Below are 72089 nucleotides of genomic sequence, written 5' to 3' on the forward strand. Positions count from 1 at the left end.
CTGTACAACTACTTGGAAAAATAAACACCTTTTGAACTTGATGTCTGCACCTGAAGATGACGTTGTACGTCGAAACCCGGGTCGTGTGTTTGTGAAATAAATCTGTGGAATTACAAAGTATTATTTTATCCGCTTAAGTAAGACCCACCTTGTACAGTCTGGCATTCTTGTAGGTGAGGATCGTGGAGCCACCTCCGCCGTGACCCCTCTGGTTGTCGTGATTGTCCACGAAAACGACTGCATCCTCGCTTGGGACGAGGCCCCACGAAGTGCCTTGCAATGAAAAGACGAGCACCCTCTCGTAAGTACCATACTTACGGCCATTAGTTGTGATGGCTCTCGCACGTTGCAATCCATCCAAGGCAATCGCCCATTGTCTGTAGTTATACGCATTTCCGTGCCGAGGTTGCCGGAACTGGGCATCGGCACTGGGGTGCTGGCACCAAGTGCTTTGGCCACCTAGTCCAGTTTGGACTCTTTATCTTCACAATGGTTCACATCATTATTACAAATATCTTAAAGTGATATTTTCAAGGTAAAATAATTCATTTTGGCCATTGAACAAAATATTGTGCAGTATTTTGGGAAATTTCGTTATCCGGCATATTTAGACTGTGATATTTTAAGAATCGGCTAATTAAGATATTAACCGCAGCGCAACGTGCCCATTGCCAGGATTCTTATCATCCAGTTCCATTAAGTAAACCTTGATATTCCTAGCCAAGGGGTGGGGAAGATACTTATCATTTTCGGGATTCAGGAACGAGGATGAATGTGATGCATGAGAATGAATGGAATATACAGTTGTTGTAGTGTAAATGGTGCATGAAAAGAGGGTGGAAAAAGTTTTAGTTAATTGCTAATCCAATGAAGCGATACAATTGATCTGAGCAATCACTTTATAATCCCTCCTCCCTAAGGCAGTGAATTCCCGCCGCAAAGGAATCGTCTTCCCCCCCCCTCCCCCCCGGTCCCACACGCACGCGACGACCGAAATTCACTCCCTAGCTGACAGAATGGACCCTCGAGCCGACATTTTTTTTAATTATCCACCGGTTAAGGTAGGTTTTGGATGGGCATAACTACCAAATCGAACCGACATAATATACGTGGGTTCGAAGCATGCAGGTCACCGGGCTGCAAAAAGCCACTCGGGTCCCGGACAAGGTTTAGGCGGAAACGTGAGGCTCGGTGTAATCAGAATTAGCGAGATGCCCGCCTTACTGCGAAGCAAAACTCTTGGAAAGAAAGACGCGCCACGTAATTGTGCCAAGCAAGAAATTAACTCACAACTGATTTTATTTTCTCCCAGAAAAGTTGCATACACAAGTGAATGGGAGAAGCATGCATGGCTGCGGTTAATTCCATCTGTAATGCTCGTCGCGTTAAAGCTAAAGAATATTCCGTGTCAACCCGATTGCTCCTTCCGACAAGGGAATCACGTCATTCTCGACGGAGGGAGCAACACCAAAACATGAAGTGGGAAAGGGATCCCGAGTTGGGCTTCGAAATGCTTGTTTTAGAGCAAATCCCAACTTGAACCATGTGAGCGTGGCTTTTCCGACTTCACTTGACCGAGGCGATCCCACTAAATCGGCAGCAGATGCTTTGATATAGCATTTTCGATAAATGTGCACGATCCCAAGGTTGACGTGCTCTGCTTGGAGGTTCTTTATCTCTTATGGATTCCGCTACTTCTCTCTTCCAGCCGGGACGTGGAATTAAATGCGCCCGGGAATCGATCCGCGGTCTGTCTCGTCGGATACCATATGTGGGCCGTACATCGATGAAGGGTGGGTGTGTTTACTGAACTGATCAATCCCCCACGAATCACTCACCGAAGGTCTTCAGCCACTTCAAGAGGTTGCTTCCGCTGAAGGCTCCTCCGAGCTCAGCTCCGTACTTGAAGTCCGTCACTCTGCCGAGACCCGAATACTGCGACCAAGAGATACCTTCCCCTGCGGAAAGATAAAATGGACTTCACATGCATATTGACAGCGTCACTAAGGGTTGAATAATCAATCAAATTGAGGCCTCTGACACTACAGGTGCCCATTCGCCGGTGTGTGTTTGCGTTTGTGTGTGAGACGTGCGGTGGTATTGGTGTGATCAAGTCACCACTTCTGGTTAATCACCGACTCTTTGGGTGCATGTTGTAACTAGAATCACTCTTACCGCCTAAATCGATGACTTCTTGGAATATGAGGGGTTTGGAGTTCCTGGCAAACCCGTGGGATTCCTTCAGGTCGTCCAGCCGACTGAAGATTGACCGCAAGTCCTCCGGCCACATGTGCTTGGCGGCGTCAACCCTGGTGGGAGAAATGGTCGTTAGGACACAAGCGTCCAAAGGGAGGCGCTGCGTTAGAAACGAGGAAATATCGCTGTCACGCTTAGTCACCAGACCAAATGACTTTAGACGGGATGGAAAAAAGAAATGAGTCAACAGATCAATTCATATCACATGGATCCGATTCCATTGCGATATTATGTAACCATAAAATTCGCATCCATCCATCGTAGTCAAAAAGAGAAATTTGAAATGACTTTCAAAATATTATTTCTTCTTCGCGTGAACCTAGATGTAAGACAATATAAAGAAGATCTGGTCGCGCATTGCAGGCTTAATAGAAGAATTCAAAGTGAATATTTTTTTAGTTTTTCTTTTCATTTCCTCTGGGAAATTGCATTGTCGAGACGAAAGAATGAATCTCCATTCGTCGAACTCTAGGGAGATCGGTTGCATTAATCGCCTTCTTGGCCGATTCGGATCGTATGCACTCGACTCTATTAGCATTCTTGAATGCCCATTCCATCCGATTCGTGAACATCTAATCTCCTTCAACGTTTTCTTCTATAGTTAAAGCGACAATTTTTACGAAACACAAGTTGTATCATGCCATGCAGGGATAAAACATACTCGTACTATTGAAATACCCTTTTAAGACGTGGAGAATCTACAATTTTGAGATAAATAGGTGGAGGTAGTAAAAAAGTGATAAAATGATTTATTGGCGTGTTGGTGAAGTGGTGTATCTTAAACTGAAATTATAAACCGATTGAAAATGTGGTCTCGTTGTCACATTCTTAGATACTGACACGACCTGTTGAAGTTAAAATTTTGTGGACCGTTATCTCTTTCCAGTATGATTATCAGTCTTATTTTGTGTATTTTTACTGACATTTTATTATTAGTCTAAATGTGTATCAGAATATGGAAACAAAATCATCACCGATAATCTACCGGATAAGGTAGGTTTTTGATGGACAAAAGCTAACAAACGGCATAGGGGCAATTCCCTTGTCTCTCTTAGCAAAACGCTACCCAATATCGCTTACAAGAGACCCCTCTTCAATTCTGTATCGTTTCCTCCTCCATTCATTCCGTACAGCATCTCTATCCTACTCTTGCCCCTTTCTCGCTTGTACAACATCCTCCCTTTCTCATAGTCTTCAACGTATTATTTCCAATCAGTACGCTCTGCATCCATCTTTCCTGAATCCTTTAGATTTCTCTCAACAATCCTCTCTGCTTCCCCACCACACCTAGCACCTCATCATTTCTTCTTTGTAAAGTCGTTCTTCTCCTTGTGTCTCTGCTAATTTGACCATTTCGGTCCAAAACACTTCCGAGATAGGTAAACTGTTCCACCCGTTCTGGTTTTTACCCTCCTATTTTAACATATAGCTTAGCTTTTTTCTTTCTCTAAAAAACACATGAAATAGGTTTTGTTTACAATTATTCTCGTCTTATCGGACTGACTTTTAATTGCACACAGCAGAATTTCAACCCCTTTGCTGTCTGACAAACTAAAACCCATCTACAATCATAACTAATTTAAATAGTTATCCAACGACTTTCATTCCTATTTCCAGTCCTTCCCATGCATGCCTCTTTAACCATTTCCTCCTTATACCCACATACTCCACCTGTACGACGAACTGCACAGGTGATATTGGACAACCCTGTATTACTCCTCTTCCTGACACTGCCAATCCGGGCTCTCCATCCGTCACTCATAGCTGAGCAGTCTGTGACATGTACAGGTTGCGGTTGAGTCTCCTTATCCTTCCAGTCTACTCTTATTTTCTGAAGCACATTCATCATTCTACCCAATTAACACAATACATCGCCTTTTCGTAGTTGTAGTATTCAGGGGAGGCGACGACATTTGAGATCATTTGCGCCATTAGGGATAGACAGGAAAGGATGAAGGGTGGAGAGAAACCCGCCGTTGGTATTAGCCTACTTGTTACGAAAGGCGCCAAGAGGTCCGCAGCTTAACGTCCCATCCGACGGACGGCGTACTCACTCAAAGTGCCCTCCACAAAGCACCTCAAGTAGGGATCGAGATACTTCTGAAAAATATTCAACACTGCCGGGATTTGAACCCGGGCCCTCTGGGTGGGAAGCCAGTACGTTAGCCCCCGCACCATCTCGATCCCCCGCCTTTTCGAAATCTACGAAACAGACAGAGACATCCAGTTTGTAATCTACGTAACTCTCCATTAGTGACCTCATTACTGCTATGGCTTCACATGTGCCTATGCCCTTCCTGAACCCAAACTGATCATCCCCTAAGTAATCATTTGCCCTGCTCTCCATCCTTTTGTAGGGGATCCTGAGAACTACTTTAGCTCGCAAAATCAAACTTATTGCTCTGTAATCTTCACATGATGTAGCCTTTACTTTTTTTAGCATAGGGAACAATATTGATTTGACAAAGTCTTCTGGCAAAATCCCTCCCTCATAAATGGTACGAATTAGTCCATACAGATTCTTCATTCCTCATTTCCTTAAGCCTGTAAGTACTATAGTTCCGCGGTAGAGTTGTCTACTCCCACGGCCTTGTTTGATTTTAATTGCCTCAATACCCTATCTATCTCACATTCGAGTAAGTCTTTGCCAGATATTTTAGGAAATGTCATGTTCTTTGAAATGCAGGATATTGAGTCCATAAAAGTGCATCTACATTGATAATTAATTTTGTAAACAACAATTATTTAATTTTTCTGACGGCCGATTTTAAGACAATTTTCAGACATTTTGGCAAATCGATTTGGACAACTCACTTGAAATTGGCTCATTAGTATTCCTCTAACTTTCGAAACAATCGGTGAAGTCATGCCTTTATCGCAAGTTGCTTTTGGCTTTCATAATTTTTGTATTATTAGTAACTAAAAGGTACTAGAGATAGCCATACTTTTATTTTCATAATAGGACATATTTTTTTGTTAAACGAAAAATCTGAAATATGACACCGATTGTGATGAAAGTGAACGAGGTGGCGCCGTTGGCGATTCATTTCTTTAGCACTCACCGGAACCCGGCCACTCCGTGCGAGATGAGTGCATTGAGGAACTCCACTTGCTTCCCTCGGACGTATTCCTGTCCCATGTCCAAGTCGTGGAGGCCGACCAGTTCACAGTTTCTCACCTGAAAAGGGAAGGAGTCAGCCACGGCGCCGGGAAGGGTAGCCACCTGGACGGGGGCGCCACGCGACATAAAGAAGCGGGCGGTGGCGACACCTACAGCGGTCCTCGGTGGGACGTGGGGAAAGGGCACCGACAACACCCTCAAGAGGAGAGCAAAGCGATCAGGACACTGCGCGTGATCCTTTTAATTGTCCCACTAGTCTCGACACATGATTCCAAGATAGTTGGTTATCCCGACGCCAATTTGGATTCGCGTTTATGACTTTCCACATTACACAATTTGAGGATTTTATTATTTACTTTTATGCATATATACATGTTTATATGTATATAAATATATATATATCTATATATATATATATATCTATATATATATATATCTATATAGATATATATCAATATATATATATATATATATATATATATATACTCATATATACAGAAACAGATATAAGGAAAAGGGATAGGAACACATATAAAGGACGAACACAATAGAGGTGGGGAAGGCGGAATCGAACGGATCACAAGAGTAAAAATATTTCCTCAACCGGGACTCGAACACCGGATCTTTCCACTTGCCGGGCGGATGCTCTTAACCACTTGAGCTATCGAGGATAATCAATTTACCCTGGATCCGTGGGTCTAATATGTCGCCAAGCGACATATTAGACCCACGGATCTTTCTTCTGGCTATGCGTGCCACGAAACGCACTGTTCCTTTCCTGTATGATGTTGTATGAATTCTAACCCACTGTCCTTTCATTTCCTTGTGTATTGTCTATTTCTCCTTTGGTGGGTGAAACAGCCCCCTGACGCCATCTCTTGGCTGAAAGAATCGGGGCGCTTGGCGACATATTAGACCCACGGATCCAGGGTAAATTGACTATCCTCGATAGCTCAAGTGGTTAAGAGCATCCGCCCGGCAAGTGGAAAGATCCGGTGTTCGAGTCCCGGTTGAGGAAATATTTTTACTCTTGTGATCCGTTCGATTCCGCCTTCCCCACCTCTATTGTGTTCGTCCTTTATATGTGTTCCTATCCCTTTTCCTTATATATGTTTCTGTATATATGAGTATTTATTCGCCGTTTGGCGGGATTTCGTGTTTGAATGTGTATATATATATATATATATATATATATATAAATTTGTGCTCACACAACTAATTTCGTCACAATTTAGAAATATGTACGAGGTAATACTAATAATATAGCTCCTATTTCAATGTTCGACTTAGTCATCCTATTTCTCGTAACTCTAATTACCTTCGTTTTATTTGCAATGGCTCTTACCACGCTGCTTTTTTAATATGCTCAGCAAAAATTTTAGTCCCTTGCCTTTGTGGATAATTAAAGTTTTATTATCCGCAAATCTTCAGAATTTGATGAATTCTCCGCCTATTTTCATCCTTGTCTTCATAAATGACTTGACATAAATGACTTTTAGAGAGCATTCAAAATTTGAAGCAAAATACGGTGTCCGTAAGTACATTGACTTTATCAACCGTGTTTCTAAAGTGACTATCCCCAACAAGTGCTTCCTAGTGTCCTTCGATGTATCCAACCTCTTCACCAGTGTGCCGCCTAAAGAAGCTATAGACATTGCAGAAACCAAACTTATCCAGAATTCTGTGCCTTACCCAGTTATCTGTGAACTAATCCAACTGCTACAGACATGTGCTTCGTAAAATTATTTTAAATTTAACGGAAAGTATTTCAAACAGCCCAATGGCCTAGCTATGGGTTGCCCTCTGTCACCGATTCTAGCCGACATTTATATGAACCATTTCGAAAAGAACTTGTTCTCCTCGTGCAACGAACTAACAAATAATGTGTTGTGTTGGTATCGATATGTGGATACACTGAATTTTCTTGATTTAAAAATTTCAAAATTAAACAACCGGCTTGATTTCTCTATTTTTTCGGAAAAACTCATACACAGATCAAGTTATCCATTTCAAGTCAAGACATTACTTCTCGCAAAAACTCTCCGCCTTCCATTCAATGATACACCGGTTGGTGAACGTCCCAATGTCGCAAAACCACGTCAAAAAAGAACTTACCACGATTAAATTGATTGCAAGAAACAACGGCTACGATGAGGAGCTAGCAGAGAAACTATACCGCAAAAAACTGAATAAAATGGCATTGAAAGATATTTACAGTACCGCGCACAGGACCCCGCAGCCAAGTGGCGCAGAATCCTTTATTTAGACGATTTTTCACAAAAAGTATGTTAGAAACTTCCAAAATGTAGAATAAAGATAGCCCATTATAACAAATCAAGCCTCAGGAGCCTGCTCTCCCACACAAAGGACAAAATCCCATATAAGGAAAAGAGTGGAGTATATAAGCTAAAGTGCGATTGCGGAGCAATATACGTACATCGGACAGACAGGGAGGAAATTCCAAGAACGAGTGAAGGAGCATCAAGCATGTGCAAGAAATAAAAAGATGAACTCTCAATTCGCAAAGCATTTGATTGATAATAACCATAAAAGTGATTTTGATTTCGAAATTTTACATGTTGAAAGCAAAGGCTATAGATTAGACGCCTTAGAACAGTTAGAAATTTTAAATAGTGTTTGTTTAAATGAAAATATTGTTAACGAATTTCTGTATGCCTCCCACTCTCCCCTCCTTAAAGTCCCAATCCTCACGGTGGCCGATGACACCCCCCCTCCCCTTCACATCTAACCCTCTCTAATCCCCTGACTCACGAGAGCTCTACAATGTAGACTTCTCCCTCCCGCTCCACATTCCTTCAACCTTGCGGAGGTGACGCCAAACTGCCCTCCCCTCCGGCACGCAAACCCATCCTGACTTTACCCCTCCCAAACCTTCCTGATTATCTCCACCCCACCCCCGCCCTGGCTGTATATATAAGAAGGGCTGCAAATGTAGAGAGCTCACCTGATGATGAAGTTTTACTTCGAAACCCGGGTCGTGTGAATAAATCGTTCGTGTGGAACTACAAAGTTAATCCTTTCATTTATTTATAATGAATCGGTTCCATACAGTTACGCCAGAAACCATCAATTATATCCTTATCTTCATTATCTTCCCAACTTTAATCATTTACTCTGTGTATACTTTTGATAGTGGACATCACCACCTTAACCCCTGCCTCACATTGCTAATCCAGGTTCCTATATTCGCTATCAGAAACTGTGCGATTCTTAGGAATGTGCACATTCAGTATAAGTCATATACACAGTCCTGCAGTCTAAGCCCACATTTTGCAATTTTGGAATGGCAATGCCATCAGCTAATAGTAAATAATACAAGAGGAAGTGGAATATCAGATGAGGAGGGGAGGGGAGCCACGCTGGTTGTTTTGGCAGGTGCGGAGGAGAGTGGAGGTCGTGTGTCGTGTGGAGGCCGTTTGGAGGGGTAGAGTCACCTCGCTGGCGTCATGGTAGTCGCGGATGCTGCACTGGGGGCGGAAGTGGGAGGCGTTATAGGGGACGCCTGGGTATGATCTTCCCTTGGGGTCCGCCGGTGTGCCCGCGTTGCCCCTCACGGGGTCCGGTGCGTCTCCCGTCATATGGTTCAGCACCACGTCCACGTAAATCCTGCAAAAGAAGAGACGAGCCATCATTAGGACAGTTTTGCGATTGGCGTCAAAGCTTAACGTCAACCGTACTTAAAATGTACACTCGCGGTGAACGTTTAAGATCGATTCGACAGTCATGAGGTGGATCGATGACCCGGGAAACCATCGTCCATCTTCATTGGTGTATCTCCGAATATTTGGCCTCTTGTACGGCAGTCGAGATCCGTAGTGCGCACGCACTGGTGTTAGCCGTGAACGTGAATGTTGGGAACAGCTGATTTTCGAAGTTCTCCTCCAGCGATCGTGGACCACCCACCCCTTAGGAACGTGTTTACCGAAGAAGGGACTGTAGTCCGCATTGACTCCAGTCGAGGTTATTAGAAGAGGCGACCGATAGGTTAGGAGGTAATTTGCAGTGCTAAGGATAGGTGGGCAATTTGGTAGAGATAGGATTTTCAGGGAATGGAGAAATAATAGACGGAGAGTGACCTGGCGTCGATACAAGCCTTCTCTCTTAACGAAACACGCCAAAAGGTCCCGACATTCAACGTCCAATCCATCGGACGACATACTCAGCTTGAAATTGGCCCTCCACGTGGCTACTCCCCAAGTAGGGAGCAAGGTCTCACTGAAAAATCCCAATGCACTCGCGATTCGTGCCCGCGCCCTCAGGGTGGGAGGTCAGTACGCTAGCCACCTCACCAACCGATCTACGCGTTCACTCCACAGAGTCTCGTAGCGAACACGTACTCGTATGTGGCTTACTTGACGTACATAGACTCATGCATGTGATTTTTGTGTAGAATATCTCACGTAAATGAAACATGAAGCACATACAATAAAAATTGATATACTGCTTGCTGGCTAATAAACCTAAACACCCTGTCCCTAGCTCCAATGGGGTATCGTCGTTGAAATGAAAGACTTAAATCATAGTAATATACTGATATACAGTTCTCTTATAGCAGTTGTTATATAGAACAATTTAAAACTTTTGTCAGGTTCCCCGTCTGAGGTATTAAGGTTCAAACTGTGGAAAATTTGAAAAAAAAATTTCCACCGGGTGGTAAAATTTAAAGTAAATATTTTTCAGCGTTAATGAAGGTACACTATACTTCTATACACGCTTAGATACAAAGTATTAGGTTTTTAACTCGCTCCTTCCCTAAGAATGGAAAATAAAGTGACGACTATTTTACATTCCTAATGATGGAATTCGTATTAAAATTTATCTATATATTTTGATTGAAAGTAATAAAACTACTGATAAATTGTCAATGATCTTGGAAACACTGCTTCTTAGGTATTAATATTTACTAAAAAGTCGTCAAATGCCAGAATATGGGAGTCACATGAGTAAAAAATGACCGCTATTTGTAAACCTAACGAGTTTGTAGGGTAACGCAATGTATTTATTCAAGACTATACTCTATTTCGGTATTCCTCTCTTAAAACCTAGAAAACTTCGTCCACTGGAACATTATACTCTTCCGAACCAAAGATTACAGATTAAATCTCTTGCATTAATTGAAAGGATATCTCTTTGGCAATGCTGTTGAAAATCCCTCATTGTACTACGGTAGGCGAGATGATGTCAATAAAATTAGGGCTATTAAGTGTAGCGTATTCAGGATGCCATTTTTTCTGCGAACGATAAGGGATCAGAATAACTTTGCCCGGGCGCGCTATGGGGAAAAGTATAAAGCGTTAAAAGTTTATGATGTGTAATAACCCCCAGCCAAACACCGTAGCAATGGCTCGCAGGTTACCTTGCATCCAAGGGAGAAGTGCGCTTTGATGTATGATATTGATTAGGCAAACATATTAGTAGCAAGCTATGAATATAGGTTTAGTGGTTTTCTCTCTATATTATCAATGCTCCTTTTCCTTCGCTTCGTAGCTACCAATCCTCTGTCTACATTAACATTTATCCAATTAGTAAAGATCATTGGTATGTCCTGAAATATTTATCCGCAGCCTTCCTAATCGCGCCGAATGTTTATTCTATTTAGCTACGAGGGCGTCCTTTTATATTATTGTTTCCTTTTGTAAATTTAGAGAAATCAGATGTTTTCGAACTCCCATACACGAAAATGATTCCCCGTTTGCCGTCCCTGTGGTTGAACACGAATTTTGAACACTTGCAGTGCGTGAATTTAGCAAAATTTTCAGGCATTCGCTAACTAGCCGTGGAGTCACGCTGGGCTATCCGCTGCCAATTCTGAATATGAAGGATAATCTCATTAAACAAAAATGATTGTATTAGGTATTAATCCGTTTGAATAAAATAAATCATTAGTTCATTATAATTTCACATATTGAGAAGCGATTTGCGATACCTCTTCCGCGCGAGATAAGAACAAGGAAAGCGTCGCCGAAGATGGAGTCAGCCGTTGGCTCTACTCTCTGAGCGGTTGCGGCCGCCACATGTAGAAAAAAGAATTTCTCGGCTATATGGGATGAATATCATTGCCAAAGTGTTGAACTTTGACCCCTCTCAGTATTATAACGTTGACCCTGTCCTCGAGCCTAACAATACCCTCCCCACCAATTTACACTTGTCCTCCACTCTCAACGACCGAGTAACTGAACCGCTCGAAATTACAATCCATCCTGAATGTTAGCTGATCTTTTATTTATAACCTCAACCGAGGTCTTATCATCAACTCCATCCTCTTTGTGAAATCTTTATCTAACGCAATTATTTTATTATATCCCTACTACTTTTTCGATATTATTGATCACCTCATGTCAAGGGTGAAAAATTCCTAGTTAATGTCCTCCGATTTTAGTGTTTAACTTATCCTTCCTATCTATCAAGAATAGAATTATCTTTAATTTATTTCCAATCATTCTCATCTTGTAGCTAATAAACAGATATTGTGTTTGTGCTCAGCAATGACAGTAAACCTTTGGCTGAAGCTTAGATGATATAAATCAACGTCGAAAAGAAATATTAACATTGGAATCTCCCAGGCGACATCATCACCTGCCAAGGTGTATTCACCCATTGCTTTGCATTAGTGACCTCACCTGACCCCTACGGCGTTGCAGCGCCTCACCATGTCCCCGAAGTCTGCTTCGTCCTCCGAGCGACCTGCGATGGTATAGGACACCACCTGGTAGCGCTCCCACCACGGGCGAAACGGCCGGGACACCACCAGGCTCTCGTGGACCGGGGACACCTAGGTGGTAGGGACAGAAGTTAGATCGGTCTCTGTTGGGATTCGACCGATTTTGGATCGATTCGAATCGATCCACACCAAAGAGATTTTTTTCTGGGTCGCGGTAATGGAGAAATTAAGGAATTCTACCAATCTCAATAGGATGGTGTGCATCGTTGAAGTGAGAACAATTAACATTTCAGCTGGCACCACTCCTGCTAATCATGCCGCTAGCACTAATATGGTCTATTAATTCACGTAATATTGTTTATGAAATCTATGCGGGGTCCATTAAGAGCGATCATCCCTTTATGAGAGATCACAAGATAAGTCTAACCTCGCCGCATTGATTTAAATGCGCGTATTAGCTCCAAGAGTGAATCGAATGTACTCAGAGAAACTCGTGCAAGAGAGTGGAAGATCGCAATAATGCTGCACGGCATTTCTAGCAAGAAATGATTTGAACGCGAGATTGAAATCTATTTAGCATAGCATGAAGTAGCAGCGAACTTTGAAAGTAGCAAATTCAAGTACAAAGGGTGCTTCTGACACCAGCCTCGACTTGATATTCGATAAATAGAGACGTTTCAGGCGTGATATAGTGGAATATCATAATTAATTAAATATTGGTAATTTTCCACAAAATAATTTCGTGGCAAATTGCCAATTTTTAATTTATATTGGATGGTAGAGACGGAATAGTCTGCGTGGTGTCTCCATTGTTAACAATCGTGGTGCGTCGTTTTGGTAGGATTAAGAGGTACCTGGTGTTGTCGTTGAATAGTGACATAATTATGTTTCCAAAGCTTGAAAGATTCTTATTTCACATTTTTAATTTGATAAAAATTGACAAAAAATGCTATGCAATTCATATCCCTTAGGCTGTTTGCCTCGCGATAACCACTGCCAAGAAAAGTCTGGTTTAAGTACAATGACCTTTGCTTGAACAGCACAATTTCTTTCGTACTGCCTTAAAAATGCATGTCCTTCTCCTCTTGTCCACGTATGTGCGTATTTATTATTCTTCCTCGCATGCCCCTGCATCTGGTCTCCTTTATTCTCTCAACATGGTGAAACCAGGGCAGCATACGTACTCCTTTCAAACAGGCCTCTCACAGATGCTGCATCTACTCCACGTCAAATTTTAACCCATCCATTCCCCACCCTAGCTCTCCTATTGTTACTGTAAACACTCAACCATCCTACTCCGACCGTATGTAGTCGACATTTATGTTAATCCTGACACACACACAAGTTTCGCTCCATTAAATTAATGACAGGGGTAGTATGCTTCTCTATCCTGCCGTTCTTACTCCCTGGGAAATTCATTATTTATTTTCTCCGAAAAATACCCACGGTCTTCCTGCTGTCATCGGCACACTTCTCGTCTCTCGCCTTTTCCCAGAAATATCGTACCGAGATAGAGAAAATCACCCACTTTTCCAATCATTTTACGGTTTACACTTGCCATTTCTAACATATCCATATCAGGCCCAAAAATTTGAATTTTTCGACGCATTTACCTTCAATTCATTTCATTCTGTCATGCCACCGAACCACTCTCGGCTCTCCGAAGATCTTATTGCCTCTAAAGTAAATCATTCAAATGACTCATGGTGTGAAATTAGAATGTAATAAAAGTCGCTGCAAATTTGTTATTGTACTTAAGATTTCTATGGGAAAACTACTTGTTTTTTTAAGTAGTTGCCGGGATACCGGGAAGGAAATACCAATCGAGGTACATTTTTGATGGGCGATGTACTGAGCAAAGCTACACCGAAGGCACGAACACGCCCTACGTTGCGGGAAACCACATTTAAACTCCACATACCTTCTCTACATCCCTTCATTCCGTCCAAAATGCCTGTATTCCACTTTTCTCCCCTCGAGCACCCCAATACTCTCCCCTTTATCACAGCTTGCAACATTCCGAGAGGAAATCGAAATTACATCTGAATTAGGCGGACAGTTATAATGAAAGGGCCCAGGGACTTCCTCGGGACCGGCCGAACGGCGCACTACGATTCCTGTATAAATGGAGCCCGACCAGACGCCATGGGACACTCAGTGGACGCCATGCACCTGCACGCCTCCGAAGCCGTAGGGCCCCAGGAACCTCTCGCACTCCAAGGCGACGTCCCGGAATTTCCACTCGAAGAGGTGCACGAGGACGGAGCGGTCCTGCAGCATGTGCGGGTCCTTGTAGGGTGAGGGGGCGGAGGCCCGGGCATCCGCCGCGAGCATCACCGCCGCCAGCACCAGCACCACCCGGGAAGGAGAACAGGGAATCGACACCATCGCCCAGGGTCGCAAATTGCCCGTACCAATCCCCGTGTCCTCTCTCGTGCGCTCGGAGGAGTGTCGCGAAGTCGAAATGGCGACTGCCGTTTCCTCTCGAGACCTCCCGTATCATTCGATGCTGACCCCATATCGGGGGAAGCCCTCTCTTCCCATCTGTCAACCTCTCACCCCACCCCCTTCCTTGAGCGGTGACCGATTTGGCAATTGGATTTATGGATTTATTATTTCAGGACCGAAGGAGAAAACACTGTCCCCCCTTTCCCCAGTCCAGTGTTGTAAGAGAAGTACTTTTAGTTGTATCAATTATATTATAAAATTGAAAGAGCAAAAGTTATGGAGAAGAAAATATCAGGAGCATGAAAGTTGTAAAATATAAAGAGTTTTGGACCGGAAAAAAAGGTAGGCTAAATTTAAAGGTGGGTGAGCAACCAACTCCCAGCTATGAAGACTCCGAAGACGGCCTCGGTCCTGCGGGAGGGGGGTGATGTTGCACGTCAGAATCAATGCGACGACCACTGGCAGCCTGGTTTATTGTTGGAAACCTCCGTACGACGCAAGTGAACAGGCACGCCGATCGATTAAGAAAGTTTCGAGCTTTTTGACACTTTGGAACCGCTCGTCAATTTCTATCCACCGGGTGCGGGCGAGGTCATCGCGTGGGATCGGCTCGGTAAGACCTGCCGCAATATGCCTGCTGCTGGGGGGCCACTCGGGAACAGTGTACGTAGTTAATCTGCCATCGCCGGCATGAGCGAGCGTTGCTGTGGCAGGCGTCTTTGACCTTGAAACGGGTGCTATGATGGAGACCCAGATAGTACGGGTCGGAAGAGGCGTGACCTATAGGATGCGATCGTTAGGTCAAAATTCGTCTTTTAAGATGGCTTCACTTCATAATTCATCAAATGATGTAAGCATAAATTAATCGGTGATATAACCATTCGGTGCTCATATGATACTACTATTTCGAATCTGCCGTCGCCCAACAACCACAATCAAAATCGTCGCGGAGCTCTCTAATCCTCTCATGAAACGTGATAAAATAAAACTGATCGTTAAAAAACACATTTAAGTTTACAACACAAGCTAAAAAAACTCTGCGAGGATATCTACCAAACAATCGCAAAGATATGCATTTAAAGATGTTCAGGAAAATACCAAGATATTCTTGAACCGCGGCCGTTCGTCAGTCTGCGATTCTCTTTTTTCCTGGCCCGGTTCACATACGCCTATCTTTAGGTGCAAGGGACTGAAGGAAAATTGGCCTCCAATTGAACGTTTTCAGGTTCCCTGAACGCATTCCTACCATTTCTCAATTGACTTGCGTATTGCCGTGTGTGCACGAATGCGTGAGTTTGAGGTGTTGAGGGCACTGTGGGACTAAAGAACCCAATGGGCAAAATTTCGAGAAACGTCGGAAATTCTGGCCGACAGGAAGAATACGGAAAAGTCGAAGGGCAAGCAAACAGTTACCACGCGAGACCACGTGCGACATGCGGAGTTGGAGTGCTCCCAGCCGATGAAGCAAGTAGAAATGATGTTACATGCTCCGGACATGAAATTTTTGAGGTCGGCGAGCATTGCTGAGAAAAGATGTCCCGAAAGTGCTCCCGAGGAAGGGGTGAGTGACCGTCGGAGGCGCCCGTCCAAGAAGGAGGCGCCGACTGAAACTCGAGGGGAAGGAATGTCACGGCTGACGTGGGCACAGCTCTCCTCAGAAGATGCCTCAAAATTTTGGCGTGACCAACCCAAACTTGCCTTAGCCACGAGACTCTTATTCATAAAATGCAGTAAATTTGAGGTCTTCCACAGTGAGTATGCAATGATTGACCCGCACCGAGTCTTACTAAATTTGATGAAGAATATGTCGTATTTGGGGACATGGTAGTCCAAGGGTAGAGCTTTGGACTACTGACCGGAGGACCCTGCATTGCTTCCTCTCTGGGCACAATCAACTTCACTCAAGCTGAGTGATTTTCGGCTACCAAGGCCACCAGGCTAACATTAGGGGGCATAGGGAAAGAACTGGCCTGAAATGTGAATCTCACACGCCGTTTGGCTTAGTTTTAGGTGAACTCTGCAATCACCTACCAAATCGACCTTTAGGTTGATTACTATGTATCTCTATTCCGCAACTAGAGATGCACCGGATGCAAAATATACCACCCAAGCGACCGAAAATACTCGTAAGAAGTGTAATACGACTATTGAGTAATAATTTTAAAATGAACTTGAAGTTGCAAACAATTCTCATATAGATAATACTTTATTTTGGTGGGTGCAGCCTGCAACATTCTCTCTTGAAGGGCCGATGCGTATTTACTTGTCAGCACCTGCAAATAGTGGTATTCACCTAGAGAAAATGTGTTTAGAAAATTAAGCAGAAATGATGTACTGGAGGAAGAAACTCCTCCCTCGGAATTCCAAAACTTTCTTAATCGCTAATTTCTTCATTAAAACCTCACATTATTGAACAAAACTCATAGACCTTAAAACTCAATTATAAAAATTTACAGTTTCTACTTTTCTTTGATGTGGTAATATTATTCATGTTTGCTATAATGTTTAAATTCCTAAAAGCAGAGCTGTGGTGGCCATGTATAACCTTGCATTCTTGAACCAAAACTGAGTATTCCTTAAGCCCTCCATCCCCTAAGCTCGGTCAATTTGCCCTCCTCTCCATCCTCCATTGGATGACCTCGAGTTTTTTGTAGTAAGGATATTAAATTTTATTTTACACCATTTCGTCGGCGGCATCCAGGGTGGGGGGTGCTGTTGAAAGTGATGGTAATTATGACAGGAAAATATTCATTTGATGTTGGTGGTAAAAATTCAACATTCACAATAAAAGTTCATTTGTTTCATAATTATCGTTGGTCTTCCACCGGTTTGGATAGATTTTGGATGGACAGAGCCCGAACAATTGTACAGAATACATATACTTGTCTCTCCTTACTAGAAAATAATGCCTGAAATTGGGAACTACTTTAGATGCCTCTTCAGTTTCGTATACTTCTTTCCTCAATTCATTCCTGCCTCGCCATTCATACCTATTGTATTTCTACACTAGTTTTTCATCTGATGAGTAATATAAATCAGTAACATTACTGGCCGTATCACTGAAGAGAAATTACCGTTAGTCGATATGTTTATGCGTCTGTTGTTGCTGAAAAAATGACCCAACAGGATGACAACACTATTAAATTAATTAATGCTGCCAGACTAAGGTTAATGTCATAGAATTTAGTAGGAGGTAGTTGAGGTATTAAATAATAAAATTATAATGATCTCATGTGTAACGATTTCCAAAAAATATATTTCAAAACAATAAAAACATGCATTGGTGTATTTCGAATGCCGTTAAATAACAAATGAACCATCTTCCACGTCGTGTGCCACACAATTGCATCATTATTGTGGTTGTTGAAGGTCGCTGCGTAGGGTGTGGCAGCGGCTCTTGAGGGGAATGAAGGTCCTTCGCGGCAGCCTCGGCTCCTGGTGGCTGCGCCATCTGTGGCATGGTGAAGCACGGACAGTCTCCGTTTTCTCAATGCCTAAATCCCACTCGCGATCTCAAAAACGCTCCTGTAGTTGAACTCAAAATATACATATGTACTCTAAGAGGTAGGCTGTCGTGTGAAAAGTTTATTTTTAAAAACATTAAGAGATGGTTTAGAGGAGAAGTTTGTGTTTCAGAAGAGTGGGTCAGTGATAAATAAACCATGTTCGCTTAGGAATTTGGGGAATGTGAAAATTATCATGTAGATCAACAAAACAAGCAAGGGATGACTTTACATGTGGTCTCCCGAATGAATATGGAATGATTCCTCAGGAACTGGAACCGTGGCGGGGCGCCATTGCGAAGGTCCGCTCATCTCAACCACAGCTCCGCTTCCGCCCTCTCGCTCTCTCGATCTCACTCGATCCAAGCCAGCTATCGGATTAATCCCTACACCGGAAATATCACTTCACTCACTATTACTTCGGAGTAATAAAATGTCAACGCTTCGTGCGAATTGTTTTCAGTTTTCCACAAAAATCTTCCTTTTCCGCCATGCCTTCCCAAGGACTGCCAGCCCTCCGACGCTTAGTTTAATTCTTTCAGGAAAATTCCTGCCTGCCGTATTTACTTGGTCCCACATTGATTTTTCCCTTCTTTTTTCATGGCAACTAACTATATAACCCTATCATTTCAATAAAGAATAAGCCAATCTTCTAACGTAGTCAATGCGAGAATTAAAACTTCAAATTAGTGGGTATTAGACCTTCTTTGCAAATTTATCGTGTCTAGTATAGTTTTGAACTACATATTAAAATTAATATTTTGAAATTGTGTATCTTCAAGATTACATGGGCACAATCATGTCATTTCCACGTGCCATACCAAATGGGAACCCCAAATTATTGAAACAAGAAAATAGTTTCGACCCTTCTCTTTCATTGACGTTGACTTTGATGAGGGAGGAAATTAGGATGTCTGAAGTTCCATCAGTCGCTTACTCTATGTAGGAGTGTCCGGCAGAGGCTGCGCCGGCCTGAAAAACCTTTCTGCGCTTTTCCAGACCGCGTTTCCTTCCCACATTGGAGGTTCCCGTCGCCACGATTCATATCCCCCCGATGAATAGTAGTCCAAGTAACCCACAACAGGCAACTCAAGGCTTTCAGATTGGCCACAGAGCAAGGCACCTTTTCCGATAGGGGATGTGAACACACACAAACACACACACACGCAACACGTGATCTTCAATTCAGAACGAATGTAACGGCGCCACTACGGACTGTTTTTGCCTAAACACGCTCTTGTGTCGGGTCAGAGAGAGGGAGAGAACTGCGCCCGAAAGTCCCGAACACCTCCCGAACCCTGAGCGAACATCACTGAGAGGGGGGCATATATTCTCCCTCAAGAGCCCATGCAGGACCCGCAGTCGGGCTGGGTCCGGCCCTCGGGCTGCCGGTTGAGCACCTCCGGCATATAGGCATTATAGAACGATGAGTCGCGGAATCCCAGGACTCCCATAGAGAGTCGAAGACTTGGCGGCCCTGGCGATTGGATTCGATGGGAACTCGGCGACACCACCCGCCGCCCCTGTGGCGGGCTCGCCTTCCTTCCAGCGCCTCAGAGCATTCGGACCAGCTCCCGGCGGAGGACCTTCCCCGAGGGAGACTTGGGGATGGCGTCGATGAAGCGGACACCGCCAGCGAGCTGCTTGAACGCCGCGGCCCTTGGAGACATCCAGGCGTGGACGTCGCGCTCGGTGACCTCGGACCCTGGACCCCGGACCACGAAAGCGGCCGGGAGCTCCCCCGACCGGTCGTCTGGCACACCCACCACGGCCACGTCCCCCACGCCCGGACACTGCCGGAGGATGGCCTCGAGCTCCGTCGGTGATACCTGCGCCCCGGGGACATGGAAAAAGACAGAGAGATGTGTCAATCACTCACCAGAGAGGTATTCTCAAAACAATTTGATACAAAACCCCGATGTTAACAATTACGTTTCATTGACCTAAGCCGGCGGGGTTAGTCAGAAAGGGCAAGGTAAACCCAAAGGTCGCGAGTTCGTGTCACGTCATGGCGATAGGTGTATTGTAAAATGTCAACCATTGGAAAACTTTATTTCTAGCCAGGAGTAACCTATAAGAAGTGACCCATAAGAGCGACTAATAAGATGTCCCGTCTGAACTAGGGGCCGACGGGAGCCAGCCACACGTCCGAAGAACAAAATAGTGAATAACTGAACTGCTGAAAGGAATAGTTAGGCTGTGTTGTCTTGATCTTCTGGCCCTTTCTCTTTTGAATAAATTTATTTGCATTTTATCAGAAGTCCATCACTTTTTCTTCTTCATTGAACACCCTTCCGCCCCTTTTCTATTGGATTTAAAAGTATAAGAAAGGGAAATTATTATTAAGGTCAATGACGAAACCGCGAGATTTTGTGATGGAGCAGGTGAAGGGAAGCACGACTTCCATGGAGAATTGGAGGCTGTTGGGAGGAATTTATTATTTAAACCTTTGCCTCAAATATATCCTTGTTTGAACCCTTTACCAAATATTCGATCGATTAAATCTTATCATTGTCGCATAATCGAAATAACCTTGAGCATCTGTTTTAACAACATATCTTCAAATTCCTGAGTCTCGCTTTCACTTGAGACGCGTTTCTCAGCTGATGTAAGCGAAATATGGGCGATTGCGTAATAAATATAATGATAACAAAAACAGTTGTGTTCAACAGAGCATAAACGTTGTGACCACGCATTTTGCTGAGGTGATGTAACGTTCGACAAGAGACTTGATACACGAATCACAGAAGGGGGAGAATGTATATCGACCTTGAAACCGCATTCACTTTAAAAATTCAGCCGAGTGGACAATTTGGTGCATCTGCGAAGCCTCAGCCGATTGAGTGGACAGATATGTGGTGCGCGTCTAAAATATAAATACCACGAGCGTTGTTTTATGTGACATCCTATGATGAATAGCAAGAGTATACCAAATGATTGGTTGGGCGCAAACAGCTCATTTGATGTCATGCCTATTAAACCTGTACTCATCAAATGAACCAAATACTTGGGCGGCTTTATGTTGTTGCCTTCGGCACTAGGCTACAAAATTAAGTGCGACGATCGTTCCACACAATGATATTTCATTGTTACATCGTCTGATCTTGAATGCATTGGTTCAAGAGATTCGTTAGCCTGGTACATGAAAGTGAAATGAAGATTCCAGGGACCATATTTGCTAGTTAAAAGAGAAAATGGCAGTGTATGTATTTTGCGATGCGTGGTCCGTCTATATGTTCGGATATCGCTGATGGAAGGATCGACGGGGAATGGAATCTATGGCGGATAAATCAAACGTCGTCACAATAATCGCGAAAAAATAGAGTTGTGTATAGTTGTATCTTCATTTACAATGGCCGAAATTGGCCATTTATTATGCACAATTGGCCACTAAATAATGCACAGGACATTTTCTCTACTTCACAATCATACTAATAAATTTTACAAATTGGGAACGGGACTCGTTTTTCGCTGCAAAAAATAAACACAAGTCGTGAGGAAAGTAAGTAGCATGTTACAAAAATTGAAGCCATCAAGCGAAGAGCTTTGGCATTTCAGGATTAAGACGCTCCATAGCTGCGCTTGCAATTCATTCGAAGAATAGAATGCTTAGAAAAGTACTAATATAGAATCGGGATGGTTCATCATTAGCACATACCTGATTCCCTTTGACTTTGATGAGCTCCTTCATCCTGTCCACGATGTAAAAGAAGCCTTCGTCATCGTAGTAGGCGATGTCTCCCGTGTGGAGCCATCCGTCTGCGTCCAGGGTATTCCTCGTGGCCTTCTCGTCATTGAGGTATCCTTCCATGACCTGCGAGAGAGACGTTTCTATTGTCGTTGGACTCTGATCGAACGGACGCGTTCAAATTCGCACCATCGGGCACTCGAGCCCCCATTTCTCGCTCACCTGGGGCCCCTTCAACAGGAGCTCTCCTTTTTCGTGGCTTTTCAACCCTTTACCCGTCCCGTCGACCACTCGGCCCTCCGTGAATGGCGTCAGCAACCCGCAGGAGCCGATCTTCCCGAGGGCTCGAGGCGGGAGAAGGGCAGATACACCCGCTGTCTCCGTCAGGCCATATCCTGCGAACGAGGCGTGGCACATTGCCATGGATATGAGATGAGGTTCAAGAACTGGCATTCAAAATATTTCACGACCATTTTGGAAAGGCTGGAATTGATGGCGTTAATGGAATATTGGAGACTGCGATATGGGGTGGAGAAGACTGGACAAAGCGAGTCAGAGTGAGTGAAGAGATTGGCGTGTTCGATGGACTGATGGGAGGCAGAAAGGATTTGGAGTTGAACTGTAGTTCATTGAAATGAAGGGTGTCAGAGTAGAAGTGGCGTGCACGGGCGCCGAAGCGCAGCGGCACTTAGTCCCTAGATCTATCGAGGACCTACAAGATCTGTCCCAAAAGTGGTATTACTTATTTTTTCCCGGAGAGATGGACGGACGGGCGGCGGTTCTCTGGCTGGGTTCGAGGGCGAAGAGTCTCAGAAAAGGCTGGAGGCCGGCGGCAGTTGGCTCCCAGCCTCTGCGGAGTGCGGATCGTTCGTTTGCGAAACCTCTATAACGTGACCCTATTACGCTCCGTCATGAATCGGTTATTGGAACAGGGCTACGCCTTCAAATTTTGCATGAAACTGGGGAAAACGAGAAAGAAACTCATGATATGCTCAAGGCAGCTTATGGTGATAACGCCAGAAACCTACTAGTCAGGAAATGTCAAACCCTTTGCATGCTTCCGTTAGTAAATTGTCGATGAGGAGGAGAGTTTAAATTTGTTAGGAATTTTCTGGATTAAAAGCAATTGAGCAATGACTTTGTTTTTCATTTCAACACTTGAATTTTTTTCAATTGCATAGGATGGCAGTTCAACTACAGGCAGTCAGGAGCTGGAGGAGGGAGGGATCTTAAGTTGGTTTTTATGACTCTACCTATGGACTTGAGGATTCAATGTGAACACGTTCTTGGAGTAGATTACAAAAAGTTTGTGAGAGCCATGAGACTATCTGATGCTGATTATGCAGAGTTATTTCATGAAGATTGTGTTGGAGTACCAAGGAAATGGCCCAGGTTTATAATTCATTTGTTTTGTGAAGGTGATTTAAATTTGAAGAATAGCAAGGAGTCGGCCTTATTTCGGTATTGCAATAGAATGCTGTTTTATATGTTTTTTCTTTTATATTTTGTATTTGTGAGCTATTCGTTGATGTGCTAAGGTTTGCTGCTTATGCAATTGGCTCTGTCACTCATGCCCATTGTCTGACATAAGCAATTTACTGGGATTAATGCTTAATAATAGCATCTCAATGTAATGTGCTCTTGACCACACTCCATGAAACAATTTTTGTGATATGCATAACGAAAAATAGATGACATAGTCCAGTGGATGTAAGAATGTTTAGGCCTGCTGATGTAGGAAGGCCTAGGATCCATTCCCAGTGGTGCCTCTGGGCACCCTTAGCTTCACCAACTGTGCCACTATTTGTGTACCAGATATTCCAGGGAAATCACAGCCAGGCCAGGGAATAAGGAACTGACCTAACTCATTAACTTGCTAACTCACCACCCTGTTAAAGTGGAATTGTACATTAAAGACTTATTAAATGCGGTGAGCCGTATCCAATCCTATGTCAAACCAATCTCTGGGTTGATTTCTATTATATCACAAAAACTCACCTTCTCGAAAATCAATGTCATCCCTTCCAGCACGTTCCAAGAAGGCTTTGATAACTGGTGGTGATGCCGTTGCTGCTCCAGAAACTATCTGGCAGAAACTTGATAAGTCTTCTCGAGTGACCCCAGGATGCTTTGCCAAGTAAAGCAGCAGTGGTGGCACAAGGTACAGAATTGTAGGCTGAAAAGATGAGGGAACAATATTTAATATATTACAGAGATGATAGAACTCCTTAATGCTATTATTGACTATGAACGTATCGTCAGTAGCCTTGGCTATATACAGCTGGGTATGAAGGTTAAAAGACCATGCAGCATAATGATAATAAATATTAGGTAAATTTCAAATAAAAATATCTCCTTCACGCAAAAAGATTCATACATTACCTGGAGAGGTAAATATTGAATTTAAGTCACCAAAATTAGAAATATTTATGTAGTAATTCTCCATATAAATCAGGGATACTTTTAAAATAGTTAATTTCTATTAATATATGAGTAATCTACTTGAAGTCACACGGAAGTAGTCACTTCTTTGAAAATTTAATGGCAATTTAGTTCTCCATTCTCAAAATCTTTTAACCAGGAAGGATATTTTATTTGGGACATACTCTTTTCATGATTAATTATACATGACTTATTTTGTTCAAGTCACCATTTAGATGTACATAAGTATGCATTTTACTAAGATATGTTTTAGTATTTATAGAAGGTAATTTAATCATTAAATTTTTATAGATAAAAAATAGTCAATTATCATATTCTTAGCTTATCAAGTTGTGTAAAAGTAAAGCCTAAAAAAACCTGTTTGAAATAATCAAAGAAAACCATAGAAGCGGAAGCTTAACTTCAACTCCTATTTATTATTTGAAGTCCTTTGAAATTTGATTGGTTCTCTATTGATAAGTATTTAAGATGAAAATCGCAGAGAGTTTCACCGAACAGATTGTTGTAAGGGACATGTTAGGAAAGAATTTTATCATGCTGTAGTCTGCTACAAGTTACAATTTCTCCAAAACCAACTTCAGATTTGTAAACTAGTCAATAGAAGAGAAACAGTTGATGCAAACTGATGAAGGAAATCACATATAGTTACATTTTTCTTGCTGGCACCAAAGTAAAAAAGGTCACAGCATTTTGAACATCTTGCAATACTCACATTAGTAACTTATAATATAAACTAAGTTGTATAAGCTTTCTCATCAAAGTGATCAGGCACACTATTAGTAGTGATATTCTAGCAGCTATGAATTATGGTTATTTATACATATTTGCATGCAACATACAGGGTCATTTTCAGGGGATCCTCACCAAAAGGACCAACCAGGGCTCTTTTAAAATACAAAAAAGGGCCATCGCAATATTGTTCAATGCATCTTTTAATGCACCCTGTTATCCCCTCTTAAAAAACCACACATTCTGCCTCTTCCATACACATATCACAATCATCAGTGTAAAGTGCAACATTCAATGCTACAATAGCAATGAAAGCTATCATCCTAACAGTACCAGGACCTTGAAAAACCTGTAGCAAACATTTGTGAGAACTAGAAATACTCCACTTGGCCTAAACATATGGGCCTTATTCTTTATAATAAATTGCCTGGCAGTTTAAGGCATCTCAATAACAAAATGTCCCCATTTAGCCACAAACTTTGTGAATATCTCTTAAAATACATGTTTTATTCTATTGATGGATATCTTCAATTCTAGTGTGCATTTGTACAGCATCATATTTTCTTGACATGGCCTTTTACGTACAAATCTTTGGGCAAATAAATGATTGATTGAAGAGTGGTTCATAGCCATTCCCACTGCCTCACAGGTGCCTTTAGGGAGTCATTTGTTTATCATCATTACTGCAAGATGACTGTCAAAGCAACCTAATTTCTCCTGTGCTCTGGGAGTTCTGGAGCTGCCAAAGCATTGCAATTATTTTGTCTACTGCTAACACCTACTTCCTTGTAGAATATCATGTCAACGCAAAGCTATCATCTCCTGCTTGAATTTAGCATCTGCCTGTACTTTTTCTCCTCTGCATATTGGGAGTTACGTTTTCTTGGCATTGAATTTCATTTTACAAATAACACTACAGTATTCAGTCCATTCCACTCAATTATGCCTGCAAGCCTAAAGCTTATTGCTCTGATAACATCTGTGAAACAGTGTTTTCCTTCCACATTATCATTTATTTGATGGATTATTCCTTGACCATTGTAATCCATACAAAGAGTTTCCAGAAGTTGATTACCTTGTTCCTGGCAAAGACCTTTTTGGGCTTGCTTCCTTCGGCTTTTTTCTTCGGGCTTTTTTTATTTGGACATTCTTTCTTTTCTCAAAAGATATGAAGTAAACTTTTAGAATATATTAATATGATTGTATAAGTGTATTATAAACTTTCAGTAAAGCTTATATGGCATTTCGATTATGTTCATACAAATTAATGACGATGTATAACTGGGCAATGGATACTCCTTTGGAAACTAACATTGAAGCAAGCTATTTTAGGGCCATCATCCCGTCTAAGTGGTGTTCTTCCGCATATGCTGCAAAGTACTCTACTGCAGAAATCGCCTCTTGATCGAACGAAAAATGTTGTTTAGAGAGAAAACTTTTGAGTTTTTGGAAGAGGTGGAAGTCCGAGGGAGAATAAAATGGATGTTCTAGCACTTCACAGTGCTTCACAGTCCTCGATTTTTCCATTGCCAAAATACTCTCGTGAATAGGTAAGTGCATTGTGTTGATGGAAATCGGTTATTTTCCCTCGGCAAGACGGGTCTGCTCTTACGAACTTGATCGTACAGTTTTGTCAGAAGGTCAGAAGAGACTCCACAGTTATTGTTTTACCCTTCCTAATATAGCCGATCCACAGGATTTCTTTCGTATCCCAAAAACCCGACGCCATGACCTTTCCCATCGATGTCACCGTCTTCATTTTCTTTGGAGCTGAACGACGGACGGGATCGAGATGGTGCGGGGGCTAACTTACTGGCTTCCCACCCAGAGGGCGCGGGTTCAAATCCCGGCGGTGTCGAATATTTTTCAGAGGTATCTCGATCCCTGCTTGAGGTACTTTGTGGAGGACACTTTGAGTGTGTACGCCGTCCGTCGGATGGGACGTTAAGCTGCGGACCCCTTGGCGCCTTTCGTAAAGAGTAGGCTAATGCCGACGCCGGGTTTCTCTTCATCCTTTCCTGTCCATTCCCCATGGCGCAAATGACCTCAGCTGTCGGTCGCCTCCCCTAAAAACTACTACTACTACTGAACGACCGGCCTCTATCCAATGCATGGATTTATGTTTCTATTTTGGTGCGTAATGGCGTATTCATTTGTTATTCATTGTCACGTATCGGCACAGAAAATCATTCTTGTTTTCCAGAAAAGCCCGCCAAGCACTCTTTGGAAAGTGTTGTCCGAATGGGTTTTTGATGCACAGTTAGCACACGCAGCTCCCGTCTTGCACAAAGTTTCGTCATGTGCGGTTGCCCGGGTAAAATGCAACTGACGCGTTATGTTGATGATATCACTACAGTATTAGCAGTTTTACACACCTTTGTACGTCTATTTTTCAAAACCATATCGTTCACTTCAGGATAATTTCCGATGTGGTTGCACTTCTCGGGCGTCCTTCGCGTAGATCATGTTGGCGGCTTTCACGGCCACATTTAAAACACGCCCATATTTTCGGGGGCGGAAATTGAAGGAGAAAAGTCCTCATATACATTTATAATCCTCGAATGAATTTCGGTCTGCACTAAACTAAGACTTTTATCACTGCACGTTACTCAATTTTTTTCCATTCCTAAGAACACATGCACCGCTACTGATTCAAACAACTACCTACAGCGAACTGCAATCAATCCGAATGGCATGCAGTTTCATGCAGCTACTCACAGTTGTGCCAACACAAAAAAATCATGCGATTAGAGATACATGTATGAGCGATGCTCGGAACTTTTCATACCACCCCCGTAAGTATTTGGCAAGACAGGAGAGGGAGAATGGCAAAATAGTTTATTACTTGGCGCCAGAATTGGTGCTTAGGAGTCAAAGTTTAATATTTAATGAACCCTATTATTTACGTTAGCCCCTTTTCACATATGATTATCAAAGAGAGGAAAAACAGTAAAACTAATAAAAAATTCACCACCCTACAGATAAAAAGTCAGGCTTCCAGTGGACGAAGCCTATGCACATATTATGATACCATTCAAATTCCCTGAATTAATTTGAAGTAATTCTTGTATGCCATGGATTTACTTCGGCTAAATGCTAGAGCCTGCTCACCAACAAAGAATAAAGACTAATTTTCATTCAGGTAGAAGTAATTTTTCCAAAGCATTGGTATAAGATAGGAAGAATTAGGGTTAAAAGACGTTATTACTTGACAACAAAACATATTTAACATGCGTACCTTGTATTTTCTAATGGCATTTAGGAAAGTAGCAGGTTCAAATTTTGGGATGAACACATTATGTCTTCCCATGTTCAAGCAAACATTCATCACAGCATTCATGCCGAATATATGGTAAAGAGGAAGCACTCCAAGGACTACATCTTGGTACATTGGATCTGCAAATTGAGTTAATCTTAGTTTATGGCTCTTACAGAACAACACAGAAACTCAAACAGCGCCAAAGTAAATTTCATACAAAAATCTAATGTGCTTTAAAACGATTTTTAAATATCCCTGTTGCCCCAAGTTTTATGTACGGTTAAAAAGCAATATAAATTAACTTCTTTTCTGCATTTAATGTACATTTTCTCAGCATTGTAGATTAGATTGTTTTCAGTAGATTTTCACTTAAACTTATGATAAATATCATTTTTCGCCATTTTTGCATTTATTTGACCTAAAGCGGCAAACGATTTTCCATTCATTCCGCAATGTATTAGTTTCTGCCAAACACCCTGCCATCTGATTGCGAGTCCCGCATTGCATTGAGCCCTCTGAAACTGAGTGATATGAATCAAACTATAAAATTACTACATGTGCCATTTTTTTGTCATTATCAATACTGATGCGGCCCACACGATACGAAGGATACTTCATTTTTTTCCCCGAATTCAATACAGTCTTCCAAAATGAGGTGGTTCAATAATTGAGACAATCGACTCACTCGCGATAATGCTCAATCGAAGGACTGAAGTGAAAAAACCCCATTAAAAATGACTGAGCACAAATATTCACACCGAGCACTGAGCACATATGTATTTTGATTGTTCTCTTGGCGTTTACTGATGTGATGGAAAACATTTGCTGTGTGTCCGAATTGAGATAAATGGGACTTGATCAAATTTGTAGCGTTGAAACAGTGACACCTAGGACTGGGGAGGTAATTTTGTTTGTTCTCATGCAGATTCCTATTAATCCTTTCAATTTCTTACTAAGAGGCCCCGTATTTTTTGCTGAATGGCAGTATCCTCACATATCTTAATTTCAGAGGCAAAGTTATGGTGAGGAAAACGTCTTTTAAGATTACATTCATTGTCTTTCTCGCACTCAAGAATACGATTGTGCAATTGAAGTGGGATTGAGACACCAGCACTGAACTCTCGCACTTGGAGTGATGTGAATAGTTTTATGCACAAAGAAATGTCCGTTTCTCGCGCATTTTACAATGCTCAATTAATGCAAACACGAGACCATTGAAGTTATGGACGTATTTTATGTGCGACAGCACCGCCTGAGTTCTCATGAAGCGCGTTTCCTGCGCACAGTTTTAAAGTACTGATATTGTGTATGCGAGATTGCAGAGGTTGAATGCGCGTGGATTGCGCGCGTTTTACGCTCCTTGGTGCACACGCGATTCCTTTGGCTTAAGTTTTTCGTTCACATAATGATTCCCCTTTGTAGGCGTCCTAGTTACCACCATAGTTTTTTTAAGTTTCAAAAAGCAACCAATGATATCTACATACTTTAGCTGACTTTTCGGATCTTTAACTGAATATCGTATCTTTACTTAGACCGAGTTTGCGTACATGCACTTTGATTTTTCTCTTGGAATTTACTAATAAATGTCCTGAATTAATAAGTGAAATGGATGAGAGCAGAGAAATTATTTTAAAAACTTAAATTATAGTTATACAAAATAATGATTTGAGTCAGAAATAATGGTTACGGAGTGAGGGTTAAGTAACCATCACTCCGTAAATATTTAGCTGCCTACACTTCAACTTCCCCGTTTCATTGAGCACCATGCATCACGATGGGTTCTCACCATCAGAATGGCGAGCGAGAACTTCTGGGTGCTGCACCATACACATAGATGATACCAGGTTCATGTGGGAGAGCTTCACACCTTTGGGTAGTCCTTCAGTCCCACTTGAAAATGGAAGCACTACTGTACTTCTTAAGTTTATTTCTCCCTTGCTGTCAAGGTCTGAAATAAATGAAAACCATGAGAAGAAAATCAAATCTTAGGGTCCAAGATGCAATGAGATAAGTTAGATCAGAAGAAGCAGCTGTGAAAATGATTTTCCCTTTAACCTATCCTTTTTTATTTTAAAAGATTCATCATTCTCTTCACTTGCTACAAAAATTAGTTATCAATGATAAAGAGTCCTCAATCAATGTTTTAACCACATATGCATGGAATTCTAAGTGCTTCTTCTAAGCCTAAACTTTTGTTTTCCCATCATTATTTTAGTAAGTTCCTTGTACTTCCTACCAATTTTTGTTTCCCCAAAAATCCTCTTTTCTTTCTTGCCTACTTACCTAACATTCTTCTTAATTTTACAGCCTAAGAACTTGAGCTCTAAGGCCTCATAAATTAAAAGAATTAAATGAAAACTCCTATAGCCATAATAATCTAGCACCACCCGTCCAGGATTGAAAACAATATTTTCTTTTGGTGGTTTGTGGGAAAAGAAATTCAACAACAGTGACCAACCACAACCTCTCAACCAGAACACCCTTCTGTAGTAGTTTGCGGGAATGTACTTCCTTGCCAGTCACCAACTACAGACACAAACACTCAAACCCAATTGGAATCATTCACAGGGATGAAGGGACTCCGTTAAGGATATCATGGTTTATGAACAGATATACACTACCCGTGACTGTTTACGGGAATAAATTCTCCACCAGAGACAAACACAGAGCTAACACACTCACAAACACTCAGAAAAACAATCACTCACCCATTCAAAAAGGGCCTCAATACTGGGAGAATATTACTCAAATTGAGCAAAGTTGGTAAAAAACAGGGAAAGATGAGAGTGTGCATTGGAACCCGTATTTCGGATACAACGTAGCCCTCCTCAGGAACTGAATCCAAGTGGCTCGTTACTCAATTCACTAACTTAAGTTTTCAAAGTCCCCATTCGATTAAGAATTATTTTGACTTTGTTAATAAAACCAAAAGCCATATATTTATCAAATGAGAATTTATGGTGTCTATCCATTCCGACATTCCAAATTTATTCCCAAGTGTGCCAGTTGACAGTGCCATAGATTCACAAAAGAATTGATTGATTTATACAAATCTTGAGGAAAAATTAATTGACAAATGCGTGCGGCTAACTAATCTAATTATGAATCAACATTTTTTTTGTTGCTCAAGGGGAATTCTTCAAGCAGGAATTTGGCACCACTATGGGTAACCCTCTCTCCCCACTCTTGGTCCATATTTTCATGACCCATTTTGAAAAAAACTTTCAAGAGTAAATTCAGTTTCTTCCCAACTGTCCATTTAGGACACCTGGATGACATATTTGCAATTTTTGATACTAACAAATATGATATCAAACAATTCCTTTGTGATTTAAATAAGAAGATCGAGAAAAGGGAGTTAGTTATTATTTTCCATTTTGTTTGTGACTTTATTGGAATGAAATACATTAATTAAATTACGCAGTAATTATTTGATATCATGTTGATAAGAAATTTTTTTTCTTTGCTGGATGAGTGGTGCTAGCTTATAACGGCTACAGGAGTTTTCATTTAATTTTGTAAGTATAACAGCTTTCAGCATTCTATTACAACAAAATATTTCCTCTGTCTTTTTTTCAAATCTAACTTACTAGCTTTCTCTTCCCTCAAATATGTAAGAAGAACTTGAAACACTGAATTTACAGTTTAATTTATATAAATTATGACTCTGTACGAGGACATATTTGAGTTTTTATTCCTTTCATAAAATTACTTATTTGGAATACTCAACAGTTTATGATTCAGCCATCCCTGGCCAGATACTTTCTTCACTAGATATGTGCTTCGGACGTATTTGAGATGAGTATGTTGCTATGAGTGAGATTGTGAGCAAGACTACAGCCTAAGAGTTGATCAATCAACAATTAAGGGTATAAACAGGCTATCATGCCAAGTAACCGATAAGGAAGTTCACTCTTAAGTTAGTAGTATTGAAAGCTTCAGTCCATCCCATTCCTTTCCCACATTATGAATCCTAACCACAGTTGTCTTTGGATGCTGCTCGTGCAGCTTGTCAATATGACACAATTAAAAATCTCATCCACACAAGTCATAGCTAAGTAGATACCTCTTATTATGATACAGGAATCAGGGAACATTCCTCAAATGTTGTAATAGGCAAGAGAGTTATAATTGGGCATTTAAGTTAGATGGATTATAATTCTCCATTCACAGTAAATTGCTGGTTTTTTACAGTAATTCAATGATGCAAAGTTGACTCTCAGGATGGGCTGCATGTAGATTATTTTTGGGCTCAATGCTTCTTCTCGCATTGCAGCAAGCATTTTAAAGAGTGAGCATCTTTGCCCATGAAAATTCCCACTGCAATGAGAGAATAAATTTTGATTCAAAAATTTCTCAACTTGTATCCAATCCCAACAGCCAAGTCTGCATTAATTCTCCATTTACGTTTTGCGAATTCAGCAAGGAAGCCAAATTTTTACCACTTCTTCCTTCTCAATACTCACACTTTAATTGAGCTGGACTCGATATTAATCTAGAGTAGCTAATGCACCCTTGCAAGTCACCATCAACTTTTGGATTGTCAACTACTATAATGTGACTGCATGAGTGGGAATCCTTCACAGCTGCAATAGCATTTTCTAGAAATCCATATGATGATACCAGGATTTTTGCATTGGCAATGCTCAGCTGTCTTGAAATTTCACCTGCCAATGGAATGTGCATAAGCATTAACTAAATACACTCAACATCAAGTAGGTTAATTTTCCTTTAAATTGAAGATAAGAGAATTAAATATTATATTGACTGATGGATTTTAAAGAAATATCCCAATCCAGGTGAATGAATTTTGCACTTTGAAATTGTTGTGCATTGTAATGCACATTAGCGGATGACTTGGTTAAAAGCTACTGTCACACATCATCTACCCCAGTTTCATGGCATTATAGAAATTGAGCTTCAATGAGTTCTTTGGGTTGCTTCTCTTGCTGAATTTTGGCATCCATTGGTAAATGAGCTTGATTGGATTCATTTATCTTTATGGAAAAAGCACACCTCTTTTTGAAGGTACATTGCAGAAAATAATTTTCCAATCAATCAGGTGTATCCATATACATCATGGATTAGTTTGCCAATCTATAAATGTAATTTTGAATAGGTTTTTCTAGTTCATAAAAGAGAACATTTATGTTCTCTGAAATAAATTCTTGGGTGAATGGCAATAGCTTTTATGGGTTTGCCGATGAATTAAGACAAGTGGTGGGTGCCTTTCATAACAATCTGTGTACCCTTCTCAGGAGTAAGAAGGGAACAACCAAGATAAGACGAAATTTACAATTCAGAAGATGGTTTTCTTCACTTAGAGAATTTGCAGTAATTACCCTTACCTAATATCTCTCATAGGTGCTATAAATTAATTATCCCTGGAAATAATTAAGGACAAGATTACTTTAATAGATTATGAATGATGAAAAACAACCAGTAGGAGGGACACACTTTTCCTCACAAGTGACTCAAAGAAGCTCACTTAGAATTTTCTCATTATCTTGAAAGATCATTATCATTAAATGCTATGTACACAATTGCAAAGCAAAAAGTGAATAGAACCGTGAACTTAATGAGCTGAATTTTGAAAGGCTTCATTTCAAGAAAATTCTCAATTTGATAGGAAATATTGTTAATAGAAATCCACTAGCCTTAAGCAAAATTGACTCAAAATTAACAAGATAACATAACTAAACATCACATCCTCGCTCTATATTATAAATGAACAGCATGAAATAACTACTTTTTGGCATTGAAGAAGCCTGATCCAAGAAGAATAATGGGAAGTGCAGGCAGGAGACAAATATTGCAAATTAAATATTACGTTAAGAAACAACATGGGCCAAATTGCATTATTCTAATGGTAAAATTTTATATCCAGCATTATTTAAATAACTGTAATAATACAATAATTATCAGTTATGCATTTGATGAATGTAGTGGGTGGTTTATATAATGAAATAATTTAATTTAGCAATCAGAAATATCTTGGTGGATATCAGGTAAACTCATTAAAATGCTGAAAAGTTGTATTTAAAGAAGGAAAGACTAGTGAAATGATAACAGGGAAGCAAAGGCAGGCACTAAATATAGGGGCACAAAATCTAGAGAGTACTTACTTTGGAATGCGATGTAGGTAAGGAGAGCTTAGGATCAGGAATACAGGAGTGTGATATTGAAAGGACACTAAGGGAATTGAAATCAAACGAGGCCACAGAGATAGACAACATCCTAAAGAAACTATTTTCAAGAAATCCATAAAATCAGTTAAGTTTGAAAATGATCCATCTTTAGTTAGAAAATCAGGTATAATGTTATTGTCAGTTCCGAACACATTAGAAAATCAGACCAAGATGGTCAAAGAAGTACGATTACCAGGAGAAGAATTTTGGTAGATAAACAAATTTTCACAAGGAGGAGGGAGTTGATAACAGGGACTTTGAGTAAGGAGGTCAAGAAACTGCATGTCAAAACTTTAATATGGTGAGTGGTTTTGTTGCAGCGTGGAAACTTGGCCATTGAAGCAATTAGTTTTAGATGTAAAGCTTTTGAGTCATTGATGTGGTCAAGGATTGACTAAGAGAAATAGATGAATGGGAAATCAAATGAAGAAGTTCCAGACATGGCGGGGGAGGAGAGTGTTTTTGGGAGAAATCAAAAGGAGGCAAGAAAGGTGGACACAGAGAATTTCAATTGATAATGGGATGTTGAAGACTGTGATGATGGGGAGAATGTTGGTCAAGCAAGGTATAGGAAGGAATAGGAATGTGTTCACAATCATTTTTATCAAGACATAAAAAAATCACTGTTATGACTTTGGAACCCTTTAAAGAAAAATGAAATATCAATGCAGATAGGCTTAAAGATTTTTAAAAATAATGAAAAATACTTGGTTTGTCTTATGGGTTTTCTTGGATCTTCTGGTAAATATAAACATGCTTGGTACCCCAGGCAATAAAGGCAATTACTTAATCCAATGAGGACTTGTGAGTTGAAATTAGTGCATTTAAACATTTACCTACTGTGAAGGATGGGTTGGCTGTTGTGACCACCAGGCCTGCTTCAATGGCGCCATGGAAGACTACAGGATAATCGGGACCATTTTGCATCATGATTCCAATGACATCGCCTTTTTTCATACCAAGGCCACCCTCTTCAGTTGGAGCGAGGAGGGAACTAGCAAAGCGCTGACACAGCTCTCTTAGCTCTTTGTATGAGTAAGAGATACCGGTTACGGCACATGTCTTCCAGAGATTTTGGTGTGAATATAAAAAGTGGAACAAGGTTGACACATTTAGTGTAAATAAGGATTTACTTTTATGCAAAACAAAGCTGTCAGATAGTAGCTAAGAATGTGGCCTTGACTGGCATGAATCAATGAATTTGGTAGAAAATCTTTAATCATTAAGATTATTACTAAATAAAGGTATTGATATTTATTACTTCAACACCATTAAACTTTCAAGTGCATGATTGATATGAAATTACCTATACAGGCATGCCAATGGAATATGTTAGGGATGTCTAGAAAAACTTTTAGCCATCAAAACTGCCAATGCATTCTTGCATGCCATTAAAAAGAAGTTAACATTAGGTATTCATACCACCACTACTTGCAGGCATCATAATGAGATCTGATGAACATTTATTTGTACCAGTTATTTAATTTTTTGGTGACTTGATAGGTCATGTCTTGTGCCCCTATGGACATTTATGTTAGTAACAAAGAATATTTATTGATTCTTAATTTTTGAAGGCAAGAAGAAGACTAAAGACAAAATTATTTATCAATAAACCAACCTTTTGAATATCTCCACAATTTTATTCTTATCAATATAATCCTTATTCAAATGTTTATTAATAAAGCATGTTTCCGAGAACATTTTTTCAAGAGATTCTCACTTGATGCTGAGTAAAAAAGAACTGATTGATAAACACCTATCACTAAAAAAAAATAAACTCACCACTGCTTTCCTGTTCTCCCATTCTCCTATTCTCTGCCATTGGTATTCCGTGAGAGTTTTATCATATATATTGATGCCATGTGGAGACAGGACCACAATCCCTTCAGAAGGTGATTCCCGTGTCAACAGCCTACCCTTGTACCCAAAACCAGCTGCTGATGAGGACATGCAATTCTTGCTGATCCTCACGTGGTGCCAGCACCTGCGAGTGGCAGGCTTTGACAATTGGACCATCCGTGCAGCCGGAATAATGGCTGCCATCATTAACGTGGACATACTACTCATGGGGGCCCTGTGTACACAGAAAAACATAAATGTAAGTGTCACACAGCAAAGCAATTCAATTCCAATGTAATTATAATTAGCAGTATTTTTTAGATGCATGTAGTCCTGATGAACCCAAGGAAAAGACACGTCTAAAATTCCAAACCCCACCTAAGAGGACTCTAAAACACACCCTATTTAAAAGTAAGCCATAGTGAACCATTTTTTTAACTTCACATAATTTATAGATCCTGTAATTTCATCTAGCATTCCTATTCTGTTCCTGTTATGCCATGCTTAACCCACATTTTCTCTTCTATCCCAGGAATTCCACCACCATTCACTATGTCCCATAGCTACTTTTCTTCCCCACTATGAATATCTGCCAGCAAAATTCCTCTCCCAAATGTGGAACTTTGACTGCCAAAGACCTACGCAAATTGATCGCACTGCTCATAAATTTGTCCCTAACCATAATATAATCGAACTGATGACTCCCCCTGAATTCACCGGCATTTCCATGTGTACCTACACCTTTTGTGGTGTGTAAGCCATGCATTAGCTATAAACCCCTTTCTCCTGCAGAACTCTATTGCTTTCTCCCCGCAGTCATTCCTTGTTCACAAACCGTAGTCCCCCACCGCACCACCATCACTTGCTTCGCCCACCGTCGCCTTCCAATCCCCCATCACTCTCAAATGTATCCTTTCAGGAACAGCCGCGATTATGTCCTCTGACTGATGCTATTCCTTATCGACTTCTTCCTCCCTATAACTCTTTGGTGGTCTGTCAAATAAACCCCCGTAACTAATCAACAAAACAAGATATCAAAGAAATGGTTTAAGGCAGTGATTTGTGAAGTTTCCGCGGACACGTCTCCAAGCCGATTAAAAAACAACCAACAGGAGGGGCACCATTTAAAGTTCTAGAACTTTTTGAACAGACCTCGTATACCTGAAAAAGGACCAAGTTCGTTGGTTCCGCTTTTACTTCGATTGGTAATATTCTACCTATCGCTTGTTCACTTCTTCCATATAATACAATAGTAGAGACAAATGGAGAAGAAATACGCCAGGCAAAGAAGCTTGCACAAAGAGGAGGGAGTTGATGACAGGGACTAGGTGAGGATGTTAAGAAACTCCTCATCAAAGCTTTAATAAGGAGTGTGGTTAGTACGCATCGGAAATATAGTCATTAAAGCAAGATGACGGGCGTAGATTGAATACTTTTGAAATAAGGGTGTGGAGAAGGATGAAAAGATGAAATGGGCAGAAAGGAAAACAAACGAGGCAATGATAGGCATGGTGAGGGAGAAGAATTGTTTTTTGGGAGCACAAAAGAAAGGAGGCAGGGAAGATGGATGTAGAGCATTTTGATTGCCAGTGGTATGTTGAAGACTGTGATATAGAAGAGTACGTTAGGCAAGCGAGGAAGGGGCAAAAGTAGGATAGGCATTTTGGATGGAATGAAGGGAGGGAGGAAGTATGTGGGAATGAAGAGGAGCTTATCGTAATGTCGGTTGCCAGGTTGTGTTTTCTGTCAGGAGATGCAAGAGTTGATGCACGATATTATAGGCTGTGTTCACCCAAAACCTACCTTAAGTATCATTAAAATGATAATAATAATCGTAATCCTCTATGACTAATGAATTAAAATAGTTGTTTGTAAAGTGTAAAGACGACGCGCACGCCAAGATGAGAAGTGGGATTATTCGCTGAAATGTGATCATTGAGACGGGGTGTATGTCGGACACACTTCTCCAAATGTATGGTAAGGACTTCAGGATAATTTACTGCCTCCGGAAACAATTGTGAGATAAAGACTAGTTTGGCCGAATACTTGTTAAACAGTGACCACACCAGTGATTGTCGTCTGAATATTTTAGCTTCTGCAAGCAATTGTCGTGCAATTGACTGCCAGGAATCGGAAATTTTAAAAATAGTTGGTGACCCTGAAGTGACACAATTTCATTGATACTTGCATCCCGACTTTTACCCCATCCATGAAGTAATCACACAATTGAGGTCATCCTCTCCTTGCTTCCCTCTCGCCTTCCTCAGTCCTTGTTTCTCCCCCCTCCTCCCCGTTTATAAACTCTGGAGTGTGAAAAGTTCTTACCATGCCTCATCTAATGATAACGGTATTCCATCTTAACCCGTATCATATATGACTCTTTAGCTGACGTATGTAAACCTTTTCCATTAATAAATTTTAATGATATGCCATAAAGTTTCAGACGAGCTAGTTTTATTTAATTTGAGTCATCGTGCTCACCAAATTTTTCTATCGCACACGCCCAGGCATACACACAGGGACAGAAATCATTCCGAAAACGGTCATCACGATTTCACTGAACATTCTTTTGCTTGAAAATGAAGTATCATGCGCCAAATTTCCAAAAACAAAAAGACCTCAAATTTTTCGTTGAATTCTCGTCACATAATTTAGATGGTAATTCCCAATCGTTTGTGCAGATCTGAAGGAGTTGTTTACTCCTCGTCGAGGGTCATTCCTCCGCTAGCACCAGGGCTTAAAATCGTTGCTATATTTCACACAATCGGATAGCTGTGCGACTAGAGCGCGCGCAGTCGGGAATTTCGAAACCAGGCGAACTTTGCACATTAGCAATAACTCGGATTTTTACGGCAATGCTGGTGTTTGTTTTTGCAGGCGAAGTGTGGAGTAAAGACAGAACCGCTTGAGCGCCGCTAATAACGTCCTCCTCAGTCAAGGGGGTTTAATTTTTCAATTTCTTTATGAGTGCTTTAGTTCTCATTGAATCACGTGCTAAGGTTTACCTTTGCATAAGATTTCCACGATTTAAGGATAAACGAATATGAGGACTCTGGAGGACAGAGCGTGAGGATATTTATTTCTTTAGTTACATTTGGAAATCATTCATTCAAAAATTTCAAGGCCTGAAGTGGCCAGTACAGTACTTTCCCATGATGAATTTCCTTTTTATGACTTAAGGTAGAGACAGCATTTGTATTCGAAGGTAACGCAATGCATTACTTGCTGCTGTTTATATTTTCTTTTTGTGCCTTTGAAAGGCTAAGTGAAAAAGGGCTAAAAATCATTTCATATTCAAAATACCTTTCTTTTCAGAAATCTTCATTTCGGGTGGAATAATTGAAATATGTCTTGTTCTCATTAATTAAAATGAGCTGGCCTAATGCATCTGCATTTTCATTAAGCCAACATTTAGAAAGGTCAAGAAGCTCTCAAAAGCCCCAGATTAAACACTGTTGATGTATTTTTTGCGAGATGAGATTAATGGTGAACAGAAAAATGTAATACTTTATCCCTGCCCCAAGCTAAAAACTCGTCTTTGATTATTCGACTGATAAAATGATGGTGTATAGCAGGAATCCGTTTTGGTTTTAGTGAGAGTAGAGCCAACAATTACCTTCCATTTATATTTTAGTTTTATTGAATGGCACCCCTGTTTAAAACTACTTCTCAGATCTTCCGCTCTTTTTTAATGGTTTCTAAAGACGGTGAAACTAAGAAATGGACAAATGGGCGAAGCAGTCACTTCTGGTGGCCGGATTTGACTCATTTTTTCGGATCATTTAATTTTAACAAATATGTTAAATATAAAATTTCACGCTACCTACATTTCTAATTTCTGGGGTGTCGTGCCCCCAAAAATGTCAATTTACATGTGTACATGCATGATACTATACAAGCCATCGCTAGAGTGTGTGGCAGAGGGTGATTACACTTTTAGACTACTTTTCACGCAGGTGTCTTCCCCCCCTAGCGCGGTCGGGCAACGTGATACTGATCCATAACCGTTCGTGAGAAAAATGAAATCTTAAATATCTACTCTACCCTTAATCTCTTTTATTATATTTACATGATATCTCCTACCGCAGTACGATGGGGCTAATAATACATTTTAATATCAATGATGAAGAGACTTCCTTCAAATGTATGCGAGAGATTTCATCTGTAATTCAACCTTTGCTCCGTGAGTGATTCCCAACATAGCTCCTCGAATAATTTTGACACGCTACTTTGTTTATCATAACAACGTTTTACAAATCTAGCTCCTCCTTGCTTCACGCGATCCAATTCGGCAATCAATCTAACTTCATGAGGATTCTAAATCAGACCTAACCAGCGAAAGACAACTTGCTCTTAAACCTTTTCATCACATTTCGCCATTACTTTTCTAATAAATGCTGATTTTTGGTTAGCTTTTCCACATATTCCCCATGTATGCTTAACTCAGGAGAGGTCGTGAATGGGGGTAACGCCTAAGTATTTAGTCTAGTTTACACTTTCTATTTCGGTATTCCTGATGCAGTGGGTATTTGGTATTCCAGGGGAAATGCCACATCCAGACGAACGCAGACTAAGAAGATATGCGAAATGATGAAAATTGTCCGCGGGACCTCAACACATCGAAACTCCGCGGTCGAATATTTTAATGAGAACAGTACTTGCTATGGGGAACATAAAAGTTAATGCTACCAAAAGATAGCCATCAAACGACTAACTTCATTCCTTCAGTGCATGTCATTTGTGGCGTAGAAGTTATATACACTGCAGTTTGATACTGAGGGAACACGACATCCGATTTACAAAGAAATCAAATTACCCTTTCACTTTTTCATTTTTGTGCTTTCCTTTAGCATATCTTCCGATTTTTATTAAATGCATTTGAATATATATATATATATATATATATATATATATATATATATATATATATATATATATATATATATATATATATATAATTATATATATAATTATATATATATGTAAACACAGGTGTAGATTTTTAATACATAGAAACACAAAGAAAGGACACTCACATATGTAGTTTTGACGTTCCGACGGCTCGACGGATGACGACGGTCGAGCCGTCGAAACGTAAAAACTAAATATGTGAGTGTTCTTTCTTTGTGTTTCTATGTATTAAAAATCTACACCTGTGTTTATATACATTTGTGCGTCACCGAAGAGCGTTCCATTTCGAAGAAATTTGTATATATAATGTAAAAACATGCATGCGTATTGTATACGCATGCATGTTTTTACATTTTAAATGTATGCATATATATATATATATATATATATATATATATATATATATACATTCAAACACGAAATCCCGCCAAACGGCGAATAAATACTCATATATACAGAAACAGATATAAGGAAAAGGGATAGGAACACATATGAAGGACGAACACAATAAAGGTGGGGAAGGCGGAATCGAACGGATCACAAGAGTAAAAATATTTCCTTGACCCGAGGAAACGTAATTTACCCTGAGATCCGTGGGTCTAATATGTCGCCAAGCGCCCCGATTCTTTAGCCAAGAGATGGCGTTAGGGGACTGTTTCACCCACCAAAGGAGAAATAGACAATACACAAGAGGAAAGGACAGTGGTTTAGAATTCATACAACATCATACAGGAAAGGAACAGTGCGTTTCGTGGCACGCATAGCCAGAAGAAAGAGATGAGCCACATTGGCCAAATACACATTCAAACACGAAATCCCGCCAAACGGCGAATAAATACTCATATAGTTCGTCCTTTATATGTGTTCCTATCCCTTTTCCTTATATCTGTTTCTGTATATATATATATATATATATATATATATATATATATATATATATATATATATATGCACATACATACATACATATGCATACATACATATGCATGCATACATATGCATACATACATACAGGGTTCGTCCGGAAAATAAGTGTACTGATTTTTTCCCGCCGCTCCAGGCGCGCCCAGCACCGCTCTGACGGGCTGCGATTGGAGGGGGGTATGTTGGCAAGCGACGCTGAAAAAGGCAGTCGGCTCTGAGCTGTGGTGTAGTGAGGAGCTCTGTTAACGCGAACCTCCACGCTCGACCCACGTCACGGAACGCGATGCCGAAGTTTTTGGAGCAGCGTTATTCCATCAAATTTGCGGTAAAGCTTGGGATATCGTCTACCGAAACTGTCGGTATGATTATCCAGGCTTACGGGGAGTCAGCCATGTCCAGAAACATGATCTTTCGGTGGCACAAGATGTTCGTGGAGGGCAGAGAAGAGGTCGACGACGAACCACGGCCTGGACGCCCATCAACGACACTCACCGACGAAAATGTGCGAAAAGTTCGCGATGTACTGAACTCTGATCGTCGTCTTAATGTTCGGATGATAGCAGAGCAGTGTAATCTTCGAAAACGAGTCGCCCGCGTCCGGCCAGCGATCAAAAACATCTGGCGGCTGCATCACGACAATGCGCCGTCTCACACCGCGCTTGTCGTGTCGGACTTCTTGGCCAAGCACGGCGTGGCAACGCTGCCGCACCCGCCCTACAGCCCGGACTTGGCATCACCGGACTTCTTTCTGTTCCCGAAGATAAAGAGGAGTTTGAAAGGAACGCGATACAGGACTTTGGACGCCGTCAAAGAGGCCGTGACGACGTGTCTTCGAGAGGTTCCCGATGATGCCTTCGCGGGAGCGTTCCAGGAATGGGAACGCCGCTGGAACAAGTGTATCGACTCACAAGGGTCCTATTTTGAGGAATATTAGCTTAAGATATGTAAAAGTGTAATAAATTTTTTTTTCCTGAGCTCAGTACACTTATTTTCCGGACGAACCCTGTATGCATACATACATATGCATACATACATATGCATACATACATATGCATACATACATATGCATACATACATATGCATACATACATACGCATACATGCATACATACATATATATATATATATATATATATATATATATATATGTATATATATGTAATAATATGTAATAATATGTAATAATATATATGTATATATATGTAATAATATGTAATAATATATATGTATATATATGTAATAATATGTAATAATATATATGTATATATATGTAATAATATATATACATATTTATATATATATATATATATATATATGTATATATATTATTTATTTATGTATATTTGAAACGGACAAGGCAATTGAGCTTCATTTCATTAGATGTCACTGAAAATGGATTTGCTCAATCCCTCTGAAATATAATCATTATAATTTTCAAACCTTTTTCGTCACTGCCATTAAAACCTAATATTTTTCTTTATACTTTAAGGAACTGTTATCAAGCGTCTGTATTTGTTTTACGTATATTCCGATACATGAGATGAGGGATGACATTCCAGTATTATCCATATTTTAATTGCCTTGAGATCGAAAAAATAGCACTTTCCGAATATTATTTAACGTTACCACTTTGCATAAACAACTTTTCAACATAGAGAGCGTTTTTCGTCTACGTTTTGCGTACAACAAACAAGGCGAAGCGAGGTAACAAAAATAAGGCACATTGTTTTGCATAAATAAGACACACTGAACCTACGGTTTCTCCATTTTCGTATTCTTATAACTTTTATAAAGAGTTTACACACGCCCCGGGTTTCAAAGTGAAACATCGTGAAAGACTTCGAAACACGCGTGTCTCCCTTGCGGCACGAGGAGAGGAGTGATAGTGGGGTGAGGGAGTTAGTTATCTGTACTGCTTCAACTTGTGTCGATAACGAAGTATAAATTTTCAAATTGATTAGATTTTCTTCAGGTCAATGGATTCTTCTTGAAATTTTCCAGCAGTTTTATAGAGCTTACGCAATTTGACTGATTGAAATTATACAAAATATTTACATTGAAATTAACTCTGCAGTCAATATTTAATGTGACTATAAGATTACTGTTTTGCTCAAATTTGCTCTTAAAGGCACTGAAACGTTCTCATTTCCCATTATTCGTGAAGTATCCACACATTGTCTTAATACTTTGTAAAGAGTTACTATGGTTTTAATGAGAGTTTTGATAGACATATGTAATTCGTATTTTGTGATGGCATATTATATTTCTACAATTATATAACCAATGTTATTTAACAACGATGGTTTTTGTGCATGTTACGTTAATTTAAGTACATTAAAATTAATCCTTATTTTCCTTTTTTTGTAGATAAAGTTTCTACAATTAATTTTGAACACCCCCTTACAAAGGCTGTTTCAATCTTTCGATTTCTAATTGGAAATGTCCTTTGGGATGTGTTACGTTGGAAATGGCTTCAATCAAATAGCGAATGTTGTCAATTTCTGGTAAAAGAAGTATCTGAACCTACTGGAATGGCATGATTGGGATTGATACTGGATTATCGAGCCTCCACAAAATTACGACCTTCATTGAGACGTCATGTTTGCCACTTCCCATGGAATATTCCAGTATGGATATATTTCATTTTCCGAGGGACAAAAAATGAAGGGTGGGTGTATTTACATAATATTTATTCATTTTCAGTTACATCGCCACTTATGCTTTACTATATTGTCCACATTTAAAATTTCCGAAGAAAATTCAGAGAAAGAAGTCTTATAGCACTTTAAAAACTTCATGTGTTTTGAAGCAGGATTTTGGAGGAAAATTGATATTAGCAGGATAATACCATTGGCGAGAGAATAATTTGGGAAAAGGAGGATAATGAGATGCCTGCATAGTAAAAACGCAATGAAAACATAGAATTTGCTGGTTGCAAAACTAAGACGGCGGAATAGTTGGATGGAGGAGAACTTAAAAGGTGGAATTGGATGTTAATAATGCCAGGACGGTAGTAAAATTGCTGGGAAAACGGGATAGAGAATGGAGGGGATGGACTTCCTGCATGAGATGAAGGAAGGTATATGGTGTGAAAGACAGATGAAGGGGGGTAATGTGACAATTTCGGGAGAAAGAAACCCACGTGACATGTGATCACCGTTAGAGACCGTTCAAATCGGTCTACCTCTCCTGGGCAGATAGATACCTACATGTGGACGACAATGGCAATGGCGCGCCGAAGAAGAGAGGATTCCATATCAAAAGAGTTAGTTATTTTCTACAGACTTTAAAGTCTGTGGGAAATTAAAAACTCTTTAAATATGGACATCAAACAATTACACGAAGTGAAGCCTGGAAGTGCGAAGTATAAGAGAGGACTCGATTGGAAAGGTGGAACACTAGTCTTTAATATTTAAAAAAACACAAAATATGGAGATGATATAATAGCTGCAAGTACAAGAAAGAAACCTTCATCAGTTTCATCTCTCACTAGACTGCTGTCAAATTTTCAGCAATATCCTTTTTAAGCTTTCGCTTTAATTGTCGATTGAAGCAATCAACTTCTGTTTAATTAAAAAAAAGAAAAAAATAAGTATTATTCGGTGATTAAACACTTTTTTTTAAAAGGCTTAACACCAAAAGAGATTAAAGCCAAGTTGGGTGTAGTTCACAGCACATCTGCTCCATTATTTGGGGCTGTTTACCATTTATTACGGAGTTTAAACGTGGTAGGTCCAAAAGTGATGAAAATTGTTAGGGACGCCCAGTGACTTCCTCCGTAATGATTGAGGAAATCCACCATTTGGTTTTAAATGATCGATGAATCAAAGTTCGCGAAATAGTTTAGGCCGCAACCATAGCCGTACAGTGTTTTCAATTTGCACGAAAAATTGGTTGCGAAAAAAATCTCGGCAAGATGGGTGCTCGGTTTGTTCTCAATGGAAAATCAACGCAATCGTGTGGTCCTAAGGCTGGTTTGGCGCTTTTCCGTCGTAACCCTAACGAGTGTGTGTTGATATATGACTGTTGACGAAACTTGGCTACACTTCTACACTCTACAGGCAAAGTAACAGTCGAAATAGTGGGTTTCTAAAAGCGATCCGGCTCCGAAGAAGGCGAAGATGGTGAAATCATGGGCACCGTTTTTTTGGGATGCACGCGAAATCGTCTACATTGATTACTTACGACCAGGACAAAAGATAAATGGAGAGTCGAATTCGACGTCGCTATCGTACCAGCTGAGCGGAAAAATCAAGAAAAAGTGCTCATTAGGCCGAGAAAAACTTCTTTTCCATCGAGACAATGCATAAGTGTACACCTGCGTAGTTCGATGGCGAAAGTTAAAATTGAATTCGAAATTAAATTTTAAATTATTACCAAATCCACCGTAATCACCATATTTAGCCCCCAGTGACTCTTTTAATTTCCAAACTTGAAGAAACTAGCTCGGTGGATAACGATTCACGTCGAATGAGGATATCATCGCCAGCACAGACGCCTATTTTGAGGACCTTACGAAATCCTAATGTTTGGAAGGCTTGAAAAAGTTTGACAAATGGTGGGAAAATTATATCGAGCTCAAAGGAGAATATGCTAAAAAATAAAAAATCCAACCCAAATGATTTGTTTTTCTATTTTCCTTAATTCTTTATTGAACGACCACGTATGCAAAAAATAAAATAAGTGTGACAGCGTTGCGCTCCGTTGTCTGGTTTACTGTACCCGCTTAAAAAATAGCCAACATCAGCAATTAAATAAAGCACTAAGGGATTCAGATCAAATCGAAAAAGAGCCCGTTTGCGATTTGCGTATTTGCGATTAACGTATCATAGAGCCTTGAGAATTCAGAATAAATTTATTGAATAATAAAACTAATTGCTACAGCTCTTGATAATTTCAATTTGAAGAGGACTACGTGAAGAAAACAGAAACCATAGGTCTAAAAAGGAAAAGATTGAAAACGGGTATAAAGATAAATTATAGAGAAATAGATGAAATTGAGTTTGTTATTTAGGTAATGCAACCACAATATATATAACGACCGAAGAGTGGTCGTTAAAACGCATTTAAACTATATAGCTGCATATGCAGAGTGCGGTAAAATAACAGGAACAAAGGAGGATAAAAAGAGGCGTTTCAGACGTGATATGGTGGAATATCATGATTATTTAAAAATTGGAAATTTTCCACAAAATAAAATATTTCCTGGAAAGTTGCTAATTTTTAATTTATAGTTTAGGAGGAGTTACTTTTATCATATAATAAGGCCTCAATGGTGATAAAAAATATTTATTTCCTGACATCCAATTTTGATTTTATCAAACTGACTGCAATTCAACCTGAAGTTTCTCTAATTCTTTTATTGATGCTATGGAACATCATTAACCCCTCTCAAACCCGTTGGTTCTTTTTCGAACAATTAGGAATATTATTAGAGAAACAAAACAAATGCCGGCGATTAAATTCAATTTTCCTCGAAATTATAAGACGCATCAGGGGGATGTGAAGCGAATGAATGCTTCAGAAATTAGTTTCTGATAAAGATGTCGAAATAAATTCGTGATTTTAAAGGCCATTTCGACGGATAATCCTTGTTCCCTCAAAAGGCAGAGGGGGTGAATTTGAACGCAAGTGAAACCGTAACATTAATTAGAAGCGATGACAGTTTTGTTCCGCGTAAATTCCCTCGAAATGCATAATATCGAGATCCAAGAAGGTTTAAAGTATCTTTATAGAATTTAATTGCAAATTTTTCACAAAAATTTAGCCGTAAGTAAATACATTTACACTACAGTAAAAATGTTCTTTCTCCATACCGCCATCAAATGCAAACCGTCATTACGAGTACATATTATCCATTATATGAAACTCCTAACTGTTTCAATTAAAATGTTTTTTTACAAAAGTCATATCAAAAAATGGTTATGAAGGTCGTCATCCCAAGTGAAAATGTAATCCTGAATATTTTTTTCTTTTAACTCTTCCGAAAAAGACCATTCTTCCAATAAGCAACTACATCCGCTTCGGCTACAACGGAGAACTGAATTTCAGCCCTTGACTACATTCTCATTTACAAAGAACTATAATTTGGATATTCCACGTATTATAATTAGAATAAACAAATACTACTGTTTCAGTGCTCATCGATAAAGATTCCATCTATTCACGCCGGGGACTATGAAAATTTAAGTTTCAAAATTTTATCGCCTGTACCACCAATTACATCAATCTGTGCAGAAATATATTATTAGAAATTAGAAATATTGGCCCAGCGAAAATGTCGTTAATGATAACCCCAAATATTTTGTGACTCAAAGGGAAACAATCAATTATCAAATACATTCCAGATTATTTGACAAATATTTTAATTTTCAATTCATCCTTTATATTCGTATGAGAAAACATATGGATGAATGAAAACAAGTTAATGAATCGCAAGTGTTACTCAAAGTGGAGGCAAATATCACCGGCGGAATAGCGCTCGTATCAACTAAAAGAATAGAGTTTCTTGGAGAGTGATGGATTGCATTTCAGAAAGTGGTAATTATATCATCTCTCAGCTCAACGGCCGACTGAGATTCCAGGACGACTACCTCCGATTGTTTTTCGACAGGGGTGAGTAATTATCAAGAGATAGAGAGAGATTAGTCGGGCATTCCAGAATCGCCGCAGTGGACAGATCGGGAGCTGGCATCTCTGTTGTTAAATCAATCGCCGTGAGTTTGAACCCCAACTCCGACATAGATATTATTTCTCTCCTATTGGTCTCTTAGGTTGGACAATGCGTTACCTTATCCGCCATAAAATCTTAAACCGAAATCGACTACCTGAAATATCCCCAAATTTCCAAAAACCTCTGGACACCAAAATAATAGCGCATCGAGGTGAAGAATTCGGAAGAACAGAAAACTCGACGGCATATGTCGGTGTGTAAAGTGCCCGAAATGGTTTGACAGTCGAATGTCTACACGTAGACATTCGACTGTCAAACCATTTCGTCTTCCTCCCTTGTTATCGTCGCTGTCAAATATTTCCCTGAAACTTCACTAAATCGGCGCCAACGATATATATTCATTAGTTACAATACTGTATAAGCATTGTAGTTCCTACAATTCGCTCGAATGTGCTAAAAGTTGAATCGTCACCACCGCGATCCTTCTCATTGCATGAGTGCAAGTTCCAAATCTAACAATAAATCGAACTCAGCCCGTCGAGCGTCCAGGCAGAGGCATTGTTTGGCACTGCCAGGGGGGATTTTTTTGACGCTGGCTGGAAGACGGGGGAGGTGGACCGAGGGGGTGAGAAGGGGAGAGGAGTGGGGGTGAAAAGGAAAGAGAGGGTGAGGGTGGAGGGGGGGGGAGTCCGTCGGCAAAGTGGGGCATCAAGGCCGCGCGGAGTGCAAAGAGAGCGAGAGATAAGATTAGCGCGCTATCTCACAATCGCTCCCTTCGGAAGAAACACATACGTATGCCATTGAAGTCTGAGAACGGTTGAGATCGAAATTCTCTGGCCCATTGAAACGCTTATTGCCAAGTACAGCGAATACTCTCCGCGTCGACAACAATCCTTGATAAGTATTATCATATGAAAGCTATACTTTTTCTGCATCGCAGTCATCCAATCCCCGGTTCGTCCATCGTGAGCATGCCAGCATGCGAATCACGTTCCATTTTTACCGATAAAACTCAGAAGAACAGAGATGTTCTGAGTCTGAGTTGAGAAACATTTGATTTTCTTCCCTGATTTCGTTTTTACGGGTTAAAAAAAACAATGAAAAATTTTATCAACCCAAAGGTTGGTTTGATAATTGAGAGTAGAGTTCACCCAATACTACCTCTAACGGCGTGTGAAATTCACAGTCCAGGGTATAAAGGTTCCTTACCCTGTGCCACCTATGGTTTCTGAGGAAGTTCCAGTAACTGTAAAATCACATAGCTCAGATGAAACTGGGGGTGCCATGTCAAGAAGCTATGCACAAATACTTTGGTAGACATTTTCTTTTTAGGCTTGAAAATTACTGCTGGGGAGAAGCTGCCTTCTGCCCTGAAATGCTTGCTTCTGGGAATCAATTTTCTCAAAACATCTGCGAGTCTACCGTTCTAATTTGTGATTGAATAGGAAAATTGAATTTAATCGCCGGAGTTTGTTTTGTTTCTCTAATAATATTCCTAATTGTTCGAAAAAGAACCAACGGGTTTGAGAGGGGTTAATGATGTTCCATAGCATCAATAAAAGAATTAGAGAAACTTCAGGTTGAATTGCAGTCAGTTTGATGAAATCAAAATTGGATGTCAGGAAATAAATAGTTTAAATGCGTTCTAACGACCACTCTTCGGTCATTATAAATATTGTGGTTGCATTACCTAAATAACAAACTCAATTTCATCTATTTCTCTATAATTTATCTTTATGCCCGTTTTCAATCTTTTCCTTTTAAGACCCATGGTTTCTGTTTTCTTTACGTAGTCACCTTTTCTTTAAGTTTGGAAATAAAAAGTCACTGGAGGCTAAATATGGTGAATGCGGTGGATTTTGTAATAATTCGAAATACAATTCCATAACTTTCGCCATCGAACTACGCAGGTGTTCTCTTATGCATTGTCTCGATGGAAGATCATTTTTTCTTTGCCTAATGACGTTTTTTCTTGATTTCTTCGCTCAGCTGGTGCGATAACGACACATAATACGATTCTCCGTTTATCTTTTGTCCTGTTCGTAAGTAATCAATGTAGATGATTTCGCGTGCATCCCAAAAAACCGTGCCCACATTGGCCGATTTCACCATCTTCGCCTTCTTCGGAGCCGGAACGCTTTTAGAAAGCCACTATTTCGACTGCTGCTTTGCCTGTAGAGTGTAGAAGTGTAGCTATGTTTCATCCAAAGTTGTATATCAACAACAAAGAAACTCGTCGCGACATCTATTTAGCGTAGCTTTATAACATAGCTTCGTCACAATCTGATGTCCGACAATGCAGGCAGAAATCCACGGTCAGGATTCCTAGACAGGAATCCACGGACAGGATTCCGAGACAGGAATCTACGGATCGACGTAAGCTAACGGTGTACCCTGATTAAGCAAAGTAAAGTGGATCTTTAGGAAACCAACCACAGCAGCTCTTTGTAGCCTTTTCCGGCATTATGTGCACTTATTAACAACGTCCTGGGTGGCAATAAACCATTTCTAAGCACCAAAATTCTTTTAACTCCCTTCTTGAAATATATAGGCGCCATATCTACTGAGAGGGATCATTAATATATTTTAATTTTATAGTTAATAATAAACAATTATCGTTGGAATTTATATGCATTTTCGTTAAGCATCCTTGCGTTATAATGTGAAAAAGTGAGGTATTAGCCTGAGAACTGAACCATTACGCGGATAGAAAGTTATATTTTCTAATTCTATTCACCCTGTATCGTATCTCTCAAGAAAAATAATAAAACTTTGCTCTTATAATTAAGTATTTATAACATTTTTGGGCTCTTTTCAGTTTATTTGCTGCCTACCCATCCTTATTACTCCTGAAGAAAAGATATTCATAAAAATGGAGTGTTTTGTAATAAACTGTAAGAAGATATGTTTTCGAGACTGATCACCGAATAGAAGAGATTTTTAGTCGTGCAGTGGTACAAAAGAAATATTTTGATGGACTGGATACAATCACCTACTTCCAATAAGTAATGATGTCCTTATTCTTGGCCGTAAAAAGGGCAACTCCATAAACTCCAACTTATGCTGGCCACACCTCAGATTTTGATTCAATAAATGCTCCTTCGATTCTGCACTTTTCTCTTTTGGTTGGTGTGCATATGTTTTTAATAACGTCACACCACAAATTATTGTGTTTTACTCTTTATAAATGTATGACGATGGTTATTTACTATTCATTACATGTGATACGATGACCTAAGGTTAGTTAAATGATCATTTTTACTACTTTTCGCGTGACCTCGACTAATCATTAACCACTATCTCAATCAAAATACTCGTATTTAAAATGGCTTCAACTCTTACCATGAATGTCTCACTCATATATTGTCAGGCGGTATTTTTTGTTCATTATTCATTTATTACTCTAATACTACCTTTGGTTGGAAATAGATTGAGTCGGAAAATGGTCCAGTCATAAGAGGAGTATCTATCTGCTTAGACTCTACGGTCATGTGCTGAGGCAAGGCGACTCGACGGCTCCCGACTATGGGACCGGTGAGGGCGCGTCCCTGCCGGGAGGAAATCTGCCCTTGGACCCCCGGGGTAGCAGCGAACGAGGGAAGGTCGCGACCCGCTGCGCACGCTAACTGAGCCCCGGGCGGCCCGCTAGGAGGCCCCGGCTAGGGCAGTCGAATACCACTAATCTATCACCACCCACCAGTATAGCTTTCAGTTTTACAAGGATTTGGTCCCACTCGAATGAGGACGATTCGCCTGAATGCCCGAGGGGATTCAACAGCAACACGCATTAGCGAGGAGGTTATTAACTGGATTTGGGGGTTCTTATCTCACCTTCGAACAGAGTAGTAGTTAATCGTGTTATCTCATAACACAGATAGATTTTTCGTTCTCTTTGTAACACGGATGTGTGATATGATTCACACTCTTCCTTCTCTGCTCTCTGATCCAAAATATTGCTCATATTTTATCAAATTACACGCTGCCGAGGAACGGGCACACATGGAAATAAAAAAAAACTCGGCTGATGGCCGACTACTCACTCGCGATTTGGGCAACCTTTGGACATCGGGCGGCGACGTTGATTGGAATTAAATTTGAAAACCCTGCGTCGGAATGGAACTTCGAAGAAAAATGAACGGGAGCCGCGAAAACTATTCGAAATAAAATCGAATCAAGCGAGTCAGAACAATGAGTTAGTATAAATTTATTGGATGGATTAGTATAAACTTATTGGATGTAAAATGCACCAGCAAAAAAGTATGGAGCAAAATTTTTGTCGAAGGACCCGTTGTTTTAAGTAGAGAGAGGCCGTGCGCTCTCTTAGCAGCGTCGTTCGAATCAATTCGTCGTATTCCAGTATCCAACACCGCCAGCCTTCGATAGCCTGGCAGTGAATCTGTCAAAGAATAGTTGGCGATAATCCTATTTCGTACATTTGAGGGATACAATGAACTAAACCTACTGATTTTTTCATTTTATCAATATCCATAGGAAGGACAAAAGCGTCAATAGAATATAAAAGTCGTATTTGTTGTCCGAATCTAACCAATTGCTTTGCTGTACATTGCATTGGCATCAGCTGCATGTTGATGTTAAACGTATGGCACAGTCACGACTTTTTTTGAGAGTTGTAATTTAGTTTAGGAAACATTTATTACATGTAAATTTAAAACATTTCCGACTCATTTCAGAGCAAATACTTCGTATTTACTGGATAAAATGCCGTGCGGTAACCTCGAGCAAATGAGGAATCACTCGACTTCGGTCGATTTTAAAGGCACATTTCAAAAGAAATTATTGATCTTTGTGGTTGAAGCGTTATACTTTTGGATTTTGTGTTTGAATTTGTGAAAAAATTTCTTATCAAATATACCATTCTATATCTAGGAGCAAATGTTCTGCCTATTTCCCATTTGAGCGTCGCCTGCCCTCTGCCGATGTTGGATTTGTGGGGCCATCCCACATAAACTTTAAACGATCCGTGAACTGAAACAGGAGAAAGGGGAAACTGTTTTTTCTCCTTGGTGAGGAAAAATTTGTAATTCGCGGCGGATTTTTCGATTCCCAAAAGTCTTAAATTTGGTGGGATTTCCACTACGCACAGATGATTGGTGCCATCCGAAACCGACCTTTAACAGGTTGATTATCTTTGAAGTCTACTGAGTCTCACGGAACACGAAGGGGTGGTGAAATGGGACGGAGTCCATACAGAGAGGCACGCGAAGCTGGAGCTCACTTGGACCACCAGGGGGGGCGTGTGCGAGTTCCAATCACGATGCATTGACATATTTCTTAACGAATCCCCGCCCCCGCCCCGGATTAAATCTGAGGGACACACCGAAGAACGGACTGATGCAAAAAAAATCAAGACGGCTTTCGAGTGTGTGAGGAACATTGAGGAGTTTACGTGGAGTTGTATAGCGTCGGCAGATGGCTATTTGAAATAAAAAAACGTGATAATGTCGGCTAGACACTTAATATTTGCAATCCCTGTGTAGGGGCGATATGTCGAAGGTCTTTCATCCCCCTTCCGGCTGCACACTTAGTATTTGCTGTCGGCGACTATGGCGATACCGTGTGTCAAAACTCCGCACTTGTTCCAATGAACTTATTTCATAGCAATTGACGGACGGATGTCTCGTCACCACGGAATTTTTAACATTCGTATAGAGCGAATTGGCTCACGGTGGGGGCACTAGCCTTGCATCAAACCCACTCATTCCGAAGCCGATCTTGGAAGGGCACGCGACCGAGCAGAGCTGGCGATGAGGCTGAGCTTTGCTCGAGCCAAGGAATTTTTCGCAATTAACTTGGCAATGGCAAGGGACTACTTCAAAGGAAGATGGTGAACAGCAGTAGGGAAATGAGAATAATAGTGGCGGTCAAAGTTTTTTTTACAAAGAGATAAGATTTTGATGGCAGATGCCTCAAGTAAAGATTTACATAAAAGACTAGTGAATACGGATATTGAACGTAATCTGGTGCAACTCAGAAAGTTGATCAGTCAGACGAGGAGAATCGAAATTTGGAGACTTCTGGAATGTGCGTGGAGAAGAATGGAGACAGTAAATTTGGTAAAAAAGGGAAACAAAGGAAAGAAACTAAGCATGGTAGAAATGAAAATGAAGTATGGAGTGAATGGAAAGAGCGTGTTGATTTGGCGATGTACTGTTGAAGACTCTGATTGAGAGTAGAATGTTAGCCAGGCGAGGAAGAGGGAGGAAGCGAACGGTCATTTTGAATGAGAATAGAAGCATAAAAATGCTGAATTGAAGAATAGTTGGTTGCACTGCAGTGTGTGAAGTCGTATTGTATAAGGTGAGGGTTGGAAATTCAATGGTGGTGTTCTGTTTGTCCATTCAAAACCGTTTCATGCACTTGCAACCATCATAGGGGGTTGGGGAATTGAACACTGAATAGGGAGGAATGTGGAGGGCTGCACTAAAACAATCTGAGGATTTAGAACTGATGACGTTGATGGCCATGAGACCTTTAATGTAACTAGACAGAGCATGATATCATCATTCAGAGACAAACAAAGGAAACAGGACTTAGGACAAAACTACTGGTATCAATCATCAAGATTCTCCCGTGCTGCGCTTACGGATACGAAAAAATATTCATGAATAATACACTATATAATTTCACGGGTTAATAACAGCTCAGAAAAAAGTGTGGCATATAAATTGTGGGTCGCGGTAGTCCAGTGGGTAGAGCGTTGGACTGCTGACCGGAGGGTCCCGGGTTCGATTCCCGGGCAAGGCCCTCTGGGCACCTGCAGCTCCACCCAAGCTATGTGATATTTCGGGTACCTGATCTTCCTGGGAAACCATAACCGGCACAGGGAAAGGAACTGGCCCCCCTACCCTGATGTGTGAATTTCACACGCCGTCGGGCTTAGTACTGGGTGAACTCTACCATCACCTACTAAACCGACCTTCGGGTTGATTACTGTGTTTTTTGTTTATGGGAAAATTATAAATAATCATTTAAAGCTAACTACAATCCAAAAGAAAAATTAGTAAGAACGGGATATTGACAGATTCCGAAAAGATACTGTCTCAGGCGTTACTTGGTGGAAGTCTTTCATACTAGGCGTAAATGAAGTAAGACTAACCGGACAGATTGGTTACGTTTAGGTGACACCATCGGCACATTGCCTAGCGAAGAAACGTTGGTCGTGAAAAATAAAAATTATGGTGAAATCTACCGAGTTAGTCTTATTCCATTTACGCCTAGACTCCGAAAATATGTAGGAACCGCTGAAATTGCTATTTTCCAGTAAGAAACGCCGCAGCAAAATATATAATAATGAAGTAGTGTTTAATGATGACCAAAAGGTAGAATATGACGTGTAATTGGAAATGAAATGAATAAATATAAAAATAAAGTCAAACTCAGCAACTGCATACCATTATGGTAAATTGCGTGATAGATATTTTTATTTAAAAAAAATCACAAGTTAAAACCTAAATAATTTCAAATTTAAAAATATTTTCAAAAAAACATTTCCATAAAACCGCAATTCATTGGTCGAAATTATAAATATATACTTAGCAACCGGTAAAATTATTAATAGATGTAAACTGTCAACTGTAATCCCTATCCCATGAATTCAAGATCTCACTAAGCTTGAAGAACACAAAAAAAATAATTTCAATGGAACAATTTCGCAATAATTTGCATATTAGCGGATGACTCCGTTAAAAGTCACTGTTGCGGCATCTCCCGCAGTTTCCTTGGAAAAAATTATTTGTTAGAAATATTTTTAAAAAGTCGGAAACTTGGATTCATAAACAAATTAATAAGCATTTGTAGGATAGTGATATGATCTATGCTCACTAGACATATATTAGGAAAGATATCAATACCGAAAATGCAACTAACCATGCAATACATGGAAGTCGATTTTAGTATGCGGAGAAGGGCGCTAAATGATGGGTAAATTGTAAAAAGTGTGGTGTTGGACCTCAAAAGAGTCTACGAAACTGTACTCCGAGGAAGTGTGGACTTCTATTTATATTACCCATGAATAACAAACGTTTTATTTTTCTTGCTCGTATTTTATTCATTCCGTGCCTTAAAGATGCTTTTATCAATGCGGTGACAGTTACTATATCGGTAAAGGATATTACGATACCATTTGTAGGACACAATACATAAATAAATAAAGGAGCTAATCAAATTGTCCCAAAGTGTTAATTAAAAATGTATGCTAAAACACCTGCAACAGTGCTGATACAAATTGAGATAGGAAGCTAGAAGAGGTGTTAAAAAAAACATTCTCAAAATATGGAACTAGAATGTCAAATATTAGAAAAACAAATTGAAGTATGAAAAAGAACTATTTGTCGTATAACAAAAAATGGGATGTGTAAAAAACCCAGAATTTAAATTCTCCAAGCAGTCGACAAGCAGCAAGAAATGTATAAAGTGCATGACCCCAAACCATTGTATCGCTTGAATATTTAGAGGCAGGTGCAATTCAAATTGCTCTTGGTGAGAAAAACACCTTGTGCTGAGTCACTTCATTCGATCCCATCTATTGCCTTTGAAATAAAAATAAATATTCATATCGAAATCGATCTGAGAAAAATAATGATAAAGTGCTCGATTTGGAGTGTGCTCTTATACGGCCGTGAAACGTGCACCCTTCTCAAGAAATAGAGGAAAAGGATAGAAGCCTTGGGAATATGGGTTCGGAGGAGAATGCCAAATAATTAATTAGGTGGACAGGACAGTGAAAGAAGAGGAAAGATCAATTCAGAAAACGAAAAAGAACTGGATAAGTTACGCACTAATGGGGAACTGTGTGCTGAAGAATATGATGGGAGGCACAGTAGCAAGAAAAGAGAGAAAGGAGAAAGGGGGAAAGTGATGTAGTGAAGAATGAAGAGAAATACGAAGGGTTGAAGGGCTGGGAATACTGGAAAGGAGGAACTAGAGCCAACGAAGGGTTTTCCTCCCTCCCCAACTCTATCCATTGCGTCGGAAATCGGTTTCTGCGACATTGCCGGGTTAAATACGAGTATTGTATTCAAGGAAGATGGCCAGATTCCAACAGTCGCAGGCCCGTGGTTGACACTTGGACTAACCGAGCCAGCATTCCTCACCTTTTCTCAGGTTCATTGCTTCATTTTGCGTTTGTATCCATATCAGCAGAGGTACTGCTGATGACACCATATATAAACAGGCGTCTTCGGAGCTTCGAGAGGTGATAAGTAATCGCTCCTCACGAGTGAATAAATAGTTTCGAGTGATGAGCACCTGTGAAAATATCTCTAAAGATTATGATGGCCGCCGAATCCTTATTTAATCCGAAGTGTGTACGGTCGATGAAAATCCAGATTAGACCGGAGGACCGTCATAGAGTCAACTAATTGCTAAAACTATTGTCAGAGGATTGCTGTCACCTTCTGTTGTTCATACCGTTTATCATTTTGCTGCATTTAAAATGAGGACCGATTGACAATTGTAATGATTTTTCAAGTACAACAAAACATACCATTTCATACCTTCTTTTGCTTTTATTATTTCAGTTTGAGTCTATGAAAAACTATCTGCACGTAACTAGCATTCGTATTGATGAATTGAACAAATGGATCTCAGAAAATCGTGTTTTATCAATTCAACTTTTTGTCTACCAAGAAATGTCTAAAATACAATTTGAAATCTCGAAGGATATACGAAATAATGCTTCCTAATTTGAAAGAATGATAAAGAAAATTGAGTAGCTTCAGGCGTGATGTGGTGGAAGTCGGACATAATGAATAACTGATTGAAGAACTTTTCCACTTGATAAATTTTTTTAATTTTAGATTTTAGATGATGATGTAATACATCGAAACCCGGTCGTAAAAAAAAAATTATCAAGTGGAAAAGTGCTTCAATCAGTTATTCAGAACGATAAAAATTCCATGTGAATATACGAAATAGTTAATGAAGACTTTCGGAGAGTCGGTGGAAGAAGAAGCATTCTTAAGACTCACGGAAGAAGTAGGAAATTCATTGAATGGAGCCAATATACTCGCCAGAAGAATCGTATGTAGAGTAAGAACCTAGATGAGAGGGACTGTTGTGGGAGGCCAAGTTCAAGAAGCAGGTGATATAGTAAGATGCCACCGGAAATTACTATGAAGGAATGAATGAGGCTGCTACAACGTAATTCTAACTCGATAACCTAAGATGAGGGTTAATTTATGTAAGATATTTGAGAATGGACACGCTTATAAAAGAGTTACTAGATTTAAGTATCATTTATATCTCAATGGTTATACAGTTTGAGAATTTTGTCATCGGTACGATAATATTCTTTGACTTGATGCATCCTAGTTTTCAAAGCCCATTCTTCCACGCCTGCGGATACCTTAGAAATGTTAACTAAACGAAAGAAGAAGCTGATCTCATAGGAAATGAGATTAGTTGTGCAGGCGCTCGACACTTATCTGCTGGAAGGAGTTTTCTTGAAGTCGTGGAAGTTCTCGAAGACGAATTGCATGACTCGCAAGTCTTGATCGGTCGGAGGGGCAAAGGTAAAGTGGCTTTTCAGTAACACAGCGAAGGAGCTTCTGGAATGATAGAATGGTCGTGTTTCAATGGTTGAACGGAAATTATTCACGGTTCCGAAGAAATTTTTATTTACTTTCATAGAACGAAGTCAATGTCAAGTGAAAAATCGAAATATTTCTATCACAGCCAGAATCATAATACTCAAACTAGGGGCATGCGATAACTTACATTTATCCGGGTAATATATTATGTTACCGAACGATACGTGTGCCTATACGTTAGTCGTGAGTCATTATTTGGTGCAACTTCGCTAATAATCCTGCCACCAATTTCGTAGTTTTCATACCAACTCTTCTGGGTCAACAGGTTTTCCATCAATCTTTTCGGAAGAGGTCTTGGTGCTATCAACGACGCGGAATCAGGTTTTTCATGACAAATACAACGGCTACAACTACAAAATAGCTCATACTGACCCCTCTAATGAAAGGAAAATACTGTCAAATAGTTATTATTGGCCAACATTTAAACTGATTTTATTCATGGTGCTCGATTACTATTTTCAACTGGCTCAGGAAACTAGTTGGCTGACCCATAGCTTTTATCAAAGGGACTCGTCGGGGCGTTCTCTCACAACGGGCCTGCAGAAGCGGGGCAGGGTCGCATTCAACTCACGATCCTCAATAAACGTCCGAGCATCAGATTTGGCAAACGAACGAGCGAAGTCGACTCTGTGAATGACTAGTATTGGCGAAGAAATATTTATAACTGTAGATACATATATCGAATTATTAATAAAGTTGATATATCAAATGGGAAAGATCGTTCGTAATATGCCGTTACAGCAATACACGAATATATTTAAAAGATATTTCAGTGCAACTGCATGTTGTGAAGGGTTTCGATAATATAATCGTCTGCTTGTGTTTAAAAGGTTTCAATATCATTTTTTTGAAAAAAATTGTGCCAATACGATTTGCGATGCACACAATGGTAAATCTTGAATGATGATTCAGGTTTGCACTTGGGGATAGATTGCCCGTGATGCATCACCATCGTCCCTGGTCCTAGCTGCCGGAGGGAAGGTCAATCCGCTTTGCCTTTACCTTAGAGGGATGAGAGAAGGGAGTCGACGGACGCTTTCTTGGCGAGGCAATGGGACCTCACGGTGCCCGACTCGACGTCCGGGCGTTGCTCGGCGACGGGAGGTGAGCACCCCACTCTCTTTCTCGGGTGCAGGAACGACAGGCCCGCGACCGCGGCAGCTGCCCGCTCTGGAGGCCGACTCGGCTGGCACACACGTGCTGCTTCGATGGCGCTGGGGCGACGTCGTTCGCGGCGATGGCTGGGTGGGAGTGACACGCTACTTGCGCCTGCATGGGGGTATTTATAGAGTACGTGCGTGCGACGGGGGCGCGGGGGGAGGGATGGAGCGGGAGGGGCGGTGCGCGGAGGTGTGCAGCGGAAATGACTTGCCTCTACGCCGAAGTACTGTTTACATGAATGCAATTGATTGATAACTATATTAATAGGCAATAGTACTTTCTATATCTGCTATTCAAACTTACGCCAGCCCCACCAATAAAGTAACAGTCTGAAATCAAATGAAAAGCACCAGGCGCCTGGCTGATTTGAGTCCTCGAAGCCCCTGTATTTATGAAATAAAATTTGTATGTTAGCTTTCTGATATAGGTCAAGGTAGTCCATCTCGTGTTAGGACGTTCACTTCGTGTAATTAAGTTACTGTATCAGGCGTTACTTGATGGAAGTTTTTCATACTAGACGTAAATCCATCAGGTGATGTTACCTTGCAACGTAACCATGGTCGTGAAAAATAAAAATTCCAGTGCAACCTGCCACGTTAGTCTTACTTCAATTTTACCCTCGTGGGATTTTTAATAGTAAATAATAAATAAATAATTACCGATTTTCCATTCAGTTTTGTATTCACTTTATTCTTCTTCGCTCGAAATATTTCCTAGGACATTATTTAAGATTAGTGCAATAAAATGAAAATTAAAAATTCCATTGGTTGTCTATGTACACATCTCGTGGATGTCTCAGGGCATCGTTTGGGGTTCACCGAGACATCCACGAGAAACGACGGTGACAAGAACGCGCCTTCTGTCAGAAGAGAGAGCGTTTGTCACGTTGTTGAAAAAAACGACTGCTCTCCATTTGAGTGGAGGCACGCCATATATTAAAATGAACCATCTGATTTCAAAGTCATGGCATTTTCCTCGTGATTTGGGGTTCATTTAAAACAACGTTTAAATGGCCGGTGTAGACAACGAAAAAAGAGGTAACTAGTGGTGGCGAGGCACTTTTATACGTAAATTCAGAGGGGTGCGAGAACCCTCGCCCTGGAAGCCTCTACCCTGGAAGGTACTCGTTGCCCCAAAAGAGGGAATTACTTAGAGCCTCGAGCACCTTGTCGGTAGATAAAACAATCTGATTGACAAGAGGGCAAGTGTGTATTTAGATCATCGATAGCTGTTGAAAAATTCCCAGTGAAATGCTGACTGGAAGTCTATTTCCATTAAAAAATTCATTTAGAAAAGTGTTTATGTGTACTTGTCTCATCTCTCCACAGCGTGCATAAACTATCAAAGCATTGAAGTACGTGTTTAAGTTGCTGTCACCGACAGTCGCAAAACTAACCATCAACGTCCTCAGGACCAGCAGAACGCCGAAGTGAGCTTTCAGCGGACCAACCAGGCCAGTGTCGCTTGGGAATTAATCAAGGTTATTCTAGGCAACTCTTCAAGGCAATTGTAGAAGACATTGTCTCCCTAATTATTCAAAACTTTCCCGTATTAATGAGGACACGTAACGTATCATTGGAATTATCCTGATTAAGTGTTGACCCGGCCACTGACTGCAGGTCTTTTGACTGCTTGTGGTCAGATGGCCTGGACGTGTCCTTCCATTTGGTGCATCCACGGCACTTCTAACCAGCCTCTACATTTATCTTCACTATTCGAATTTTATCCCATTCATTTATTTCAGCGTTTGGCACTCATTATTTAAGACCTAGGTAATCTCAAATTTTCGTTTCTAATTAATTTGGACGTAAGAGCTTACCTTAATTTGCTACAACTTATTATTAACTTCAGCTCTCCCAGAACGTATTTGGTGACATATTTACTGATTCCCTCACGTGTAAGAGGGGAGAGGTTAGTAAAAATTTTGGACGGATACCGATTGCTCCTTTTTCTCTCTCATTCAAATCGCGATCATGAAAGTGCAAAGGTTAAGGTGCGTACTTCGGTGACTGTGAAGGAAGAAAGTAACTATTCTGAGTTCTCTGTTTAGAGCACGTATCAAACATTTGCCAGAACAGACGAAACAAAGATGGTGCCACCCCCTGCCACACGCCTCCGAATGTGGCAGGGGGTGCTGCAGGCTATTCACTTCGTGTGGGGGGGGGGACGAGCGCCCTCTCCCGCGCCGCCCCCCTCCGGCAGCCGCTCCCCTCTCCATCATCCGTGCTCTGTGAGTGGGGGCGGATGTGGAGGCTGACCTTCCCCAGTGATGAGAGCGGAGGGGATAAATTACGGCAAATGAATGAACGTGTGACTGAGAGGGCAGAAGAAGCAGGCAGGCAAATCATTGTTCCCATTGTGGAATGCAAAGTACGACCACAGATTAATGAGATTATAATTATAATCGTTGATGGCAGTATACCGGTTTATAGGTATGCTTTGAATGGACACGAAGACCTCCGCTAAAGCTTCTCAGCCTCACCGAACCGTACGATAAAACGTGACACGTTTCAATTAAATACACTTTTGTAAATTCCGTATAGTACTTCCTGTCTACCTCTCTTCCGGTGAGTAGATGCTTAAAATGTCCCTAACCCTTTATCACGGTCTTCAATATTTCATCACCAAACAAAACGCACTGACTCCACTTTCCCTTCCTCCTTTGAATTTCCCCCTCTCCACTCTCCATCATCATCAGTATCTCAGTCCTAGGATTGGTTTACTGCAGGAACTCTTCATTCTTCTCCACGCAACACCTGATATCATATCTGTTTTAGGTCCTTAATTGTTTCCATGTTCTTGTCCCTTGGGTTTTCTTGCCAACTTCTCCCTTCTGTTACGTTTAAAAATTATCCATTGTGCCTTAAAATTTGTTCAATCCAATATGGAGACCTACGGGACAAAGAAGATCGATATATTTCCTCGTTTCTTCTTTGTCTAGTCGTCAAACCTTCAGCATTCTCCTCCAGCACCATGTTTCAAAGACTTATATTCTCTGCTGGTCCACTTTTCCGACAATCCATGTCTCTGATCAATACAGTTCCGTGGTCTATATAAACATTTTGACGAACTGCTCTCTTGTTGGTGATATCAAGTTCTTTAAATATAGTGATTGTCTCTTTTTGAACGCCGTCTTAGCCGGAGCTATTCGTCGTTGCTTGATGTCGGTCGAACTTTTCCATCCCAAGTTATGCTGCTGCTCAGGTAGATGAAGGATTCTACTTGTTCTACAGACTTTAACTCTTCCAACTGTAATATCTGTCTTCAATTTTTCTCTCCCAAATTTAATTTTTCATTTTTTGTTCTCACATTATATTTGCGAAGTACTTGGTCCATTACATTCAAAGTTGCTTGCAGGTCGCCTCGCGTTTCCGCAATTACTGCAATGCCTCCTGCAAGCCGGAGCATGTTAATTTCTTTGCAATTAATCCTGACTCTTTTGTAGCCTATCTACAGGTATTTTCCATGAATTTCATTACTTTTATTTTGCTTACATCGACTTTTATTCCCTAGAAATCGTGACATTTGGCTAATTTCTCCAGTATTATCATAGTCCTCTGGCTGATTGGCTAACTAAAGGTTCATCTCCCCTTCAATCCATCGTCCCTCTCCGCGCGGGGGGGGGGGGGCGCCCACTACCTGCAACGTTGGGTCGCATTCCCTGCATTTCACTGTCTCCTCGGGGGGGGAGTGTTTTGCGTTGCATTTTCATGTGGTGGTCGAGTTTCGCCTTCTTGCTTGTTGTGTTCCGGCTTGCGCGTTATTATATGGATTTCGTTCTGCATCCTGGGGTGCAGTTGTTTGTTGGTTTATGGTATTTGTGTTTGCATGAATGTCGGATGAATGGATTTTTGCATGAGTGTGTACGCCGCTGTGGGTGTAATTTTTCATGTTGTTGATTTTACATGTGCTATTGTTCCTATTTACGGGTGGTGACCTATCACCCCTCGCCAAACGCCCTTGCGGTGGGTTGCGAGGTATTATGTAGATGTAGATTCGCAAATTTAAATGGAAATTTTTAAAAAGTCCTCACTTACTCCTACTTTCATTCCAGCCTCCAGCTCTCCTCATTGTTCTTTCGCCGTATATTTTTAACATTTACGTTCATAAAAATAATTATATTATGTTTAGAGGTTGTATGGTCATAGTCGGTATTGAAACATATATTATTATCAATAAAACACTGCCTTGGAATGAACTTCCATATCTCCCCCACAAAAAATTTAAGCGTCTTCACCAGCTTAAGAAAAATACGTAAAAATGAGCCCCCATCCCCGACTAGGGATCTTAATCTTCAAACCACCACTCACTGTGCCATCTACTTCTACATTCGAGAAGGACAAAATCCAAAGTTAGAAAGGACTCAAGAAGGCTGACCTTTGCTTTATTTGCATTCTAAAATATGATCACATATCACATGTTCAAATCCAAGATAATTTTCTTAGCTTGCCTAACGGAAGAAAGTTATTCTAAGGATGACTCCTATTTGAAGTTCTTAATTCAAAGAAAACTAACTATATTCGCATATTCTTCTTACTCCCAAGTGGCATTTTATAGAAAGGAATTGGATGTCCGTGAAAATTTCTCAGTGTCGTAGTGAATGAGCCTAATGACAAATTCCGTACAGCCTAAGTGCTTACGTGCTTGCACTATCTTCTCCTTCATCTCCTAGCGTATATATTCCGCCATTCCCTTTGGCGCCACATCCTCAAAATCCTTCTTCACTCCATCGGCAACCCCTCTCCACCATTACTCTCTCACCACTCTCCCCTCCCACAGTCATTCTACCCTTAACTGCCCGCTAGTGTCTCTCACTTTCCTTCCATCAACAACTTCCCTGCCCTCTTCGAGTTTTTCCATAATCCTTTCTCTCCGGTGCGCCAATAATTTTATTAAACGTGAGCACAGTTTAATATCTCTAACGAACCAAGACCTCTAGATACACGAAAGGAAATCTCGCACCTTGAAAGAAATCAGCCATTGTCGAGTCGCCTCCCAGTCAGGAAGACAGAAAGTCTTGCGTTGAGGGGTGAACGCACGTTATTTCAACATAAAGGAGAAATGGAGAGGGACTCGGACTTGAAACCACGTCGGAGGCCTTCCAAGAGGTGCTAAACACAACCCAGAGAGCCGCCGTCATTCGACCAGCAATTTTGCACTTCACTCGACACAGTCAGAACAGGTCACGTGGGAGATGCGCTGACCTCCGTCTCGAAATGGGGATTGCGTGAGTGACCGCGCCTGGCTAGACAATTCGTCGCCAAAAAATGCGACCAGCGAGGGCACCAGGGTCGGACTTCACGCACTCAGCCTAGGCACAATGGATCAATTGATTCAGGAGTGCTTTCACTTTGATTACATTATCAATGTTTTATACTCAGTTGACTCTTCGATAGATACTATTATCATGCGTAAGGCATACTCTATATGGGAAAATAAAACCTGCCCGTAATTCCTTCGTTTCTCCTCCTCTCTCTATGCTCAACTTACATTTTGCTCTGAACCCACGTGACACAGAACCTAGAATTGGCGCGTGACCGCTTTCCCCAGTGACCAAGCTGAGTCGCGCTGGTCACCCCTAGACATCCACACTGGTTTGCTTGTTAACATTTCTTTGCCGCGTTACCTTGAGTACCTGTTGTTTATGCCTGATCTATATTTTAACTGCTTTGTTTTTGACAATACAATTCTCCTTTTAAAATGTTGCACAATTCTGCCTATTTTCATCCAAAACTATACCCAAATTTTTTTAATTTTTTACTCGCTGAAATGAAAAGTCTTTTACTGGCTCATGTTAAACTTGATATTCATACGCACATGTTAAACTTGATATTCATACGCACATGTTAAACTTGATATTCATACGAACGTGCATACCTCTTTCCGAAAGCATATCGTTTATATGTTTATCTTGACACATATGTGCACCTGCAAGCACGTGAAAATATTAAATTTGTATATATTTGCATTCATATTGTCTTTTGTACTAATCAGGTTATTTGAAAAAATTTTCATTGGAGAATGTGCTGACTATTTTACTTCTTAATTTACTTATTATTTTTTTACCTATTAATAAAAGTTTCATTGATATTTACGAGCTGCTCGTCGCCACCGCGCCTAAGGCTTACTTGCAACGTTGTTATAGTAAATGAATAAATAAGAGAGATCCTTGTTAGATTTCACCTTAAATGTGTATGCCTAGCTGGCTAAGGTTCACCTGCCGCGTCAAAGGGCATGCGAGGGAAAGTCGCGACCTGATTTGCTACAAATGTATAGGATACACGGAAGGAAAGCGCCGCTCCATGATTGGAAGATTCACTTTAGGAGCAGTTAGGAGCGTGACGAATACGCCCAAGTTAAAAAACCTATTGGAAAAAATCCCAATGATATCAGTTCAGCACCGACATTTAGGGAATGAGTTTATAACCGCAATTAATTAGCAGGCTATGACTACGTTGAGAAGGCAAGGGAAAGTGCGAGTCATGCAAATGGTGCATAGAATCTGATGTCCACGCCCAATTCGCGATCACTACAGCAGACCAATTTGCATTGATTCATATTGGACAATGACATAAAATATTGCCTAGATATTTTGAACCCTCCCAAATAGCTGGTGACTCCATAATCCTCAATATGAAAACCCTCGCTCCTGGGGTATTTACGTAGACCTGCATGTACACAGATCGTTCTCGAACGGCTGCAATATCTTTGCAGGAAGCTGTATGGCCAGGCGAAGAAGTTGTCGGTGTGTCCTTTGTCACACGTTGGTGCGACGAATAATTTTTTTGGAGAATATGAAGGTTGGACTTGCTCAATAAAATAAAAATATACTAGGAGGAAGGAGGTAATTGGTGAGAGAGAGGCGTTGATTAAGGGTAAAGCGAAATTTAAGCTAGTAGACAGAGCCGCCCCCTTTCCACCCGCCACAGATGACCAGGTGGAAGGTCGTTGCCCGTGATCGACGGGCCTATGAAGGGCGAACAAGTGATGGGAGGCGAGGGTCGGCTGGGTGCACGCCTCCGTTGCGGCGACGCTGCCCGGGGTAAAAGACGAGGGTCGGGAGACCCCAGGCCATGGCGCCACCATTGCCGTTGCCTGGGCACCCACGCTCGCATCAGCGACGTGGAGGAGTCGGACGCATGGAGACGGGGATTTAACCCTTATCACAAGGGTTTGTGATGCAAGATCGCCTTACGAGTGAGTCCACCACTGCACTAATGGCTCACGATGTGCATCCCGTGCCCCCCCTCCGCTGGGCGACCGCTAAGCTCGCTAAGCCGAAAATAGTCTCGTTCTGAGGTAGCGACTGTTCCCACGCGGACATTACCACTCTCGGAATTCGCTGGAATCAGTTACCCGCCCGCCCCTTATGCCTTCCCCTTCCCCCCCAACCCCCCTGCGCGGCTTGGGTGAGAGCTCCCTTCTCTCCGGGCGGGCGTCGAGGATTAGCTGGTCCGCTCACCGGTATCGCCGGGCGAATGCGTCCGTCGCGGGACCGCCATGCCCGAAGACGCGAGAAAGGAGAGAAAGATTGAGAGCGCCTTTTCCACGCTTCAAGAATGTTTGGGACGGGTCGCCATCATTCATGGGCGACCTTCACTAGTCAGGACCATTGATCGCAATCCAGGCTGGGATGATCTTGATAGCAATAGCAAGTAAAAAATAATACAATTTTAAATGTTGGTCTCAAAAGATACTTGATACGAAATTTCAGGATGGCTGTCACGTGTAGAGGTAGTATTATGCATGTGACAGTTGTTACAATTCGGTGCCGTAAAGGGCATTTGAAAACGTCCTAATACGTGTGTAAACATTTTGTAAATACAAAACCATCCCAAAAATAAATGGAATGGATTAATTATTTATCTTTTTTTCATTTATACCATTTATACTGCTATTTTATTTATATATGCTCGTACATTATAAATCTAAACTGGCCAAAAATTAAATCAATATTGTTATTGATTACGTACATGGAACAAAAAGAGATGCAGAAGGCCTCCCACAGAGACAGATAGATAGATAGATAAAGGTCTTTATTTGGGCGAAATTGAGACCAAATGGTCCCTTCTTCCATTTGGCCTACCTATTCTTCCATTTCAGATGGCCTACCACGAGGAAGGTTGGCAGAACTCATCCCACGGATTGGCCCAGAAAGTTATTGGAACAAATATTGAAAAGGCGCAACTTCAATTAATATGATACCTAAAAGCTATTTTCATACTCGTCATATTTTCATATGATTCTTATTATAAATTTCTTATTCGTTATCTTTCAAGATTGCTTTCAAAAATTTCTTGTAAGTGTTTAATGACACGGTAAAAAAGTAAATTTTATTTACTTTAATTCAAGATAATAGAAGCCTTAATGGTACATTGGTGAATTTAGAACGACAAATCATGAAAAATATTGGCATTCTTAGTGAAACCTCAAAATAGGACTCGCACAAAGTAAGGAATGGAAGAAAAATACTTTGTGCAATCACTGGCCAACCCATGAAAGACATAGTAGCGAGGAAAAAGAATAAAAAAATCAAAGTAAATCAATCTCCATGGCGAGAAGCAACGGATGGTGCTTGAATAGGCAAGGGGAATGCGGGGGACGTCGCTCCTCAGGAGGAAAGCCAACTCATTGCGTCTTTGGCAAAAGAGTCACCTTCAAACGATTAGGAGTCGACCCCATTGGCTGCAATCCGCAATGGGTCGAGAATCTGGGCGACCAATATCGATAACCTCGATATATTGGGAAACATTAATTTATATCTACACGTGTTCGCTTGTAATTTGACATTATTCCTCGAAATTGAACAGCATATCATGATCAAAGTCAATGTGAATTTATAAAAATTAAATATTGCGAAACAGTTCATTCAGTTCAAGGCATACTAAAATTTGGGAGAAAAGTACTCAAGTAGAACAGTAATCGTATACCTAAAAATACCTCCACTTACAACGTTTTCCCCAAGAAAATGAGTCAAAAACTTATATTCAATTAAAATAAATCAATCAATGGATACTGAATGATTGGATTAAATGCTTCTGAAATCGTTGACTGCGTCATGATGAAAGCAGAAGGTTTTCAGGGATGTCACAAGTAATTTATTTAGAACATTTTTCATTATGAAAAAATATCACATGAGCAAAAAAATTAGAATTTTTAACGGAAAGAAAGAAATAAAGATTATCCAGCTGATTTCAGGACTTTCTCCTTCCACACAGCTCGAATTGGAGTTAGAAGTGAGTAATAAATTAATTTCAAATGTTTTTTCGTACCAAAGTTTTAAGAAGATTTTTGAAATCCTCTCAGCTTCGTAGCGCATTCAGTCATACCAATAGTTCCTCTTTTTGCTTGAAGTGTTGCTTTAGTTTGGGTGTGCATTGTATAGCACCACTTGGTTCTGCTACGTTGGTAAGTTTCCGGCAATCGGCACCACTGCTCCCTTCGCTCGGCACGGTCACTTGCTCCCTTTAACTGGCACTGGGAGAGTGAAATCTGGGCATTCCAGAGCCCTGCGACACGGGAGAATTAGAGTGGCTGCCGCTTCAACACCCTTCAGGGAAGGGAGGAGATGAGTTGGGATAATATTTGGAAGGGATAAGGTGGCTTGCGAAGCCGTTGCCTGCCTGAGCAGAATTCAGTCTGCTTCAGAAGAAGCATGAAGCTTCGAGGATATATATCATTTTCATTGTGTAAAGGACAGAAGATTTTTTATTTTGTGCATTTCATAAACATCTGAGACCTACTTTTTTGGCGATAGCCAAAGAACAGCATTTTCCAAAGTGTTCCGTTAAGAGCAGCAGCTGTATATTTAATAAATTGAATGAACAAAAAAAATTCCGTTCATAGTTTTTAGTTTAGAAAAAATAGCTGAATTATGTGATCAAGTTAGGTCATACATAGTGGTTCCTCAATAGAGTAATATTTTAGTTTTCTATACCGGGATTCTTTGAAATCTGAAGCAGTAGCGACTTGGTTTGAAGGAAGGAAGGAAGATCTCGAAAAAACCGAAAACAAAAACATCAAGCAGACGCATTTATTTGCTATAACATCAAGGAACACCTTGAGGGTCCGCGTCACCTAAACTAACCGTAAGTAATTTATGTGAATTTCAAAACGTGGAAAAGATTATGTTAAATTAGCAAACAATATTGGGAAATCAGCTTCAGCATGATAGCAACTTGCTTAGGTTGGTCGTTTTAGTTTAAAATTAAATTTTTAGTTCGACTTACTTTAAAGTCGAAAATGTGTCTAAACATATGATTTCCTGCAACCGTTTTAGCAAATGTCCCCATGTGTCGCATGTATGCGATACAGGAGGAAATTTTTTCACAGGAAATTATGACTGGAAATTTTTTAAATAATGTATACAGGAGGTGCATCGTGTGTGCACGCTTCTGTCCAGTTACATGATTCACGGAACTTATAGCCTTCTACATCTCAAAAATCTCTCAAGTTTTATCTTGTTTACATCGGTCCTCAACCCATACCTATTACCTATTACACTGGTATTTTATTGTACTCAGCGATGATTGTAACTCCTTGGCTGGCTAACTTAAAGCTTAATCATCATTGAACCTAACTGAACTTATGACTTCCTCATCAGCTTTCATTCCTCTTTCCAGTTCTTCTCAAGTCACTTTACCATTCCCTCTACACCTAAGTACATAAAATAGCTCAGGTGATAAAATGGACACACTTGCCTTACCTCTTTTCTAACCTCGCCCATCCGCCACTCGCACTTGAGCATTCTAAGACGTACGCAGGTTGCGGATAAGAGGGCCCCTCCTATCAACTCCTTTATTTTCTATTACATTTCTTTAATCTACCAAATTTACTCTATCAAGCTGTTCTGGAAATCTACGAAACAAACAAATACATCCTAATTGCAATCTATATTCCTCTCTATTAGTGACCTCATTCCTGCTATAGCATTTCGCGAAACCTTCCTCTTCCTGAACCCAAACAGATAATCCCCGAAGTAATCATTCGCCTCGCTCTTCTGTCTCTTATTCATGATTCCTCCATAATCAATCTTATTGTTCTGCAGTCCTTACATTTGGCTACCTTTCCCTTTTTTGAGATTGAACCAACCCTGATCTGACGAAATCTTCCCGCTTAATTCTTCCCTCAAAAAAGTGAACAATACGCCCATAAAAACTCTCCGTCCATCTTTAAAAAGAATGAGGATGAGCAAAAATATCACTATTTCTTTAGAAATAAAACTGAAGAGGTCGGTTATATTAAAGGAAACTTTTGATTCGATCTCGTGATCTTCTGTTTGTCGGACTTTGTAACTAGAGATGGTGTCAATCAACAGTTATAAGGACAGCGGAGTAATGCTTAGAGATATTTTGTGAAATTCCGAATATATTTTCTGAACAAACTAAAATACAACTCGTCAACCTAACCCGCAGAAATCACTACTCTTTCTCGCGACTACCGAGAATGAGCGGAATCTTCCACTTACTTCCTCAGTTCTTCTTCCTTTTACCTCCTCATTTCGCAACATGATCGTTGCAATATCGGGCCTTTTTGTTCGCAACTTCGATAACCGGTCGCAAAAACTTCACGCTCATGCTGGGCTTCACCGATGACGACGCACATTGTTCCCGCCTCCTTCTATCAGGAGTGAATATTTTCCTCTTTACTTCACTTT

At 40.6% G+C, this 72089-nt stretch overlaps 2 protein-coding genes across 2 annotated transcripts in view; both read right to left on the reverse strand.

The window, feature by feature from the left end:
• LOC139687645 (alpha-amylase-like) overlaps nucleotides 1-14670 on the reverse strand; it is a 21720-nt gene extending 7050 nt beyond the window's left edge. Inside the window, exons 1-7 of the mRNA XM_071584885.1 lie at nucleotides 14232-14670; nucleotides 12019-12170; nucleotides 8833-9004; nucleotides 5319-5434; nucleotides 2176-2309; nucleotides 1839-1958; nucleotides 149-273 (exon numbers count right to left, since the gene is read on the reverse strand). Coding sequence (XP_071440986.1) covers nucleotides 149-273; nucleotides 1839-1958; nucleotides 2176-2309; nucleotides 5319-5434; nucleotides 8833-9004; nucleotides 12019-12170; nucleotides 14232-14447 — 1035 coding nt within the window. The 5' untranslated portion in view covers nucleotides 14448-14670. The remainder of the gene's footprint in view (nucleotides 1-148; nucleotides 274-1838; nucleotides 1959-2175; nucleotides 2310-5318; nucleotides 5435-8832; nucleotides 9005-12018; nucleotides 12171-14231) is intronic.
• A 3072-nt stretch (nucleotides 14671-17742) lies between these two features.
• On the reverse strand, nucleotides 17743-60505 carry LOC139687797 (uncharacterized). Its single transcript, XM_071585106.1, has 10 exons — nucleotides 60275-60505; nucleotides 36099-36390; nucleotides 35153-35378; nucleotides 32595-32795; nucleotides 29915-30076; nucleotides 28108-28265; nucleotides 23697-23874; nucleotides 21921-22093; nucleotides 21669-21824; nucleotides 17743-19839 (listed from the first exon to the last, which is right to left on the reverse strand). Exons 2-10 carry the CDS (start codon nucleotides 36381-36383, stop codon nucleotides 19564-19566), a joined length of 1815 nt encoding a protein of 604 aa, XP_071441207.1. The 5' UTR covers nucleotides 36384-36390; nucleotides 60275-60505; the 3' UTR covers nucleotides 17743-19563.
• Between the last annotated feature and the right edge of the window lie 11584 nt (nucleotides 60506-72089).

Source organism: Hetaerina americana, unplaced genomic scaffold (genome assembly GCF_022747635.1).
Source record: "Hetaerina americana unplaced genomic scaffold, ioHetAmer1.1.p SCAF_2, whole genome shotgun sequence".
In the NCBI taxonomy this organism is placed as follows: domain Eukaryota; kingdom Metazoa; phylum Arthropoda; class Insecta; order Odonata; family Calopterygidae; genus Hetaerina; species Hetaerina americana.

Excerpts from the sequence above, each read along its gene's own strand:
- LOC139687797 (XM_071585106.1), bottom strand. The coding sequence starts at position 36,383 with ATGAGTAGTATGTCCACGTTAATGATGGCAGCCATTATTCCGGCTGCA. Across the intron at positions 35,379-36,098 it reads GGGAGAACAGGAAAGCAGTG|ACATGTGCCGTAACCGGTAT; the intron begins GTGAGTTTATTT and ends AATCTCTGGAAG. Across the intron at positions 28,266-29,914 it reads TCTCGCTCGCCATTCTGATG|ATCCAATGTACCAAGATGTA; the intron begins GTGAGAACCCAT and ends CTCAATTTGCAG.